The sequence below is a fragment of the Cydia fagiglandana genome, chromosome 21 (genome assembly GCF_963556715.1).
Source record: "Cydia fagiglandana chromosome 21, ilCydFagi1.1, whole genome shotgun sequence".
Classification (NCBI taxonomy): domain Eukaryota; kingdom Metazoa; phylum Arthropoda; class Insecta; order Lepidoptera; family Tortricidae; genus Cydia; species Cydia fagiglandana.
Window position 1 is genome coordinate 14905468 of NC_085952.1, and position 60948 is coordinate 14966415.

A 60948-nucleotide genomic window follows, 5' to 3' on the forward strand; every position below is an offset into this window, starting at 1 on the left:
AAATCTCAGACTAATAATGGAACCAATGAAAAGACAGCCCGATTCGAACTTTAAAATACGTCAAATATTAGGTCTAGATACGATATGGATTAGATGTCAGTGTCAAAAGTGGCTTCTCTTCAAACAAAAACGTCACTTTTGCGTCACATATCTAATCCAGCAGGCGCGCGTATTATGGATGGCTTTATCCAAGTTATAAAATAACTATCACTTTTTAACACCGCGGAATAGAAAGTGACGGATACGGTTTTATCACGCTGTCACGTAGACAAGAACGACCATCATATCCGTGCATATCGTATCTAGATCTAATATTTGACGTATCTTAGAGTTCTAAGGCCCTGGTCTCCTATTTTATGCTGTACGCGGCGTCTGGCGTCAGCGTCAACGTTTTTGAACAAAAAAGACGCTGACGTCGACGTCTAAAACAGACCACAACAGTACATCTCTATAGTAAGCATCGTGACGCAGACGCTGTAAGCTGCCGATGGCGTTTATAGGAGACCCGGGCCTAATTGAGCCGAGACTCATTATTTAATCATTTCAGACATACAATAGCTACAGGAAACTGATAATTTCATAATTGATTGAATTGAAATAAAATTTTACGACTATTTAACGACTACGACTAGACAGATACGAGTAAATGGAGTAAACAAGTGGTTATCAATGTGTTTTGTAAACATTTCTCCTTGCGTAACAGACGGATATGCTATCGGAGGTGTAGAGGGTCAATCAATACTGATAAATGAAAGATTCACACATTGATTCCGCAAACTGCAGCGGGTGTCGAGCGAATTCAAACTACTTCAGTATTTTAAAATAAAGCAACGTTCATCCCACTTGTAACATATGTCGACAGCGTCTAATCGTATGCACACCAAATGTCCGCGTTTATCAAACATATGGCAGAAACTGTAATCTCAACGGTGGAACCGCTCACTAAGCACCATACTGCGCTGGCTGAGATGCAGTATCGCCGTTATACGCGCCACCAGCATGTGTATCCGAGGCAGACGTCCACTACCAGGTGGCTTGGGTTCGACGACGGTGCCGCCCTTCCACTCATTGATTGAAATACCTTTTCTACCCTACTGTATTATCTACCCCTTTGCCTATGTATTATGAATTTTATTAAATAAAGCTACACAAGCTCTGCTATACTCACTACTCACGACAGTTTAAATTAGGTTATTATATTATATTATATTATATAAGCCTATACGGTGTCCCACTGCTGGGCAAAGGCCTCCCCCCTTGATTTCCATTCGTCTCGATTTTGGGCAATCTCCGGCCAGTCGTTAAGATATGCGTCCAGGTCGTCCCGCCATCTCCGTCTGGGCCTACCACATCCTCGCCCGTCTTGCGGCACCCATACCGTGGTTATTTTGGCCCACCTCTGTGGGTGCATGCGGCAGACATGGCCGGCCCAGTCCCATTTCAGCTTGGCGGTCTTAGTTCCAACATCGGTAATGCGCGTTTTTGACCACAGCGTAGAGTTACGGATTCGGTCAATCCGTTTTACTCCTAGTTTTAAATTAGGTTAAGTATAAATAAATCATAGCTGACTTTGCATACTATTAAAACGCACGCGCTAAGTAGATAGCACGAAAACCAGCTTTGATATAGCTCTTTAAAATAAAAAAAAACCTGACAGGAGTTTGACTGGCCCAGTCCTCTTCCGTACATATTTAACTTATTTATTTCATATTTTTTCCAAATTATATTTTTAGGGTTCTGTACCCAAAGAGTAAAACCGGAACTATATTACTAAGACTCCGCTGTCCGTCTGTCTGTCTATGTGTCTATCACCAGGCTGTATCTCATGAACCGTGATCGCTAGGCAGTTGAAATTTTTACAGAGGACGTATTTCTGTTGTCGATATAACAACAAATACTAAAAACAGAATAAAATAGATATTTAAGTGCCGTTTTTTGCGGAATGGCAAGGTAACGGTACGGAATTCTTTTGCGTGCTAGTCTGACTCCCACTTTTTTAGATTTTTGTCTCGTATTTTTACAATCCAACACGTAGTTTTTAAATGAGAACTAAACTCCGTTTGTATGGGAATGGGAAGGTGAAATCCATCGAGCTTGCTACGGACTCTTAATCCTCTGGTTGTTGTAGACATCTCTTACCGCACCTACCGCTCGCCGCTCTCTTACCGCGCAATATGGCCGCACTTGCACTGCATGTTAACCCTTTATGAGGCATAAGTGTGTCAGGAATTATGCAAAAATGAGCTCTATCACTTTGAAATAAAGTTCAAAATCAGGTGGGAAATATATTCCCTCTGCCTTATAAAGGCTTAAGTTGTACAACTCTTCGAGCATATTTTTTATTATTTAGCGCCTATCATACCTCGTTATCTACTGAGAGATTCCGAAAAAAACACGTATTGAATAACAATTTCAATAAATAGCTTCACAGATAGTAAGGTTAAAGGTGTTATCGAGCTTGCGAAATCATAACAATAGCCATCATTAACCTTTCTGTCTTACTTGAAACGTTTCTATAAGTAGGTAGGTAGGTAAAATAATGTTAAATAATTTTAGAGGAGAGAGGCCTAAAGCGGCTAAGCAGGCTTAAAAGTTTTTTGAATTTACAAAAAATACCACTTTAGGCTTTCGCATTTTGTACACATATTTAATTACACAAACGGGTCTACCGCGAAATAATTTCATTGTTTTTACCTTAAATTCCGACGTTTCAGCTGAGTTGCACCAGCAGTGTGGTCACGGTAAACTTTATACCATTTGACAGGAAAGTTAACGAACTTTAATATAAGAGAAAAAGATTGTTATTACCTAAAAATATAAATAAATAAAAATACTTACCAAAACGCGCTTTGCCCCACTAGCCTAAAGCGAGCGATAAAAATTACAAAATAGGAGGAATTAATCACAAAAATATTTATGTGTTGAAGTGCCAAGTTACAGCCCCATTTGATCCCCGCAGGAGCAGAATGTTGGGGTCTAAAGCAGATACATAATAAACTATTTATATTTTCATGTCCTATGTTCTTATTCTTTTCAAATACATAGAACATTTTTGAGGAATATGTATAACGAAACCCTGTTGCAAATCAATCGGTATCCGGAATGTACGTCGTAAATTATAATATTTATGAGGTCTATCTGAATTCTACGACGCCACATTCAAATTTCAGAAATCTCAACAAGTTTTGACATTAATTATTTGCAATCTGTCTCAGTAGGGTCTTTATCACTTAAGACCATTGTGAGTTCGCTGTGATAAGGTCTCGGCGAAGTATTTTAAGTATTTTTAAGCTTATGAAGCTCATCGCGAGGTCTACAGCATACCAAGCCACTATAAAGCAGGCCACTGACGAGCCTTCCAAATAGATGCCGTTACAATGGATTCATCCAAATGGACGGCATCCTAATATTAAACATTGTACGTTTTTGACATTCACGGACCGATTTTGGATTTGCAGCCACGCTATTTTGACTATTGGAAGGCTCGTCGGTGGTCACCTTAATATTTTTCAAAATGGAAGAGTACGATGATACATGTCTATTCAATACAATTTTGCGACATTTTTAGGTTATCAATTGTATGGAGATGACATCTATCATCGTTCCTCCCAGTTTGAAAAATATTATAGTGCTTAGTAGGACAGTATAAGCGACACGCACTGCGAGTAAACCCAATATCAATCCAAGTTAATATTTATAAAATGCAAATACGCCTCCAGGTACGTTTTGCGGTAGCGGGATTTATTCAGTCTGTACACGGTCTCTTTCTATTACATATGCTGCACTGCTCACGGAAACATATAGGAAATATACGTACAATATACATTTATACATATGTACGATATATTTATGTACTCATCACTCACAAATACTTCATAAGATAGATAAATGCTTCTTAAGAAATTAAAAATCGGCAACACCGATCCAAAGGTTGCTCTACAAAGAGTTATGGCCGATACATACGGACTGCAACCCGACTGCAATTTGTATGGGAACTGCACGCTGACTGCAACGTCGGCGTGCAGGTCCCACACAAGTTGCAGTCGGGTTGCAGTCCACCTGTACCGGCCCTTATAGATCGTAGAAGAGGTTTAGTTTAGTTTAAAAAAAATCGTGCCTCCTGGTTTGAAGAGAAAACACTTTTACAAATTCTGGATACATGGAAATATGGATTCACAGTTTTAAAACAGAATACTTATTTTTTCTTACACCACCAACTCAATAGTTGACTAGTGCAGAATTTGTCAAGCATAGTAGCCAGTAGATAAGTCCCCTACATGTATACAATAATTTATATAAGTATGCTAAAGCGGTAGTTTTATTATTGATACCCCAGTATACTGAAATTCGTAATCCAAGACCAAAAAAAGCAAGATAATGTTGCCACTTTTTACTGGCGCGTCTTGTATTTATGTAAAAATAAGTAAATAAAAGTACTTTTTTTAAAACGTAGGAGTATAATGACCAATAAATAAATTATCTTAGCGTGTTTATTTATAAAAAGGAATTTACTATTTTACAAACAAGCGTATTGCATTGTTGCCAAACATTGTCTTACATTTTTGGTCTTGGATTACGATTTTCAGTTTAGGTATTTCCTACTGCGCACAGATTCCTGTTATTGCACAGATGCACACCAATCCGTCCGATATTGAGCATTTCGCCATATTGGATACAATGTGTATGAAATTGCATCGGGCACGAATTTAAAACTACGGGCTTTTGTGCAATGTTTTACGAAATGTAGATTAAAATCTGTAATTAATTATAACTTTTAACGGGTCTCTTTTTCCATAAAGTTTTAAGTCATAATGTATTGTTTGTCCGCATTTTCGTTAGTCATAATTTGTTTGCTTCAGAAACGCGTAACTTTTCAGTATTGCCATAAACCAAACCTTTTTTTTTTTTTTTTAGAGGGTAAATGCTTTACGCATACCACCCGGCGCGGGGACGGGCTGGGATGGTTATGTGGGACTCCCTGTTGTGGGCTAATGAGACCCCAGGTTTACCCACTAAAACCCCTCTGTTGCCGCCTCGCTGCTATATGGCGAGGTCCCAGGAACGCCGAAGTACTCTTCCGCAACCTCGCCAGCGGCTGTCCGGACTCGGACCCGACTCTGGGGCCATAAACCAAACCTAACCTAACCCATCTATGGGATATAAGCTTACGAAAATCCTGAAAAGATAACGGTTTCAGTTTTAGGACTAATGATAATATGACAAACAATACATTGTGACTTAAAACTTGATGTCAAACAAAGGGACCCAACTTTTGCCATGAAGAGGCCATGCAAATGACTCATTTTCTTTGCGCTAAATTGTAGTAACTACTAACTATTTAAAAGATACTTATATTATATGTGAGGTAGATTTTTAATAGGTACTGCTACCGAGGCCACACAGTTAAAACCCGACCTCGCTAAGTTTCCATGCCAAGGGCTACATCAAATACTTAAGAGCCCTTCAACGTGCACACTAGCGCCACTACTAATTTGTATGTATGTATGTAAACACTTTATTGTACATTATCGTGATTATTTAAATTTCACGAAAGATATTTAAAAAAGGAGGCCGCTACGGACTGTATTGTGTATTTAAGTACCTTTTGAACACATCAAACTAGTTTTTATGTTGCTGGATTGGTCAATCTATGCGTCCAAAGTAAAAACGGCCGTTTTTGTTTAGAGTTCCTAGATCGACGAATCCAGCAATATAAAAACTAGTTTGATGTATTCAAAAGGTACTTAAATACACAATACAGTCCGTAGCGGCCCCCATTTTTAAATATCTGTCGTTAAATTTAAATAATCACGATTATTTAGCAGTGCCGCTAGTGTGCACGTTAAAGGGCTCTTAAATGTATTTGTATGAATTCTTCCTTCCAAGTTTGTGCAAAGTTATCGTGGTCAGACATCGGCTCTCAAACTGTTATCTCCACTGCATCGAATTTATCCGACCTCAAGAGCGTCTTTGATGAAGCGTTATTTAAATTCTGATGACGCCGCAAGGTGTTTAAAGAGGGTGAAAGATTAAAAGAATATTTTTCAAAGATAAATATTTTAATTCAGGTAGCGGCTTCGTATCAAGTGCTTGTGCTATTTTTGCTAAGGTTATGGTACCTATGATCCTTAATACTTACTTTGTTGGCTCAGTGACCCAAAAAGGATCTTGGCTTCCGACTTCCGACACAAGAGATTCTGCCCTATTCTGCGCCGCAACACGATACCAATGATCCAATGCAAAAGTATCTAGCTCTGGTTATTTTCACGGCTTAATACTTAACCGAGTTGAATGAAATCTAGAAAGCTTGGAAGCTAATCTAAAGAGATAGACTAAGGCCCACTTGCACCATTCCACAAACCCGGGGTTAACCGGATAAACTTGGCGTTACCATGGTTACCAGTACAATTTGACATTAAGTTAAAGGTTTAACCGCTTAGCTACGGGTTAGTGGAATGGTGCAAGTGGGCCTAAGTGGTAGGTATTACCTACGCCTCTAAAATGACTAGAAGATGACTCTTAAGTATTTAACAATTTATGATTTCTATACGACTTTGACTATGGTCTTGGTGATTTGCGCGTATCTGTATACCCAGAATCCAATACACTATAATATGTGACGTTCCACAGTAAAAGGTACCTTATGGCGGCTGGCGCTTACGTCGCATAGCGCCGCAATAATATTGGAGCGGCGTTAATAATAGCGTAAGCGCCAACCGCCATAAGGTACCTTTACCCGTGGGACGTCACATATAGTTAACAATAGACAGATAACGCAGATATACAGTGTATTGGATTCAGAGGGCACCTACATCTCACGGACGACTTTTACTTCATTTCACTTGCACCAATCTGTTTGAGCGTATCGTAACAAGTTTTTAGGGTTCCGTAGCCAAATGGCAAAAAACGGAACCCTTATAGATTCGTCATGTCCGTCTGTCCGTAGTGTCCGTGTATGTCACAGCCACTTTTTTCCGAAACTATAGAACTATACGGTTGAAACTTGGTAAGTAGATGTATTCTGTGAACCGCATTAAGATTTTCACACAAAAATAGAAAAAAAAACAATAAATTTTGGAGGTTCCCCATACTTAGAACTTAAACTCAAAATTTTTTTTTTCTTCAACCCATACGTGTGGGGTATCTATGGATAGGTCTTCAAAAATGATATTGAGGTTTCTAATATCATTTTTTTCTAAACTGAATAGTTTGCGCGAGAGACACTTTCAAAGCGGTAGATTGTGTGCCCCGCCCCTGTAACTTCTAAAATAAGAGAATGATAAATCTAAAAAAAATATATGATGTACATTACCATGCAAACTTCCACCGAAAATTGGTTTGAGCGAGATCTGGTAAGTAGTTTTTTTTATGTTACTCGCTGGTACGGAACCCTTCATGGGCGAGTCCGACTCGCACTTGCCGCTTTTTTATTGTGAATCGGGCTCCTGCTATAGAATAAACGGCCCGATTCGAACTTTAAGATACGTCAGTTAATAGATCTAGAAACGATATGGATTACATATATCAGTGTCAAATGTGACGTTTCTTCAAACAAAAACGTCACTTTTGACGCTGACACATCTAATACATATCGTTTCTAGATCTATACATTTATGTATTTAAACTATTTAAAGTTCGAATCGAGCAGAAACTGTCAGGTAGACAGGTATTCATTTATTTCTCTGCCTATATTTCCTGTGGCAAAATACATAGAGCTTGTAAGTAGAGAAAGAGATAACAAATGCAATAGATAAGGAAGCCAAGGCCCTTGGCTAGACTAAACTATTTCTAGGACATTACTAAAGGTCGTATGTCAGTATGAAACTAGTTCAACGATACGACCTTTTGGATTACGCCTTCTGTAATGTAGGGCAATGATGAGATATTATTAAAGATATTTTTAATGTAAACTAAGTTATTAAAAATACTTCTCTTTCACAGTCAATTAATTTTGAATTTATGCAGTGCAAGTATAGAACTTGGGATTGGGACTATTCATGTTTGTTCGAGTCAAATCTTGCAAGCTAATCTAGGCTCAATTCCCATTATTATATATTTTTTAATTTAAGTATTAATATTATAGTACACCTATTTGTAACCGCTTGTATTTCGTTGCACCAAATAAATTATGTACATTAAGTACCAATATATGTAGATGCGTGCTAAAGACACCTAATCACGTCTCGCCCTAGCGGCGCCTCATGTATAATATACATGAATGGCAGATAGTAGGGTCACGGGTCACACATCACACCACTGCGCTTTCCCAATCACATCAGCTTTATTCACTTTAAGTACTCACAAAACTATACTCCATAGCAATTTCCAGTATAATTTGAATGGTTATAATCCTATTCCTCATCTTAATGTTTTTTCGATTCTAAAGGAGCCTGAGGTCCGCTAGGGCAACCTAATTTCAACAGTTAGCGCAGGCATTCATATTTACGACAGCAACAATTCAAGTTTAATCAGATACCGCAATGTAATGAAAATTGCACGCAAGTTCTTGCTAGTCTAAACCTTGCTTAAGTAATTGATACCAACTGAAAAGTTCGATATTTTACGCCCTCCCACGGAAATGCCACCATTCCAGCTAGGGAATGCAAATCGGTTATTTTCGGTTATTTTTTGTATGGAAATAATCGGTTATTAACCGAAACCGCGGTTATTTCCATACAAAAAATAACCGATTTGCATTCCCTAATTCCAGCCGTTGGATGTTCTTTTCACGGTGTATTCACCGTATACATTAAATAGGATTGGCGAGAGAATGCACCCTTGCGGACACCTTATTGAAAGTTGAAAGGGTTTGATGTGATTCGGTCAACTTTGACTACTCCTAAGCTTGTGTAGTACTTATAAGGGTTGCAGCAGTGCAGTGAGATGTCGAGGTACACGCAACTCCAACAGTACCCACAAGCGATCCCAGTCGACGCAGTCAAAAGCCCTGCTGTAGTCAACGAAACACACGATTGCTGGCGTATCGAATTCGCAGCACTTCATCACAATTTTCCTGGCATATCTGCTGGCTTTAACCTTGTGTATTTTTAATACTAGTCGGTATTTTTAACTCTACAGAAATCGGAAGTGTAATCTTCTATATCCGGAATCTCTACAGAAAATCTAACCATGTCCATAATACAATATTTTTGCGTTGTAGTTTCAAATGAAACTGGGATACGTATAGTAAGCAGCGATCATAAAAATGCGTGAATGCCTACAGGGTCACAATTAATAGATGTTTAGTCCTTATCTTACATTCCGGTTAGTTACTCGTAACTGTGTCTTCGGTTGGTGTAACAGAGATAACAAGTCGTTAATAACCCTGGCTAGGTCGGGAACTGTCTGTAGACCCATTTATCTAATTCCAGGGCATTTGATCACTTCCTTCGCGTTTTGGCGTTATGAAGAAACGGGATTTATCGCAATAAGTGTAATATAAATTAAGCACGATTAGATAGCACTTCCATCATAATATGTAATTGTAATTAAGCATCCATGATCCACACATAGCTACTAACATGGCAAGTTAAATACAATCTTATATATAAAAAGTTATGTGTCCTTTATGTACAATGTTACGGAGTTAAATACAGCATCTTAGAACTTCACAGGAAACGCATAAAAAAACAGTTACTTATAGTTATTTTTTTTTAGCATTAGAAAGAAGGTAAGCGATCTTGACATGTCTTTTAATTGAATAACGCTTTTTTAAAAAGAATATAAATGATCGTATTAGATTCATAATTGTTACTTATTTGCCGTGACTTATTTTTAAAACTTGTTTTTCAATTAAGAGACACATCAAGATTATTTACCTTTATTCTATTGCTAAAAAAAACGATCTATAGATATTTTTATCTCCTTAGTTTAGCCGCTCGATCGCAGCTCCGTTCAAGCCAGTAACAATATTAGTCCTCTTGAAAGGTTAAACAGAGCTAGGTCGTTGTTTATCCATAGCAGTAATTAATTCTTTGACGGCGGAGTTTCCATTAAAGTTCTTTTAATTAAGAGGAGAGGGGGACAACCGACAACCGCTTGTCCATACAAACGTCCTAGTCCTCATTTTCCTCTCTGGATATTAACATTAGTAGTGGCTCGGTGAGCCGTAGACCTCGCAAGCATAGCTTTAAACTGAATAAATTTATGAGTATGACTCAGCCGTTTAGAAAGATATCAAAAGACTGATTAACAAAAAAATTTCATGTTTGAACTTGCTCTCAAAATTTCACAAGAGTCGATTGAAAATTGTGACCTGTAGATGAGAACATCCGGACATAGAAATGATTTTTGCACAAGCTCAAAACAGACACAATTGACGTATATTTATAATAACTAGCTTAAATCTAAAATAGTCCCTTATAATAAATAATTCAAAAGTCGAAACCAAATTCAAAAGAATCTGTATTCGCTGACAAATGTGACTTCAGTATCTTTAAAGCAAGAGTGAATAGTGTGAGAGAGGAAAATGGGGACCCTGTTTGTATGGGAAGGCGGTGTCGGGGCGGTCGCCCACTCTCGTCTTAAACGCGATAATATTATCAAGTCTTTACTTGACTCTTTCGTCTTTGCTGCATCTTTGAGTAAACATCTTGTGTAATTAATTTTAATCTTGACTGATTTTTGGTTGTAATAATACCTACTGATGTTGCTAATTGAATTATTATATTATTATTCGTGCACAGAAGGTAATTAAATGTTATTATCGTTATAGCGTTACCTACTTATTCTATTTTATTGATTTACCAGTTACTGTTACCAAGACTCGAGTACCGTTTTTTTTTTTCAAACCGGTTTCGTTCATTTACCCGGGAACGAAAAGGATTTCGTTTCCGTTTGCAGATACCGGTTAAAGAACCCTATTGAGATACCAGTTTATACTTTTGTTTTTGTGGAATGGAATTAACCGGTTAAAATTTAACTCAAACTGAAAATATCGAAGCAAGATAGAACGAGTAGGTAAGTTATTGCTGACTCTTTCGCAACATGTTCAACCGTGAGTCTCCGAAAGCAGAGAGTAAGCCGGTATTATATCGTTCCCCGCGAACCATAAAATTTCGTTCCCTCTTCTTACCGGTTAGTCATGTCATAACCAGTTCAAAACCATAACAAATTGTAAAATTAGAACCGACCTCAAGGTGCTATGCATACTTGCATAGTGGGCAGATAACTATTATAAAGGATGACACACGCTAGACCAGGCCGGGGCTTGGCCGAAGCCAAAACCAAATGATCACCGATCAGCCTTTATAGAAATAATATGTCGGACGCCTCGGCCCGGTTTAGGCGGAGACGCACATACTTAGGACTCTTAGGAGGTCACTTTCGAGTTAGGTCACGTTCTGAAGACGTCACTTTCTGTGGACGTCATATTGTAAGTTCTGAAGTAGTACTTAGGGTCGGTTGCACCCACAGACAAAACATCCTCTAGACTGAGCATAGTCGCGCTACCCCCGCTGCCACACATACGGTAATTTTACTCCATGTTCGAGTCGAAAGTGTCTTTGTGTGACGTCCGTGAACTCGTCCGTCGTTTGAATGGACCAATCACGGCACGGGACTTCGCTCACCTCGTCCCGCGCACCCCCGCATTTTTGGCAGCATCGGTTGCATGAAATAATTGTTCTAAACTCCGTCTAGAGAATTCCTAGTCTATGATTGCACCAAACTGTTAGGCACTGGTCCCACCGCGAGCTAGTAAGCTATGAGCTATCGGCTATAAACACGAACAAAAGATAAGCACTCCCGTGTAAATAAAAGAGACACGGCGATATTTTTATAGCTCACCGCTGGGCGAGTAACTATAAATATCGCCGTGTCTTTTTTATTTACACGGGAGTGCTTATCTTTTGTTCGTGTTTATAGCCGATAGCTCATAGCTTACTAGCTCGCGGTGGGACCAGTGCCTTAGTATCGTTAAAGAGTTCGCTTAATTTTTATGTATGGAAAGTTTCAAAGCACCGGGGCGCGCCGGTTGACGTTGATCAGTCTGTCAAATGTGGTTGGTGCAACTGGCCCTTACACTACTTACCAACATCCTCCTGAGTCCCTGAGGTCTTTTAAAGGATTTAATCCAAATGGAATTTTGAATTAAAATGGAATATAAGAAGGTTCCAAATTCAAAACTTCAATAATGACAAGGGGTCTCAGGAGGATATAGTTACCGTTACATTTGTTTTGCCAAAAGTGACCTACAGACCCACAGTAAGTACGTAAGTTTTGCATAAAAAAGAAACCGTCATCCGTCGGCCAGTGAAAATATTTGTTAAAAGCCAGAAAACCCTTATTTATATTTATAAGGCGAAATGGAAAAGCAATGACGAGTAAGATTAGAGTAAATGCCTTTGTCAAAAGAATCCCGCTTTTCTATAGGATTACGATAATGAAAGAAAAATTGAGGAAATTTCAAAAATAAGAAAATCTGAGTTACAAATGATTTATGAATAAAACTACAACTGTCACAATGATATTTAAACAAGCCATTCTTGTTTATTTATATATATTTCAGGGATCTCAGAAACGACTTCAAAAATTTCGATGAAATTTGCTATATGCCTTATGGCATTAAGTCCGCCTTTTGTACTGTAAGGTTTTTCTTTAAATAAATATGGGGGTTTTTGGGGGCGATCTAGCTAGGTTTTATCTCTGGGACACCGCGCATTTTTGAGTTTTTATATGTTTTCCGAGCAAAGGTCCGTCTCCCATATATTTATAAATAAATAAAACAAAAGCCTTTTATTTCCCAAATATTAATGTTACAATTAAATTAAGAGTTTATATATGTAATAACTACATATTTTGAAATAAAGTTACAAAGAAAATAATTTAAAAGTAATAAGTTTTACTAAGTATTTTTGAATTATGCGATCGACAACACAAACGCAATTCTTCCTATTCGCGATTCTACACAATATTTTTTCTACGCAACCGCAGTTTACTACATTCGTGATTCCATACAGACGTTATTTTAACGCAATCGGGATTCTTCCTATTCGTAATTCTACACAATATTTTTTCGACGCAACCGCAGTTTACTACATTCGTAATTGCACTCAGTTGTTATTTTTACACAATAATACCTATAGCGTTTCATCTTAATAAATTCATATTTTTAACTCGGCCGCAATCAAGAGGCGCTGGTAGGTGGGTAGATAATCTAGCGGTGGAAGCGGGTAACTTTCAACCAGGGACTGAAAAGGTACCTTTAAAATCGGTTTTCACCGATCTTTTAAAGGTACCCGACCGTTAAGGTAGAATTTCGGTACCGATATCAATCGGTGTCGTTTCATAGGTTTCAGGGAGTGCAGAATTCGAAAACTTTGACTGTTTAGGAAAAACGGTACCGTTTGAACTTAAGCCTATATTTTACGGTACCGTTTGGACTAAGGCTTATATGGATACTTTAAGTATGGAGATAAATATTGCATGCTACTTTAACGGTCAGATACCTATAAAAAAACACGTAAAGGTACTTTTATTTAACGGTACCGTTTGAACGGAAGTTTGTTTGGATACGGGTACCGATTGATATTGGTACCGAAATGGTATCGGTACCGGTACCGGTTAAAACCATTTTTAAAGGTACCTTCCCTGTCCACCAGTCCCTGGTTGAAAGTCGCCCGCTCCCACCGCCAGACTATCTAGCTGAACCTAACCTAAATGAATTTATTAAGATGAAACGCTATAGGTATTATTGTGTAAAAATAACAACTGAGTGCAATTACGAATGTAGTAAACTGCGGTTGCGTCGAAAAAATATTGTGTAGAATCACGAATAGGAAGAATCCCGATTGCGTTAAAATAACGTCTGTATGGAATCACGAATGTAGTAAACTGCGGTTGCGTAGAAAATAGTACATTTCGATGCTAGTGCGGAAGGTATGTCATTACTTCACGAGTACCGAGATATCTTGCCACGAGCCGCAGGCGAGTGGCAAGACTCGGGACGAGTGAAGAATGACATTTCCGCACGTGTATCGAACGACGTTTTTTAATACAGTTGCGAAAAAATAAGAAAAACATTGTTAATCGTACACTAAACAAAAGTGGTAACAGTGACAGCTCGGTTAGACGTCGTCTTTAAGTATATTATATCTATGGGCGTTTGGCAGCTATTCCGTTCCATTCAGTCAACTTATTAAGAACGGAATTTTCAATATTGAATATTAAAAAATAAACGTGTTATAATGATGAAGAGGTAAGTAATTAAATATGAAATATGTAATATTTTTCGTATTCTTACATTAACGGTAGGTTTTTATGCTGATTACGACGTTTAAAGGAAACTAATATTAACACTCATCAATAAGTTGTCGTGAATTGGAACAAGTATAAATTTAAAAAAAAATGGAAAAGTAAAAAGCACTAGTTCGAGATAACCAACTTTCCGCACGCTAAACAGCTACGTAAAGTAGCACTTTTTGAGCAACTGTATTAAAAAATATTGTGTAGAATCGCGAATAGGAAGAATTGCGTTTGTGTTGTCGATCGCATAATCCGTATTTTTATGTGGGTTTGTCAATTTTTGGACGTAGGCCGTAGGCTTAGGTAGGATATTTATACCTTCTAAATGTAATAAATGTAACGTTGAACCCATAAAAGCAATAACGAGTAGGTATTATTTTAGTTTAAATATTCTACATTGTTGAGATCTCGTGACATTGCTAAATTCGTGTTTCTAATACTAAGAAACAAGAAAACCAGATTGTTAATGTTGTTTGCTTATCTCAACAGATCAGATACGGGCTTCGTTTCCGCGCTAACGTTGAGGATCAAGGGGGTGAGGGGAGGAATGGGGGGGGGAGAAAACTTCGCGATCTCGCTAATGCGCCCATTCAAGCCGCGAGGCCGAGATTTCTTGGTAAAGCTGGGCATGCAACGGCGATTTTATTTATACCATGATAGATAAATACTTTATTCATTTCCAATACAAACATGGTAAGTATTTACAAAAGAAAAGTTTATTAAAACGAGGCATGCCGCTTAGATGAAAAGAAAAACAATTTGAATCAGTCAAGAAAACATATAAAAAGGACATGTGCCGTGACCATGGTGATGGTCAATAAGCCGCAAGATTTGTGGCTTTCTATCTTGCAGGCGTAATCTGATTTTAATAACAGACATCTTATCTCAAATAGCTTTTAACCATAGTTCTGTTGGGGGCTTTTGGACTGTAGTTAGGTGGTTCTACGGTACTCCTGAGACAGACGCAAATTCCCTCTTATCGCTATAATAACTCCAACCAACACACGAACAGCCAGCTTTAACCCTCCATAGCTCTAAAAGATTCAACTTAAAGTTTACTGTTCCGATATCGTCCTTATTGCCCAGAACATAAACTTCACATAGTCGGCACTTAGCATACATCCCAGGCGATTTGCGATTTACGTATCGCTTCAGTCGATTAGAGGCGGTTAGGGAGCGTTTTATCGATTCGAATCGATAAAAGTTTAATTGGTTACACTAACGATGTGTGTTTAGTACTTAAGTTGAGTTCTGAAGCTGTATTCATATTTGTAACTTTTTGCAATAAAGATTAAGTTTATTTTGTTTTTGTGACGATGCTTGTAGCTCATTGTAAATTTGTGTTCACCTGACGAAGCCTGCGTTGCGGATATAAAAGATTATGTTAAATTATGTATCTTTGCCATTCGATAATGTTATAGGTAAAAAAATGTAATGCATTTTATCAAACATATACTTACTTATCACTTACTTAGTTCATGAATATTTTCGAAAACTATTATTTTCACATGTTCATAAAGAAAAATCCGCGAATACTCGAAGTAAAATTCTCGTGGGGGCATTTTTTAAATAAAATTATGACAAACGACTTACTAAGGACAAAACTCCTTCATGATGACCTTCAACTTAACCTCCTTATTTAAAAAAAACTTTACAAGATTCAATTGCTTAGTTAATTTGTGTTTCGTTGCTTTCTTAAAAATACATAAGTCAACATTACAGATTAAGTCAAACGAATAAAGCCATTTGCCCTTCTTCCTCTCGTTATCCCGGCATTTTACCACGGCTCATGAGAGCCTGGGGTCCGCTTGACAACTAATCCCATGATTTGACGTAGGCACTAGTTTTTACGAAAGCGACTGCCATCTGACCTTCCAACCCAGAGGGGAAACTAGGCCTGGTTGGGATTAGTCCGGTTTCCTCACGATGTTTTCCTTCACCGAAAAGCGACTGGCAAATATCAAATGATATTTCGTACATAAGTTCCGAAAAACTCATTGGTACGAGCCGGGGTTTGAACCCGCGACCTCCGGATTGAAACTCTTACCGCTAGGCCACCAGCGCTTTTTATAAAGCCATTTGCCTGGGCAATAAAATAACATTTACTGAACCGCGAGGCTCATTCGGAATTCTAAAATTTAAATAAAAAGATACTCATATAATAGCATTCCTGTATTTTCCTACAGAAATAGAAGTAATTCAGCCCTCGGCCGCAGTTACCCGCAGCCCACAATTAAAATAAAAAATGGCCGCTTCCTTCAATCATATTCCCATTCAAACCCTGAAGGATTCAGCCGGTTAGTTGTACAACCTTAATAAAACCCCAGCCTAGCTAAAATATACTTTATACCTAAGATATTACGGATGGTATTGATGGTATTTGTTAATGTGGTTTATGTGTAATTGTTAGGTTAGAATACGATTAGCTTCCTTTAATTGCAGATGGCTTTAATGTTGGTGCTTGGAGGTTTTGATGAAAGCTAATTTTCAAAGGCTGTTGAAAGGCTTAGGTACTATCAGAATTATTTCATTCAGAAAATACATAACTCGGCATCAGTAAAAATTAAGATTATTTTTCATTAAATAAATCTGAGAATGAGAATGAGAATCTCGGTTTGTGACTTGTGACTTTCTTGGCCTTAAGTACCTAATCCGAAGTTTATTGAAGTATAGGTAGGTATTTAATCTTTCAAGGGCTTTTAGTACTTGTACCCATTATGGTTATCATGACACGTGACCACACCAGTTTGTAAACGCTCTCTTTATTATAAACTAAAATAAAATGTTATAAATAATATCAGACGACGAACCGTCGCCCAAATCGAATGTTAAATTTGTCTTTGGTTTTTATTTGTAGTCTTTTTTTGTTTTCTTGTATTCTTATTTTATAATTTCACAGGGACTTGGTTTTTAATGTAATGCTGTGTCACTTATTTGAGTAATAAATAAATAAATATCCTAAAGAAAAAGTGACCACACCCTCCCGTAAGTGGCGGAGTCTGGATTCGAACCGGCGTACCTATTCAAGAATTCAGCTTTACGCGGCTAACGTTTCTTTGCCACCACCACCGCATAAAATTATTCACAAGGAAAATTATTCACAAGAAATATGAGAAGGGACACGATTGTCTGGAGCCCACAGGAAATTAGAAGATGAAAAGAAAAAGTTTCGTCAACCCTTTGAAGGGCTTAAACTAATTTCTTTCAACAAAAACCTAACTTTACTGGAGACTCGCTGACGCTTTTGAGTTGGAGTAAGAAAAATAGATATAATATCCTTTTATTACGAGTGTGTATGAGACAAAATTATTTAGTTTGCATGACATTTCTTGACCTTGAATGTAAGAAAATTATAAGTTATTTTCTCTCCTTTCTTCTTTCCATCCTGTTACCCCCTGCTGGGGTGTAGGGCTCGCAGTGGCGGATTTGCCCTAAGGCCCAATAGGCCCGGGCCTACGGCCTGCGGCAAATTGTGTCAAAAAATTCGCTAACTTAAAATGTAGTCAATATGGTGGGTGCTGGCGAAAGGGACGGCTATAGGGCCTGAGGCCTAGGGCGACAAAGACTGCAAATCCGCCACTGAGGGCTCAAATCTTTTTCTTCCACTGACTCTGGTCCTGGGCGAAGTTAAAGGGCCAAAACTGTAACGGTGCGTGTAACGAAGCGTTACACTATCGACCTTCATACTATTTCTGGCACCATACAAATTCTAAATTCCTTTTTGAAATTCAAATCCTATTCCAAATTCCATTCAATGATTTTTATTTTCAGTTCGATCACATACTTTGATCGATAAACATCATTTTATCTAACGGACTGTACTTCCCAAGTTTCTAAACACGACCGTTTAAGTGTGATTTTTATTAGTAAACGTAATAATTCATAAGTGCGTGCAGTTCAGTATAGTGCTCTTTTTGTGGCCCTGCACACCTTCCAGATATATATCTACATCATCACCAAGGCACATATTGTAAGTTATTTGATTTCTAACCTTCTGAATTACGAAAGTATTTTTATACATACCTATCTGTTAACACGTAACCTGTATTGTTACAGGTGCCTTTTTATTTAAATAATAAATACCCCTCATCGCTCTGGATCCTGCCTTTTCATTCCCATCATCCCTGTGAGGCTCCTCTACCTGCCCCCTCACACTGGCGCCATCAACGTGCTCAAACCCGGACCTAACAAGACACCCACCCGCCCTACGACGCTGAGCAGCCCGTTCCAGTACCTCCGTGCCAGCACCTGCTCCTACCCAACAACCGCAACCAGCTGTTCCAGTCCTACATTTTTCCTTTTTCTAACAATTTTTTTTTTATATTGTTTGTAATTGCTAGCTTTAAGATCTTTTCAAAATTCTAAAAGGTTATAGTCGACCCAACTCAAATTTTCGCAATATCTCTCGGCCTAACATCATTTTATTTAATTTTCTATTTTACAACCAACCTTTTATCTAATCCTCAACCGTTTAACCAAAATTCCCCCCTTAAATAACCAATTACATATACATAATCACGCATCTATCATCATTCATCATCTTATACCAATTTATCTATATCTATTTTCTAATCCCTATTATGCCAGCGTCCAACGCTTTTTGTCGCGCCACGTAACAAAACTCTTAACATAGTGATTACACAAAACATCTATCACATACAATTACACAATCCAAGATTTCCACTGAAATCTCACAAATTGGTTTCAATCCTAAGTGTTTTTAAAACTCCTTGGAGTCACTGAAGTGCGAACCAATCCTGACTTACGGCAGTACTGTTGGAGATAATCCGATAGCTTATCCTTCACCCGATTAAATAAATATACACAACTAAGCCTAATATCACAATAAACTTCTCCTTTCGATTCAATAAAAAATAAAATTTAATAACTACATATTTTATTTATATTGATAACATCAATTATTCTCTTCGTGATAGGTATCCACTTTAATAAACAATGAATCCAGCACTATTAAATAAACCTGAACTCATCTATGAGCTCAAACTCAGGAACATTCAGTTCCCAGCCACCGCGCAGGCTGATGATTTAAGACAGCTCCTCACTCCAAATTTATTCGCGGACCCGTGTTCGAATCTCTCCAGCCCATATGATCTTGAACAGGATATCACCGAAATTAGCAGATGCCTCACAATAGTTTCTTCTCAGCTACAGCTTGCGACCACCAACCAAGCGAAGCACGATAGAATAGCGGTTTTCTTATTTCATTTATATAACAGAATAGAACGTCTCCATATTACCACTGAATTATCTCCAGAAATTATTGACAACTATTCGAAAATATGCGAATTTTTGTCAAAATGTCAAACAAAATTTAACATGTCACAACCGTCAACAACAACGTCAACTTACGCGTCAGCAACCTCTTTGATAGATGATTCCACAAATTTAGACCTACTTGCTCGAAAATTAACCAACCTCTCTGAAGCAAAACCAAACGATTTTAAAAAATTCAACTATAAAGATTACTACCCTTATGATTTTATTCGAAACATCGAAGAGTTTGCAATTGCGCGTAACATTGACGACAAACGCTTACACAAATATATATACGATTTTTTATCAGGCACTCCTTTAGATTGGTATAGGTCAAAGAAAACAACCCTTACAGATTGGAAATCATTTAAAACCCACTTCTTAAAAGATTTCGAATTGCATGACCATGACCACAACTTACTACAAAATATACATTCCCGTAAACAAAAACAACATGAACGAATAATAATGTATTTTTCAGCCATGGAAGCCCTCTTTTCCAAATTACATGAACCCCTTTCTGAAAAACAAAAAATAGATATCCTCCGTAGAAACATGAGCCCTTATTACAGTTCCAGATTAGTTCCTACAGATGTTACGTCTATAGACACATTATTCCAATCGTGCAAATGGTACGAAAGCTGTAATACTACCTCTACTTATAGCTCTAGCAACTATACCAACATTCAACAAGATTCTAACCATACCCCCCCTTCCCAACCGTACATACCACCATTCCCATTTAATAAACCGGTCCATACTGTAACAGCACCACCTTCTACGTTACGTTACTCCTGTCCGCGTTGCAGAACAAACGATCACTCTTTAGATATTTGTACAAGTAAAAATATAGTATGCTTCCGCTGTGGCAAACAAAATGTCACTTTTGCAAAATGTATAGTTTGCCATAAATTTCCAAAAAACGCATAAAGGAGAAAAGTAACTTAAATAAAACTACTGCTACAGAATGGAACCAATGGTTAGATACCATTAAATTATTTATGTCATCATACAATACTACATCAGCACTTTTCACTCAAGATCCATACGATGAACGACCTTATGTCAACATCCAGACAAATAATTTAACTTTATGTGGCCTCTTAGACAGTGGCAGTGCTTTAACTATTTTCGGAAATAATTCCCATAAAATTCTCTTATCCCACAATTTTACCATAAATTACGACCATAAAGTCGTAGGCTCTGTAGCCGACGGCTACCCTATATACTCTATTGGTACAATTCAACTACCAATTTCGTACAAAAATATTGTGGCTATTATTACCGCTCATGTTATCCCTACTGTAAAGCAACCCTTGATTCTAGGCACAAATTTTTGGAGAAAATTCAATATAGCTCCCCACATATTACCTGACATAACGTCATATTCTGATAAACATATAGATACCCTAGTTATTTCCACCTGCGACCAACACATCACTAATTATGACAACCTTTCTGAAACTCAACAGTTAATTTCAGATACTATTATTGAAAAATTTCAAAATATTTCAACAGAAACCAAACCCTTAGGACGAACCCACCTCATTGAACATCACATAGATACCGGTGACCATCCACCAATCAAACAGCGATGCTATAGGCTTTCTCCAGAGAAACAAAAAGCTTTATGCAAAGAAGTTGATGAAATGCTAAAGCTTAATGTTATCGAACCCTGTGAAAGCCCATGGCTAAACCCTGTCATAATAACTCCTAAAAAAGATGGAACGTGGCGTTTTTGCATCGACAGCCGTAAACTAAATTCGATTACGCGCAAAGATGCCTACAAACTCCCACTCATTTCTGACATTCTAGATAATCTAAAAAATGCTAAATATCTATCATCGATAGACATAGCAAAAGCATTTTGGGAAATACCCCTACGCCCTTCTGATAGACCTAAAACTAGTTTCCATGTACCCTCAAAAGGCATGTACATGTTTCGCGTAATGCCTTTTGGATTGACTAATGCCCCTGCTACCCAACAACGCTTTATGGATGCGTTATTCCCTTCTGAAAACCTTGATAACTCAGTATTTACCTACTTAGATGATATTATCATCATAAGTAATACTTTCGATGAACACATCACTTTACTTAATAAAGTTTACCAAAGGCTAGTACAAGCCAACATTACTATAAACTTCCCCAAGTGTTCATTTTTCAAAAAAGAACTTAAATATCTTGGTTACATAGTTAATGAACACGGCTTTCAAACTGATCCTGACAAGGTTAAGGCAATACTTAACATCCCACCTCCCACAACTCCTCGAGAAGTTAAAAAGTTCCTAGGTACAGCAAGTTGGTATAGACGCTTTATCCCCGATTTCAGCACAAAGGTTGCACCACTAACTAAACTTACCTCCACTTCCAAAAAAGCACCACCATTTAAATGGACATCACTAGAAGACAATGCCTTTAAATCCATTAAAGAAGCTCTAGTCTCTACCCCTGTTCTTGCTTGCCCAGACTTCTCAAAACCCTTCGCAGTCCACTGTGATGCATCCAGCTTCGGCATCGGTGCCATGCTGACCCAAGAATTTGATGGCGTTGAGAAACCCATTGCTTATATGAGCAAATCCCTAACTGGTCCCCAAAAAAATTACTCAATTACAGAAAGAGAACTCTTAAGTGTCTTACTAGCCCTAGAACATTGGCGTTGCTATCTTGACAACGGCGAACTTTAAGTTCACAATCTACACAGACCATTCCGCATTACAATGGTTTCTCCATCTAGATAATCCAACCGGACGTCTAGCCCGCTGGAGTATTCGTCTATCTACATTTAACTTCGAAATTAAACATAAACGTGGTAAAGATCATCTAATCCCTGACGCTTTATCACGCTTACTTTCAGTAGACGTTATTAACTACAATAGTTCTAATACCAATGACGACTGGTATAATAATATCTACGCTAAATGCAGTTCTAACCCCAACACCACTCCAGATTACATAATACATAATAATAAATTATACCGATACTCAAAAACCCCTTCGTTACTCCAATCTGAGTATAATTGGAAAGAAGTTATCCCACTAGAGTACAGAATACCCATTATCACAGAAAATCATTCCACCCCAACTTGCGCTCATTTCGGAACATTTAAAACATACAATAAAGTTAAATTGAAATATTTTTGGCCAGGAATGTACAAAGATATTTCAAATTTTATTGCCAAATGCGAGACTTGCTTAGCTTGCAAACACCAAACCCAACTAAAACTTGGCCTAATGGGTAAACCTAAGCAATGCTCTCGACCCTTTCAATGCATTTCAATAGATTTGATCGGCCCCTTGCCTACTACACTAAAACACAACAGATTCATCTTTGTCGTTACTTGCTGTTTTTCAAAATACTGCCTCCTCTTTGCGATTAAACGTGCTACGTCATCAGTAATCGTTCATATTCTAGAAAACCTAGTTTTCCTAGTGTACGGAATCCCACAGACCATAATTCTTGACCATGGTCCTCAATTCGTTAGTCAAGAGACAACGGATTTATTCCACTCCTATCAGATCCCAAAAATACACTATTGCGCAATTAAATGCGCCCAACCAAATCCCGTGGAGAGATATAATAAAGTTGTTACCACAGCAATATCCTCATTCATACAGGATGACCACAGGAATTGGGATATCAACCTACATAAGATACAATTTGCTATTAATACTTCCGTAAATGAAACAACAAATTATACTCCTTCTTTCCTTGTATTTGGTCGCGAATTAGTCACATGTGGATCAGCATACGATAAATCTGATCTCACAGATGATATTATATTCGCGCCCAGAGACGAATACGCTGATAATCTTGGTCTTCTCCAGCCTGTCTTCTCCGAAGTACAAGCCCGTCTTTGGAGAGCGCACCAAACCAATTCTTCATCGTATAATAAACATCACCAACATTTCGAATTCAACGAAAATGACATCGTCTGGAAACGAAATTACGCAATTAGTAATTCTCCTAAACACTATTCTGCTAAACTTGCACCCAAGTTTATTAAATGTTCTATCCTAAAAAAAATATCACCCTTAGTATATGTCCTACAAGACATGTCCGGCAAAATGCTCGGACGATGGCATATTAGAGACCTTAAACCTCTCCCCAAAATTCTAAAATAAATAATATACTGTTTTTCCTTAATTAGATTCTTATTTGGCTCAAACTTAGCTACTTTTCTCCTAAGCTCCTAACTTGTAAAATATTGTATATAATGTTATACATTTATAATTATATCTCATCCCCATTATACATTTCGGACTCATTACATTTCGTACATACCTACTTAGTACGAATTTATACGTTCATTTATACTATTTAATTTATATAACGTTATATTACGTTCATATAACGTTATTCAAAGCTAACTCTACCAGAGTTAGAACAATACTTATTTATATATTTCTTCCCTTGACATAACGTTCATATTTACGTACTTAGGTACATACGTACCGTACAGTACATTTATTAATTCCATTAAGGAATTATCTTATGATATTTTGTAGTAATCCTACATTCCATACGGCATTATTTTGTTGAATAAATTTCAACAATCGTACTCTTTGTAGGTACACATTATTGTAGATATTATATTTAGATTCATTAATATTCAGCGGGTGGTTACTGATTAATAAGCCTTAATACTAATGGAGAGCGATTTAATGAGTACGTCCTCTACTTAAAGGAGTACTCTATTGAAACTTATTTTGGTTAAACAATTAACCAAAATTGTATAAGATGATGTATGAATGACCTTTGGTATGCATGTTTAAATCGCCTCTCTTGTATGATAAACATTGTATATAACATCCCCACCTTCTAAATTTATCACTCATACCCATATTCATTACATTATATTACGGAAAAATCCTTTGGCCATAAGCCCCAGGATTTTCCCTTCCAGGGCGACCCCGGTAGTGTAACGGTGCGTGTAACGAAGCGTTACACTATCGACCTTCATACTATTTCTGGCACCATACAAATTCTAAATTCCTTTTTGAAATTCAAATCCTATTCCAAATTCCATTCAATGATTTTTATTTTCAGTTCGATCACATACTTTGATCGATAAACATCATTTTATCTAACGGACTGTACTTCCCAAGTTTCTAAACACGACCGTTTAAGTGTGATTTTTATTAGTAAACGTAATAATTCATAAGTGCGTGCAGTTCAGTATAGTGCTCTTTTTGTGGCCCTGCACACCTTCCAGATATATATCTACATCATCACCAAGGCACATATTGTAAGTTATTTGATTTCTAACCTTCTGAATTACGAAAGTATTTTTATACATACCTATCTGTTAACACGTAACCTGTATTGTTACAGGTGCCTTTTTATTTAAATAATAAATACCCCTCATCGCTCTGGATCCTGCCTTTTCATTCCCATCATCCCTGTGAGGCTCCTCTACCTGCCCCCTCACAAAAACTACGAAAACCTGCAATTGGAAGTTGTGTTTGTCTGTCTATTTGTTACGTCTTCACCGTTGAACCGATGTAGATGAAGTTTAGTATGGATAATAGCTTGAGGTGAGAGGACAAAGGATAGTTTTTAGCAATCATCATCATTATTCTACGCAGCCGAATTCTCGGACAGAAGCTTCTACATATGTATAAATATTGTCAATTTGAAAAACGACTTGCGTTATTACATATTTATTCGAAATCGTTCCAGTGGTTTGAAAGTTTTAAGTAACTAAATACTTACAGCATTATTCATAAAGCTTATAGTAGCGATACCTAGTGAAACGCTTTATTGCACAAAACAAGTACATACTCGTAACAAATAGAGAATAGGTACACTTAGAAATAGAAATAGAAATAGAAATAGTTTATTCGTGGCATAAAAAAAAATAGGTAAGTAACAGACAAAGAGAAAAAATAATAATAATAAAAATGTACACTTAACATTACAACACATCATTACATAACAAAACAAGTAAATAGCCACGAAATGGTCCCGACTCAGCATGGTGTTAGCCTTGATGGGCCAACGCTGGTCTTCCGTCGGGGCCATGGACGAGTGAATCACGGAAACATAACATTTTATATTTCGTTAAACCTTTGAAGTAAAATTAAAATTGCAAGAAATGACGATAGTTTATCGATATGACTTTATCGACATGACTACAGCAAGGTGGTGTTAAATTGTTAATCGTACACTAAGTAAACAAAAGTGGTTACAGTGACTTATATATGTACAAATTGCAGAACATTCCCAAAAAGCGGAAACGTTCTCGTGAATGTTCTCAGAACATTCCTGCAACATGGAAATTATTGTCCTGCCATCTTGGATTTTTTCCAAAAAAATTTTTAATAAATTCTTTTGGAAAAGAATAAATTAATAAATTCTCGTTCTCGAGAACATTCTGAGATGTTACCGAGAAATTCTCATGTGGAAAGTTTCGCAACTTTGGAAAGTTCTCGTGAGTGCATTGCTATGTACACTAAATGTGTACAAAAGCGAACTTATCCCTTCGGGCTATCTTCTCTTATGTCTTTGAAAGAAAGATTTTTATTATTAAGATTTTTTTGCAATAAAATTTTTTGCTTATAACCCGGCTTTTTATTGCAAAAAGATCTATTTATTTATTTATTTATTTAAACTTTATTGCACGATAACAAAATGTACAAATGGCGGACTTAATGCCTTAAGGCATTCTCTACCAGTCAACCATTGGGTCAATCAGAAAACTTGTACTTAGTGCAGGATTGTAGACAACGAGAAGAATTATGAATCACAAATCAGGTTATTCTAAACAATATTCTAATTATAAACATTACATTACATTATTATTACATTTTTCATAGGGATAAAAGCCCTCAACACGAAAACTGTAATGCTTTATATTGTCATAAAACCTTCCACCATCGTCAAAGTTCGGCCTCGTGTCACAAAAGTAAGGAATATTCCGATATTTCCCCAACCCGAGACAAAACTCGAAACTATAGTTCATTTCCCTTTATTCTTGAGGATGTGCTAGTGATGGGCTGTGTCGGAAATATTCGGGAATTTTTAATATTCCCATGGAAAATATTGTAGACAGATCATAATCGTAATATGTGTACTTAGTCAAGTGGGGTAAGAGAGACATAGTCTAGTAGTAGTACCTAGTAGTAATCACTTTATTGTACACAACACAGGTTTACAAAAATAAATTACAGTAATGGAAGTACAAAGGCGAACTTATCCCTGTAAGGGATTTCTTCCAGCTAACCTAGTCTATTTTGCTTGGGCACAGAATATTAAATAATAGTAATAGGTACAGAAGACTCACTCTGTAACAAAACGCGTCTGTTACGATCAGGACAGATAATATGGCCGTTAGGTGGCGATAAGCGCCACGCGCGGCTTAGGGCTAGCCACCAAAATTGGTGTGGAACGGATGTACTTGTACCTGTAGCAAAGCGACGAAATCGCGGAGTGAGCCACGCCTGGCGTGGGACAAGAGAAACAGTTTGAAAATTTGTGTTGTGAAAGTGTTTCTCTTATTCCAATGTTTCTCTTACCCCGTCTCACCTTAATGTAAAAAAAAACAAATAAATTATCTAAATACATATTATCTTACAACTTTTGTATTATCATCTTATAAGTTAGGTACCTCATTTACTTAATTCTGGTGCATAATATGTAGGTAGTTAGTTAATTTTGGCTATTTACATTATATTTACATAATAGTAGGTACCCTAATTTCATGATATTGATATGAATTCTTTAAATAATAAGCGAAAACGAAGTAAGTAATCCACGCATTTTCGAGAAATCCACATAAAACCAATCTTATATTTATTTTTGATGTTACACATTTTCTCGCATTGAGAATAATCCTCACAACATAACAATATTCCCGGGAATCCCGGGAATATTCCTGCAGTGCAACACTATCGTGACCTACTAGGAAAGTTGGAATCGCAGTTTCCGTAACCACTCTAGTGTGTGGCGCATAAATATCACCCTGTCATAGTAAACCAGCGAAGTGAAAAATTTGTTTTCATGTGCCTACAAGTTTAAATCAGCAGTGAGGTTAAAACACTTTAGTGTACACTGGCGTTCAAAAGTGCATGGAGATGTTTAAATCGTAATATTAAGGTCGACATCTATCCATGCACTTTTGAACGCCACTGTAGGTATTTGTATTTACTGGTCATTTGGCAAAGGTGGGTAGCATCATAATCGCATACAATAAACCAGTCTCAGCTCGGTGCCCGTGTTTGATTCACGACTCCCAAGTCTCCCAACTACGTACCCTGACAGCCACTATACCTACAAAAACACGTAACTGACACAAAAGCAAACTTACAGTTAATTTTAGAGCAAGTAAGGGAAATCATAACTGACCAAACTATCGCTTTGGTGGCACGTCCCTTCCATAGCTGTCCCGTTTGTTGTCTCACTATATTCACTATGTAAAGTGGATTGTTTCTGACAATACATAGTTGTCATTCTGGCATGTGTGTCCCGTCTACAGTTGTCTAATCTTAGATAGGTACCCAATCGCTAATGATCAGGTTGTCTCGCTATAGTCGCTATGTAAAGTGAATTGTTTCTACATGTAGGCACAATAGTTGTAATTCTGGTAGTATGTCCCGTCTACAGCTGTCTAATCTTGGTGGTCGATACCCAATCGCCATTGATCGGGTTGTCTCGCTATAGTCGCTATGTAAAGTGAATTGTTTCGGGATTTACGATCTACGCAGGATTTTATTATACACTGTCAATTTTTAGAAAGCGTTGGTTTGTTCTTTGTAGTGTTCTAGGATCTAAGTGGGCAAAGCGGGTTAAGGATGACTCACGTTAGACCGGGCCGGAGCTTTCGGCGCGGCGCTATGTTTTCTATGACAGATGACCGGTGATACCGTGATGCTTCGACGAATCATTACATATTGTTATTGTGTCGTATTTGGAGCTGCATTCAAACCTAAAACTATCTTACCATGATTTGATATTGATCTGATATGCACTCGCACTTATATTAGGTATGATATTGTTCCGAAGTTGTGACCAAGATCAACTGAGGGTGTTTGCATCCCTCCTCCTATATTCCGATAAAGCTGTATAACAAAGGATTCAGACAAATGATGCCTGCATTACTAAATAATTTCTTCCATCAAATGCTTTAAAAACATCCAAATACCTACATTGAGTTAGCCATCATATCATCAAGTTCAAATATTTTCAATGCGGTATCACGATCTTTCATCATTCGGGTCCCAGGTCCCAATATTGATGACATCTTTATCTGTCCGCCGGCTTACCGTAGCCATAGAGAAACAAGTAAGCATAGAGTGCTCACACCATACATCACTTTTGTTAGTCATCAGTCTTATTATTTTTGTAGTCGACGTCTAGCGGAATTATCAGTACTGCTACTCGACAATAGATGTCGCGAGGAACTTTCAACTCCTTCTGCTTGTAATGTTAGTTGTAAATTTTTGAGCAATACACTTTTCGTCAGTCGTGACACACGTTTCAAGTAGCAGTACTTATAAATCCGCTACTTGACGCTAGATGTCGACAATGAAAATAATAAGCGTTTTGGTAACAAAACTGAACCACTACCACCAGTTTTGACATTGACAGATACGCTCGCGTCTAAGTAACTTACTTTCTATGCATCTCGCTCGTACTCGCATATTAGTACAAGCCAGATGTATAGAAAGTAATTTACGTAGACGCGAGCGTATCTGTCAATGTCAAAACTGGTGGTAGCCGTACTGGTATATGCAGTGAGCACTCTATGCTTATTTCTCTCTGGCATAGCTGATCGATGTTCCATTACCGCGGGTGAGTCACGGGGTCATATAAAATATATAACGGGCGGTGCATATCACCCGTGACAGTTGAAAGATTTGGGTCGTAAATGTCCAATAGTTTTTTACGGGGCGCCATGTAAGTATATGTCGAGTTTTTATCATTTCAGAGAAATATAGGGCTTGCCCCAGGTACGTTGCCTGTTTACGAAAAAGGCTAGTTACTAAAGTGTTCTAGATAGTCGCTTAGAAATTAATGTTAAAGTCTATTTTCCAATAATACATTTGTGTCAAATCAGACACATTCAAACGACAAGTCTCATAATTCTAAAAGATCTAATTCTCTTTAATTTCAGTAACATCTTTAATACATTTCGAAGTTGAATTTACTCCGAACGGATTTAACTTACTTTATAACTAATTAGAAATTGAAACAACCGCATTACGATATACATACATAATGTAATCGATTTCTTAAGATGTTGCAAAACCCTAAACATCATAATAATTATATTATTATAAGAATTTAACGTATGTATAATCACATTGCAACAATATTTATATCGATTGCCAAATGGGTACGAGTAAATACAGACTTAAAGTATCTGAGACGAACTCTAGAGTTTCCTTTTGTAAGTACATTTGTACTTACAAAAATATTTGGTACAATGCCTCAGGGGCCTATTTTAGATTTAAGCTAGTTATTAATTTCGTTTAGTTGTACCACTGTATATATATTGTATGTAAATAAATGATAAAAATAGAATGGGTGTGTAATGCTTAATATAATTTTAAAAAAACTATCATACATTTGTTATAACGCCATTTGATATATCATTGTATGTTATAATGTAATTTTTATTATACGTTTCCTTTATTATATTGTGATTTCATCTAAACTGTCATTGATATAATGCCTAATGTAATATAATTTTCAAATAGTATATAGACATGTTTTATAATGACATTTATTATATTATATTTTTGTATAACGTAATACTTCATACAATTTTATCAAGTATAAATACATATATTGTATAATATTTTTTGTCATATTTATTTACTGATAACTTAAAGTTTTACATAATTTTTATAACTAGTACGCAGGCCTACTGCTTTTGCTAGCTATTTTATTCTAGGGAAGTCACAGTTCTAACCTAACCTAACCAGTTTTTACACGGTTTTCGTTCTGCGGGGGTCACAGTTCAAACCTAACCTAAACCGCTTTTTTGCTAGAGTATTTTATTCTACAGAGGGTCAAAGTTCTAACCTAACCTAACCCTCCTTTTGTTAGGTAGTTATTTGTTAGTGCTGAGTCGCAGTTCCAACCTAACTTAACCCATTTATGCAACTATTATGTCACATAAATAATTATGACATGTCACTTGTTATAACAAATCATACGCTTTAGAGTAGAGCGACCTAGAGGCTTAAATTCCCTCTAAAATGTCTGGTGCAGAAAGCAAGGGGAAACTACTGCACTATTTTCCCATGAAAACCATAATGCAAAGTTCTCAGAAGATAAGTGTGAAGTCGTGCGATCCGACTGACCCTCGGCGCCATAGTGATTCCGGGTTGCATGGTGTGAAGTATGCTACCGGCCACTTAACTGCGGACCACCAGACAGGAAGTGGAAACAATGCTACTGGTCACGGTACAGGTGTAAGGAAAGTTCCATTAAGGAAACATCTTCGCATTGGGACCTGGAATGTAAGAGGGCTTTTAAAGCCCGGAAAGTTGGAAGCTGTAGAGATGGAGATGGAAAGATGCAACATTGACATCTTGGGGCTCAGTGAAATGCATCGGCGGGGAAGCGGCTATTTTACCACTAGTAATGGCAATACTGTGTGTTACATCGGTGCCGAAAATCACAGTAATAATGGAGTAGGATTCATTGTCCCTAAAAATCTGCAGGGTAGCGTCAAAGGATACGTTACTCAAAATGATAGGATGATTGCCCTAAAGATCGATGCCAGCCCCGTACCAATCAACATTATACAGGTGTATGCACCTACCTCTCAGGCAGAAGAAGAAATATCGGACCAATTCTACGCCGACCTCGACACCCTACTGGGTACAATACCGTCTAGAGAAGTAACTATCATTCAGGGTGATTGGAACGCCAAGATTGGCTGCACAGTGGGGGACCCATTAAGAGGAACAGTCGTCGGTGGTTTCGGCCTAGGTGTGCGTAACGATAGAGGCGAGAAATTTTTACACTACTGCGTAGAAAATCAGCTGGCGGTTATAAATACCTGGTTTGAAAATCACCCAAGGAGATTGTATACTTGGACTTCTCCACAGGGGCATAGAAATCAGATTGATTTCATAGCGATAAAATCAAGGTGGCGATCATCAGTCACCAATGCCAAAGCACTCCCTGGTGCTGACTGCGGCAGTGATCACCAACTCCTAATAGCTGACTTCAGACTTCGCTTGAAGAGTACTCGGAAGAAACCTCAAAAGACCATGGTATTGACTAAACCAGCTCTAGACCACTTTCACGACGCAATTGACCCTAAGATCAAATCACAGGAATGGGACCCTTTTGACTCCAGTGATGCGGAATGGAATACCCTTAAGAGACTCATTTTGGATACCGCAAAAGAGAGTAGGGATCTGTTCAAAGCCGTGACATGCAAGGAAGAGTGGATTAGCAAAGAATCGTGGGAGTTGATTGAGGAGAGGAGGATGCTAAAGTGTGAGGGACTAAATACTGAACTGAAGATCAGCCGATATAACCAATTGCATGCTGAAGTTCAAAGATCCACACGTAGGGACAGAGACCAACACATCAACAATATTTGCAATGACATCGAGAGGCACGCTGACAAAGCACAAACACGAGACCTATTCTTAAAAGTGAAACAACTGACTGGCACATTCAAACCAAAGAGTTGGATAGTAGACGACAGTAGAGGTAACACCTTGACAGAGCTTGATGAAGTTTTAGACAGATGGAGAACCTATTGTTACGAACTGTACCGGGATGAAGAAGGACTTGGTTTGGAAAGAAGATGGGACAACCATATAAGGCAACCAGACTTGTTGCTCTCTGAAGTGCAAGATGCCATCAACAGATTGAAGCATAAGGCTGTGGGCCCTGATGGCGTATCAGCAGCAATGTTACAGCACCTGGGCTACGAGGGAACGAAGGTCATCCATCAAATATGCAATAAGATTTGGAGGACTGGCCAGTGGCCAGATGACTGGACACAGTCCGCTGTTGTACCTCTGCATAAGAAGGGTTCTACAAGGAAATGCGAAAATTACCGAACTTTGTCTCTCATGTCGCATGCAAGCAAGATACTCCTTCGCATTATAAACGCTAGGCTTTCTTCCTTCGTTGATCACCAGATACCGAGCGAACAATCCGGTTTTGTGGCTGGTAAGGGAACTCGCGAGCAAATCCTGAACGTCCGACTTCTCATTGAGAAATGTCGTGAGTTTAACAAGCCGCTGGTATTGTGCTTCATTGATTACGCTAAGGCGTTTGACTGCGTCCAGTGGAGTACGATGTTAGATGTGATGATCGAGATGGGCGTGCCTGAACACCTTACTTTTTTGGTGCAGAATTTGTACCTCGATGGTTCGAGCTTCGTGAAACTGGAAAATGAAAAGTCAAATAATTTCCATACAGAACGAGGCGTTCGTCAAGGCTGCATTCTGTCGCCGAAACTTTTTAATTTGTACGGCGAACATATTATGAGGAAGTCATTGGACGGCTGGAAAGGCGGTATCGTAGTGGGTGGACACAGGGTCAGCAATCTGAGATACGCAGACGATACGACGATAGTGGCATCGAGCGAAGAGGAGATGGCAACTCTTCTGAAGAAAATTGAGGTTGAGAGTAGTAGGCTTGGTCTTAAGATTAACCATTCCAAAACGAAAGTAATGGTGGTAGACCGAGCCAATCTACTTCCCATCACCGATGCACTCAGTAAATATGAAAAAGTGAGTGAGTTTGTGTATCTCGGGTCGCTGATAACCTGTGACGGTGGCTGCACTGGTGAAATACGCCGCAGATCTGGCATGGCAAAAAGTGCAATGGCGAACCTCGACAAGATATGGAGGAACAGAAGTATTCGTCGTTCAACCAAGGTGCGCTTGACCCGATCTCTGGTATTCTCGATCTTCGTTTACGGTGCCGAGACATGGAGCTTGAAAAGTCGCGACAGGGCAAAAATTGACGCTTTTGAAATGTGGTGTTGGCGAAGGCTCCTACGCATACCCTGGACGGCTATGAGAACCAACAAGTCTATCCTAGAGGAGCTGAAGATCACCACGCGGCTCTCTACAAAATGTCAAGAACGCGCACTCAGCTTCTTTGGTCATATCATGCGGTCTAAAAAGCACGACCTAGAAAGACAAATTATCTTGGGCCAAATAGAGGGCAAGCGAGCGCGAGGAAAAGCACCCACGAGATGGTCGGATGTTGTGAAGAGAGTGGTTGGCGGCAACATGCAGTGCGTGACCCATATGGCTTATGATCGCACACTGTGGAGACGTAGCATACATGGTCGCGATCCTCAGCAATGAGGGACCGAGGAAGAAGAAGAAGATGCTTTAGAGTATGTAATAATTATGACAATGTACATTAGACGAAGTGTTAATATACCTTATGACCATTATAGCAATAATAACATTATGTTTAGCGTTAATTATGTATTACGGTAGTATGCCATTTATTACGTTATTCAAAAAAACGATATATCAAACTATAATATATGAAAAGTAGTTATAACAAATGTAATGCACCCAAATAGAATTGATGTATGTACGTAACTACCTATAATACTATACACATACAGTTAGTATCGTAATACTGAAACTTAAACGATAAGCAATTACTACTAAAGGTGGCCACTGACTTCCAACAGTCCAAATAGCGTGGCTGCAATCAAAAATCGGTCCGTGAATGTCAAAAACGTACAATCTTTAATATTAGGATGCCGTCCATTTGGATAAATCCATTGTAAAGGCATCCATTTGTACAGCTCGTCAGTGGCCTGCTTAATATAATTCTTATTCTTCTTCGTGGTCGTGACCTCATGTCTGAGGGACGTGACTCCTATGGGTTATTCTTCCTATCACTGCTCTCCAGGCCTCTCGATCTTCGGCCATCTGCATCGTTAATATAATTATAGTTATACAATTTCTTCCATTGGTTGATATTGATGATCATTGTGTGCGCACAGGCACAGGTATGCTGGATGGAGTCTGGTAGTATCGGGGAGGCTCGTTGAGAGTGGTCGCGCCCACCACTCCGCCGCCGGCTACAAGAAGTAATCTGTAACATTATGGTAGGTATCTATATAAAAAACGATTAACACATTTTGATAGCTACCTACAGAAAAAGTAAAGTGGTATTTTAAGGTTTAAGGCCATTGCATGAGCCGTTTTCAGCCAAAAGATATATTTATCAATATCTATTAAGCCTCATACCTACACAACGGACGAAATGCTAGCAAGTTTTTGCTTGAAAAATACATTAAAAAATTTATGACTTCTCCAAAGCAATTGATTATGTGAAACGTATATAAACTATGCTCAAATCTAAAAAACTACAGTCTGATAATCTATTTGAAACCTTAAAAACATTGCTGAAACCTGAAATCAAAATAAAAACAGAAAGCTGGTTTACCGATACTGAATTTACTTAATTTCTGATTTAGTTACCTTAAAGCTTGGAGTGCCACAAGGTTCCATCATACGACCTTTTCTCTTTCACTTATATGTAATCTTATTTTGTGAAAATAAAGGCTTAATTTACTCACTGATGGCTTCTTATTGAGTAATATATTAAAATGTTTTTTTAAGTTAAAGCTCGACATCTCGACGAGGAGCTATATCGAGCGCCAAACATACTGGTTGGACCGAGGCGCAGTTTTGTAAATGATATTAATCATTAATGTTATCTTAATATTTTGTAAAAGTTCACCTTCGCCGTTTATGATGCCGGAGCAAAGACGCTATGCTTGTAAAGCCGCGTTCACCGCGGCGCGGGTAGCCGAGCGCAAGTCGCCCGTCGCTGCGTCTGCGCACGCCCACGTTGTGGACGCCGCCGGCGCAAGATACGGACAGTGTGTACGCATGGTTTGGCTGCAATAAATAAAAAAAAACTTAAAAGTTTGTTCTATGAGTTTTTTTATATAGGAGGCAAATGAACAGACAAATATCGCCTGATGGTAAGCAATTATCGTTGCCCATGGACACCCACCACACCATAGGGTTGTGTAGTGCATTGCCGGCCTTTGAGATGGGGCCAATGAGAGAGTCCCCGAACTGTTTAACTTAACTCTTTTTAAACACCGGATATGTCAACCATCAAGTTATAAAAATTCAAGACGTAGGTCTAAAGGCTCTATTACACGTCAATAAAACATTTACATTTAGGCTTAGTACCTACCTACAGTCGCCATAAGATATCTCGGAGCAGCCAATGTGCTCAAAAACATCAAAACATGCACTTAAACGTCTTGATAATAGAGGCTTTGTTCAGATATTTATAACACCTTGGCCGCTTCGATATATCTGATGGCTACTGTACAAGGGTCCCGGTGCGCATCGAGTACGGATCTACGGATCCCTACAATACTTTCACGCCTAGACGTCGCATCCGTCGGGAAATGCGTTCCGTTTGAGGCACATGTGTGATGTGCGCTAATTACGCGACCGTCACGCGAGCACAAGCCATTCACGGGCCGAATTTACTCCTTTGTTAGTTTTTGGTGAAGTCACAGAATAAATAATAATACTAGGTAGAGAAGACTCACTCTCTAACAAAACGCGTCTGTCACGATCAGGATCAGGACAGATATGGACTTATGGCTAGCCACCAAAATTGGTGTGGAATGGATGTACTTTTGGAAGCGATGAAATCGCGGAGTGAGCCACTCCTGGTGAAGTGGAACTACTGGTGGAAACCTTAAATATGACGGCTTGAATATAAAACAGTTCCTAAGTAGGTAACTGACTGGCGTTATCGCGCGCGACTGCATTGAGTCTAACTTGACATATAATGTGCCAATGGAAAATTTAAAGCTTTAGAATTTATTTTTACATTATTTTATGCATACATTTTGAATTTGGACATTTACTTCAATAGTTTTTGGAAAATTCTCCACAAATTAATTTCAAACAGGAAACATTCCGCGAGTTGTACATATCTGTAGAGTCGAACCAAGAAAAGTAATTTCATAGAAGTTTGACGTTTAAAATAACACATGCACTGCCTGGGCTACCAAATCCGCTGCAGACTTTTCTTGGTCTGAGTGTAGTATGAAAAAGTCAAAGTATTGTTTTATTTTTACTCCAAGCAAACTGCTGTTAAGCTGTACAACGAACAGGCATCTTTATCGTCATCTCGTCGCCGTCAGCCGTCGGCAATCACGTTCCGACAAGTCTAATTGGATCCACCATCATGTCTCACGCGCCAATGCCGGCTTACTGAGTGTTATTTATTATGTTATTGTAGTTACAGAAACGTGCACGACCATTTCATGATGGCTAGTAGCCCGAATCGTTTGGGTTTAATGTGGAACTAATTTCTGCTTTAAAACTAAATTAAAATTGAAATAAAGCTAAACAAATCTAAAATAAAACTAATACTTCTAATTGTTATCTTCGTTTTTAAATAGAAGAAGTACTGGTCTGGTATAAATGGTAGCCCACCGTAAAATGGGGTGAGTAGGGTCAAAACTGAAATTCAAACCTCGATAACATTTTATTTTTACATATGAAAACTGAATGGTGTATATAATACGTGTTCCGGACGTTTGTATTTTAGTTTTTATTTTATTTTGGGGTGTTTCATTTCATAACTTTGACGTTAAAGAGGAAAACCCACCTCACCCCGTAGTGCCTCGTATTTGGGGTGAGAGGGGTTTTCATAGAAAGGTGATTTTGGAAAATTGTTGGATGGATTTTTTTTATTATGTGTATTACTATAGCTCCATTTTAAATTAGAATACATTATTTTTGTAGCAGTAGCCTTAAAATCCCTTCTCACCCCCCTCTCAAACCTTCTCTCCCCATTCATATCCCATCTCTCCCCGCGAAACCTACTCACCCCGTTTTACGGTACCTACTTACCTGTAAGAGCATGCGACTTTCAATCCGAAGGTTGCAGGTTCAAACTTCAGGTCGAAATGAAGAATTTTTCGAAACTTATCTTTTTATATTTACCAGTCGCTTTTCAGCGAAGGAAGACATTGTGAAGAAACCGGGCTAATCCAATAAACGCCTAGTTTCCCTTCTGGGTTGGAAGGTCAAATGGCAGATAATAGTAACGTCAATTACTTAAATCATTCCATTACATTGAGACAATGATATTGGTTTTAGTAAAATAGAAATTCTTGAAATGATTTTTTAGTGTTCCGTACAAAACTTTGTTTACGGAACACTTATTTAATCTATTAATCATGAAAACAACTTATAACTAAACAATTCCTGTCAAACTGTGACGTTTGATGGCGCTCTCTACGGAATAAAATGATTTAGGTCTAATTATTTTTCGACGGACTACGTACCTGGCTTGACGGCCTCAGCAGAAACACCCCATCGGGTGCCCCCCTCAACAGATCTTCAGCCTCATTCCTAGAGACCTGCATGTAGTAAGTACGTACCTGACTTGACGGCCTCAGCAGAAACACCCCATCGGGCTCTCCTCTCAACAGATCTTCAGCCTCACTCCTAGAGACCTGCATGTAGTAAGTACGTACCTGACTTGACGGCCTCAGCAGAAACACCCCATCGGGCTCTCCTCTCAACAGATCTTCAGCCTCACTCCTAGAGACCTGCATGTAGTAAGTACGTACCTGGCTTGACGGCCTCAGCAGAAACACCCCATCGGGCTCTCCTCTCAACAGATCTTCAGCTTCACTCCTAGAGACCTGCATGTAGTAAGGCTCATTTTCGACTGGCACGGGCAGAGGGCGGCCGGCCATGTTGCTGGTCCATTCTGCTGGTGGTTCTTCAGGCTTACGAGGCTCCAGGTCTTCGGAGGTTTCTTCGTTCGTTTCTGGAACGGAGAAAGTTAAAATAAAATAAATCATTTTTTTTAAACATGCAGATTCTGCAATCTGCAAGCGATAATTCCTTTGACATTAAAGGAAAAAATTGAAGAATTTACGCTTCCCGCACGATTTGAACCCGCAACCACCGCAATCCGTGCGTTACCTCTAACCAACCAATTTAAAAAAAAAAAGTGGTTAAGACTGTCTACAAGCTCTTTTATGGCTTCTAACTGTTGCCTTTGTACACATACCTATATACTCCACTTACAGAAGCTCCGTAGAGCAGAAGGAGCGAAGATCTTCCTTTCTGTTCTTGCCCTATGGATGTTCTTCCAAACCAGAAGTGTTATAGGCCAGTGAGTCTTTTCCACATTTATTACCTTATTGTGATTTTCTAATCAGGCGAGGATTGTTTAAATAGAATATCTTGTGTTTCTTTTCTAATTTCGGGGATAAATACCTACTATTACTACTCCGTTGGCTCAGCGACCCAAAATGAGACTTGGCCTCCGACACAAGAAAGCGCCACTTTTCCCGGCTTTTATAAAATATATAAAAAAGTTTTTGTTTTTAACTTGTGCCATAGAGAAATTGTACATTCAGGTATTTAAATATGACACTGCCACACTTTCTTGTGAACAGAGTCGTCAGTAACAGTAACACATAACAGTCGGCTGCCCTAAGAAAAAATTTATTGGCAACCATGAAGACTTGCTCGCTCCTAGTGAAGACGCAGCCCTATGGGCCAAGACATTGGATATATATAATACTTTAAGGCCCCCCCACATCTGGCGTCTTTCGAACGTCGGCGTCTGCAATTCTATGGCCGCTGCTCGACGCAACGTCGACGCAGCGTCGACGCAACTGCGCAGCGACGTCATTTTCCATAGCGCTGACCAGACGCCGACAGACGCCGACGCTCGAAAGACGCTAGATGTGGGGGGGGCCCTAAGCGACTCGAATCTTGCCCTACGATCAAATAAATAAATGAACAGATTTAAATTAGCCCGACATCTAGGTGAGTAGGTATTACCTGCGACGACATCGGTGAGGCAGTGCAGCATCCGACACCAGCAGAACGCGCATGATTCGGCTGCGCGTGCACAGAGGTTGCGCGCCAGAGCGCACGCCACTCGCCACCAGCACACCGACATTGTCTCATTTCATTATGCCAATAAAGGCCAATAAAGTTCTACTTAAAACATCATTTACAAAGTATTTCTGATAACCTAGCTCCGAGAATGAGCTGAGATGGTAGACGATGAGTCTATGAGCCTTTGCGCTGTTTTATGTTACGCTGTGGTTATGTTTTTACTTGGTGTCAGAGTGCCTACCACGGAATATGAAATTCGAAATTTCATTAAGTATCTACCTCTCTGTCGCAAGAATATAGAAGTGCGATAGAGCGGCAGATAACGAAATTTCAACATAACACTTTAAACTCTCGCGTTTTGTACACATATTTAATTACGTCGGAACTAAAGGTAAAAACAATGAAATTATATCGCGGTAGACCCGTTTGTGTAAATAAATAAACAAATTTCAATTATAATTTTTCACTTACACCCTCAATTCACAGTTACGTAGCTTATAGGTACCGGACATTTTGAGTCGTGAAAAAGGCTTACAATTCACTTTAAAAAAGTTTTAACGATGCTAGACGCAAGAGTCAGCACGAATGGCAATACACCGTGTTTTTATTGAATTCCGTTAACTTCGGGGTATGGTTAAGTACGTTTATGAGAACTAAATGGCATAGTTAATTTTCAAAAAAAAATTTTTTTTTTTGCTTTTTTTTTAATTAAGTTTAAAAAGTAATTAAATGTAGCATGTAGCGTTGTTGTAAGACGGGCATTACATTTAACTCAACCAAACAATTGAAATCTGTGACATATCAATGTCATTTCGAACATCGATCGACTTAAATAAATACTTAAATTTAGTAGCAAATGTAAGAACTCAAGAGTCATTCTAACTAAATACTAATCAATATGTAAACCGGCCCTAAGGCAAGTGTACACGCTTGTAGAGGCCTTATAGGAAAAAAATAAAATATTAATTATCTCCGAAATGGAGTTCATTAGAATATGAATATGTCTTTGAGAAAGTTACTTGATTTAAGCTCAGGAATGCACCCTTGAAATTAACGGAAAACAAAAAAGAAACACGGTGTATAGTCTGTTCTAAATGTCAGGTGAGATGAGAAGTTTCATAGTAAGAGCATCAGCAACACCTAGTTAATAATGAAGTTAACAAAATAAAGCTCACGGAAAGATTTTTTCGCCTATCTATACGATAAATGCCTAATTCTGCTACGAGCAATAGTTAGTAGAAGCAATTAGTACACTAAAATCACAATCATTAAATGTCTCATTAATATCATAATCATTTTAACTGCCGTATTCGAACTTCAAGATATACACAAGAGACGAAACGTATTAGATCCATTCTAATAGATACGTTATAGTTTAGATATTATCAACTAGTTCTCTTTTGCAGCGCAATTCGGGCAACCAATGTCACTTTTACGTTAGATAGAGTAAGATATCTATTAGATGTGAATTGGATCTCTAAGTCATATCCTGTGGAAATGTCAAATTATATCGTTATCGTATCTTGATGATGTCTAAAAGATATCTAATAGATGTCTATGTCAAAATCCGAATCGGGCCCTAAGTGTCTTAGTTTGTACAGGTATTAAACCGTACCTACTGAATATTACCTCATTTCAGATTCATGCGAACTTTCGTAGGCACGCCAGCACGAAGGTCAAATCTATCTAGAGTAATGCATTAGGCTTGTTTCGACGACAGACAGACACCCCGTAAGTCACTTAACAGACAGGCGCAACCCTCAAAGGTTGACTCTTATTATTACGGTTAATTTTAGCTCGTGTCAAAAAGCCAAATTTATACCGGGTGTGGCCTGTAATATGAGCAAAAAATTTAACTGTAGGCTGTACTCCTCATACTGACCAACATTTGTTCAGCGACTTTTAAAAATAACTTATGGTTTGATTTTTAATACACTTTAAAGTTTATTCTAAGACGCAATGTATTGCGAATTTTGTTATCTTAAAGGCGTGACAAGCAACCTCAATCACAATGATATGGCGTGACGATGGCGTCCATTGAAGCTAATATTTATTTTGTATGAAAAATAGCGAGTCTAAATACTTCATAATTTTTAAAAGTTGTTGAACGAAAGTGTCACTGTTTGAGGAGTACAATCTATGTTTTAATTATTTGCTCGTGTTACAGGCCACACTCGGTATTTTTAAATGTTTCATACATTTATCTATTTTAGCATAGCAGAGCAATGAAACCAAGAGGCTTATTTTGATTGCTTGACATTATAAATTTTGATCTGGATTTGTTATGTTTACTATCTGTCAAATCAGAAGCGTTACTTTTGACACTAATAGATGACTTAACAGGCAGGTAGCGTCCCTCAAAGGTTGACTTTTATTATTTTAATTATAGCCGTGTCAAAAACGAGTTTTATAACATTCGTTTACTTTTATTTGATATAAAAGCTTGACATTTTTTCAGTGTCTTTTATTTATTTTGCTCAGCGGAGCAGGAGGCTTATTCTGATTGTTACAACAGGTTTTTGATCTGGATTAGTTACGAAGCGGTCACGTGACTGTGTCCCCTTTCCTTTTAAGTGGAAACGTTGCTATTATATCTTGTATTGTGTCTCCTTGTGCCACCAAGAATTTTGTCTCTTGTCTATATTTTTTTAATTTTTTTCTCGTACAGATATTTCAACATATAAATGTTTATACACATTTTGCCCTATATCGACGGACTAAGAAGCAGTAGTATATTTATATGTATACGTTTGTTTGACATCGGCTGTAGGTACAGAGTACTGGCAACAATTATTAGCGATCACAACAGTGACATCACCCACCATCACAAATAACACTTGGATGTGTTTGACTTGAGTGAATCACAGGCGTACCTACATCCATATATCCATTGGTGTGTCTATATTAAACTCGTGTCGATTTAAAACACGACCGAAGGGAGTTTACACTGAGAGAAAAGTACAACAAAAACACACTTAGAATTACAAAAATAAACTTAATCCGGGGACAAGGAGAGTTAACTAATAGGAACAAATTCACTATTGTAATTTCGATTAGTTCTTGCAATTTCTATTATCTGTTTGTTGAAATTATATTTGGGATTACTGAGCTGTTTGTAGAAATAAATAAACTTTACAAAAATAGTGAAACGTCCATAATTATTACTAAAACTTCATTTTTTCCCCCAGTACAGAACTGTTTTTTAATTCCTGGTGATGATTTTTCTCTCAGTGTAGAGAGAGAAATGCCACTCGTTGCGAATTTCCTACTTTTCCCACTGGAATCGTAATGTACTAGGTATTATGATATAGGAGGCACACGAGCAGACGAATTGCCTGATGGTAAGCAATTATCACCCATGCATTAAAACTAACATTTCAATTTATGTGCCAAGCCATCTTCTATTTTATATTTTTTTACAATATTCGTCGTGTTTTCATCATTATTTATTCAGATATTTCGATATCAATTCTCTTCAATTCTGATATCTATTGTAATATAGTAAGAATCGGTCCAATATCCCGGTACTTACGAGTATTTCGTAATTTTGGTAAGTGTTCCGGTATCCATCCACCAAATAAAAAAGAGCTGACACAAATAACTGCGATATGTAAAACTGAGGGCCTACCGCGAACCACGTTCGATTTTTTGCCTCCCTGTCGCCCTTCTAAATTCGTACGTGAGTGTGACAGGGAGACAACACATCGAACGCGGTTCGCGGTAGGCCAGCTGTTCCGGCTTATCGTCGGTAGCTAGCGCAAAGTTATTTGTGTCAGCGATAACACTAGGTGCTCGTGGACGCAATTCAAAGTTATTTATAGTTGGATCATGACATTGGTCTCTGTGTAAACATACCTCTGAAATTTCCTGTTGTGTCTGTACTTAATCAAACTATGAACTGAGTGTGCAATATCTAGAATTAATTTTTATTTTTACTTTTTTTTCATTTTTTATGAATTTTATGATATAGGAGGCAATAGGTACATCTGCGAATAAATTCAAAGGTGTATGTGAAGTCCCCAGTCCGCATTGGGGCCCAAGCCCTCACGCGCAGAGGAGAGGAGGGCTGTGCCCAGCAGTGGGACGTATATAGGGTGAATTATATTATATTATATTATAAGAGGCAAACGAGCAGACAAAACCGCTAAACTAAAACATTTTAAAATATCGGTTAAATGGATGGAGAAACCGGTGGAGACAGATCATCCGCTCTAGATGCAACCCTGATACTGACCACGATCCTTAGACATGAGAGACCGACCAAAGAGAGAAAGAGACGCGTCACGTACGCGTAAATGAGATACCTAAGTACCTACTTGCTACTTATATTTTATTCACCAATTTTAACAAAACACTGCTCAATTTAAAATCAGGTTGGCTTATACCTACTAATAGAAAATAACAACATAACTATAACTAACCATCATTAGACCTTATACCATCGTAATAAGATTTAAAATAATCAGATAACATTTACGACAGTACCGTAATACAAAGTCCAATGACCCCCTCCCCCCTCCTGCGTTACAGTACAAACTACGATTTTGTACAACGCAGACGCGTTGCGTTTCGTTTGGCGGTTTATGTAACTATATTTACCATTTAAGTATTATGAGTTTAAGAAAACTAACCAGGTTTAGGTAAGTAAATGAATCTAGTTTTATTTTCATTTTATTTAAACTTTATGTTAATGGACTTAATATATTATGACAAAAAAATCGTGACTCTATCTTACTTTAAGTGCTAATTCATTGCGCAGTCTCTATTGTTTTACTGCTTGATTCGAACTTTAAGATACGTCAAATATTACGGCTAAATACGATAATGGAATAGATATATCAGAGTCAAAAGTGACGTTTTTGTTTAAAGAATAAACGTCACATTTGACACTGACATTCTAATCCATATCGTATCTAGCCGAAGTTCGAATCGGACCGTTAGTTGATCAAATTTCTAGCTTCATTTTCATCAGCTCACTATATTTCTGTGCCTTTTAGACAATCGGGAAATATTAAATTTTAAAAGTCTTTGCCCAGGTACGCTACCACATACGTCGCCATCCGTTCCGGGTCCGGGTCGGTTCCGGACGCGTCACGGATCGCGCCAGTGGCGCCACCTATCCGTAGGGACTATTCCGTCGGTAACATTGTGTGTACGCAGCGATCCAGAATGTTTTGGTAAGTTTTTGCATGTGCTGTTACGAAATGTTGCTTGATAAAATGTTGTCTGACTTTACGTTTTTTTAATTCTAAAATGTACCTACTGAACCCTAATTGAGCTACTAAACTACCGCTGTTTTCCAGTTGCTTAATTTTCGGTGAACGAAAACATCGCGAGGAAAACTGCATAGGTAATTAACATATGCGAAGAGACTAAAGGATGTATGGGGAGCACTCAATCAACTCAACCCTCTAAACCAGCGGTCGGCAACCAGCGGCCCACGGGCCGCATGGGCCCGCCAACCTCTCGCTTGCGGCCCGCGAGCCTCCCTCGCTATTTTGTATGTAGTACTGACGATCGACAATGTCTGCTAAAGTCACAAATATTACCAAAGTGCGGCCCGCGTCATCTTCGTTAACTACTATATGGCCCTTGGCTGCTAAAAGGTTGCCGACCGCTGCTCTAAACAATAATAATTTGCATTTGTCCAGCAGTGGGACATACATCATAGGCATCGTAGGCATAGTACCTTATAACCTCGATACACTACGCTCGTGTATACATAGAACATTCTTATGGTAACATTCCATTTCTAACCGCAGCTGCACTCCCGGTACTGAACCCGTCGCTGTCATTATCAATTTTCATACTAAAATGAACAGTAATGCAGCTGTCGTTGGAAATGGACTGTCACCTTTATTGTTATCACAATAATCAATATTACATACTTAAAAAAATGAAATTGTAAACTTTCCGACCGCTTTTGCAGAAGCATTTCAAAAGCTCAGGTATAATGAAAATGTTGGCAATTTTGCACTATGCCTGTAAAAAGATTAGCTTAACAGTAGAGACTGAAATTAAAACGATCCTAAAGTTACAAATAGTGTCGAGCCAGTACCACGAGTTTACCGAATAGATACCAGTACGAGCGAGGTGCATAAAAAGTAAGTTACGCACACGCTAACGAATATCAAATGTATTCTGTGCTCGTGGTAAAGCTAAAGATTTTTACAGTTATTATTTCTTTGTTTTGGAATAATATTGTCTATCGGTAAACATGAGTTGCCTAGTTATATTTCACGACTCCAAAGACCAATCAAACTCACTTCACTACTACTTTAAACTTTGTCATTTATCCACAAAATGTCACTTTATTGCGATATGTTAGTGCAGCACAACTGCAGTCCCGAGTGTAACTAACACCAAGTAACACGGTGACGGACAGACACTTTTATTCTATTTACTAAAGTAATGAGACATTTTTGTAGTGATGGGACACGGCTTGTTATCGATGTTTTTATTTGTGGTAAAGTCAAAAAGATGAAGAATAAAAGTTATTCAATAAATATAAAAAACCCTGCCCACTTCCAAAAAAGGTAATACACATCGATGGACCTATCATAGATACCTATTGAATTTAAAAAACGAACTCAAATTTGTTTCATTCGTTTGGAAGCTACGATGCCATTGCCAGGCAGACACATACCTAATTATATTTGTTAAACAAGTAACCATTTGAAGGTCAAACATTCAATAAAATTTAAAAACATGATCAAGTGTCATTATGCCCAAGTCGATGCATTGCCAACTTACTCACATATAAATGAATGATCAAAATGTAGCACTCCTGTGTTAATTTATTTCATTCTGGGGACATGAATAAATAAAAGCCACTAAAAATAAATATTTTGAGTCAACCTTACACAAATCGACATAGCCTCTTAACTCAATAAGGTTTGTGTTGTGGGTACTAGATGAAATAATAGATAAATACTTATATAGAAAACATCGAACTCACGAACAAATAATTGGGATACAAATAAATGCCCTTATTGGGATTCGAACCCGGGACCCTGCTTCGTAGGCAGGGTGACTACCTACTCTCAGAACCTAATTCGTACCCATTACTTACTCGTAGGGTGCTCGTAGGTTAACACAAAACAACTGACCAAAACCTTTATAAGCATGGTGACTTACTAAACTAAACTAAACTTTTGGTTTGGTTACTAAACTAAAGTGGCAAGCGTCATTCCTTCTGTTTCTTAATAAAAATTGACAGCATTTATCGATACAACACGCCACCACGGCGCGCGCAGCCCTACAGCACATGTTGTCCACATGAGTAGACTTTTTTTACAAAACGACACTATGAGAAAGTGGAAGTGGCGTAATAATGTTTTTAAATTCATAGCAAACAAGAATTAAATACTTACATTTTATTAAATGTGTTGAGGACAAATTATGTACGAGTATTACCTCGGGATATCTGAATCTTGTAAAGGTTTCCAGGTAGATGTTTATTTTTAATACGGTCAAAATATTGCCTAAGATAAAGATAAAGATAAAAAATAGTTTATTCAAGTAGGCATATTACAATGCGCTTATGAACGTCAAATAAACCTTTACCGGCTCCAACCGTACACCTCTGCCCCGAGAAGATTTAAATCCCCCCTCAATTGGAGGAGGGTATCCCAATATGGGACCGGCAACAAACTCGGCGGGACACATCTTTTCAAAACATTATTACATCTTATAATTAACATGCCTATGTAGGTCATACTACAACTTTTACTATAGGTACAACCTCGAAAACGCAAAAAAAATTGCCGTTCAGATAATCATATGGAGCAGCGGATTTTTCTGCGAGAATCGGGTTTGGCCTATATCTACTCCCGATCTTAAAATGTTAGGTAGAAGGTACATACTGGAGTGTTACAAGTTAAATTGTAAAAATAAATTTCTAGCTAGTTTAATTAGGGCAAAAACATTTTATCCGATTAAATATAAACATAATGTTGTAAAAGTCTTAATTTATTGACGAATCTGTTTGTAAAATATGTCCTTCGGGAGCTTTTGTCAGCTTTCGTCTGTTGACTCAAGGCTTAGCGGCTCCTGACCGAGTTCTGAATTGTTAATATTGTTAATTTGGACTGCAAATTGACACAATGACGACTCGGTTTACTGTTTTGACAATTTTAAAACACAAAGATACAATAATTATATTTTCTTTGGTTCTTTCCTACATTTTAACTGACTTACTTAAAAAGTATGTAGCAGATTATCAAATCGTCGGGATCTTTATTTTCTTAACTTCTTACTATATGTTCCCCGAATTCAGAGTGCCTTCCGCGAACCACGTTAAACGAGTTGCCTCTCCGTCGCACTTGTAAATTAGTGCGTAAGTGTGACAGGGAGGCAACACGTCGTAGTTCGCTGTAAACCCTCAGGATGCCACTGTTATCACATCAGGATTTGAAGATGGGATTCTGAACAAAAACAAAGGAACTCTTCAAATAAGTAGGCACACCGATTGTGGTTCGTGTATTTGTTCACGGAAAACATTCAGCTTCAACCCAATGTTTCTCTTACCCCATCTAATCTTATAAACAATATTATAAATAATTTATTTCTCTTATAAGAAAAATAAGTTTTTGGCAAAAATTTCATTTTCGGTACAAGCTTTTATCGCTGACTGTACTTTTTTCCACAGGCAACTAATGCACATCGAGACAATTCTAAAAACCCCAAACACAATTACGTTTCGTTGTTTTATCACAGAGTTCCTATGGCCACCATCTTCATATCTTCATCATCAGATCAGCTCGATGGTGCCATCATATTGCATTGTCATCTCATTTATACATGCATGCAAAGTTTCAGCTCAATCGGAAACCGGGAGGTGGATCAAATTTAACTTGCAAGATTTGATTACAGACCGACAACGGGACAGGTGAAACTAAATAAAAGCTTGTAATATTCTTTACGCAATAAATTTAAAGCTTAAGAAATTTGATAACCGGTATCGAATGAAGAGAGAGGATTTGAAATTTTAAACGAATTGCATTATTGCCTTGCACCACAAGGTCTGCTAATATTGAAGCCCGAGCAAACGAAAGATTCCAAAATTCAACCACGAATATAGCAAATGGTGCGAAAAGAGAATGTTTTAGCGTTTCGGGGGTTTTAAGGCATGGGGATTAAATAAACTTTAACATCAAATGAAATATGAAAGTCATGTCTGAGATGCGGGCCAATCACCAAGACGTCAAGGTCGTGTCAAAACCTTAACGAAACCATAACAAATCGTTATGCTAGAATCGAGCTCCTGGCCCGTTTATCTGCTGACCCTACCTCGCCGCATCCCGAAGTTCTCGAAAAGGTTCATGATGTACTGAAGCAGGGAGTCCTCTTTCAGCGCCACGTCGCAGTATTGGTGGTCCCTTTCCACCTGAATGGGCTCCAGGTAGTCTTCCACTGGAATCTGCACCTACAAGAAAAGGAATAAGGGATTATTTTATGGTATCGTTTATAATGACGTCAGACTTTGATGAAGGGGATCCGAGCCGTTTCGAGTCTATAGAAAGGTAGACAGGCGGAATAGAGAGGCGGGTGTTATCTCTGGGTACCTGGCCAAGCTTTCTGTTTCACTGTCACTCTTCCGTATTAGTGCGATAGAGACACAGAAATACATCATCTGTGAAAATTTCAACTGTCTAGTCTGTCTATCACGGTTCGTGAGATGCAGCCTGGTGACAGACGGACGGACGGACAAAAGAGTCTTAGTAATAGGATCCCGTTTTACCCTTTAGATACGGAACCCTAAAAATGGCTCGTCAAGCAATAAATGTAAGTACCATTGTTGATCATACCTCTAGTTAAATTTAGTTTCACGTACATGTTTGAAAATTCAATGCGTGTTCAGTTTCCCTAAAATTAATGAAATGATATTGAAATTCATTATGACAAGCAATTCATTCCGCACGTCGGCATTTAACCGAGTCGACAATATAGGTACCTACGGCATTAAGCTGTCTTCACATTGGATGCGATCAAACCCGCACGCTTGTTCTGTGTTACCCTCATTCAGACCCGGGTATGTTCCTAAACTTACACTACATTATGTCCCAAATGTCCAACCTAAAGGGCACAGCAAAGCAAAAACTTGAATCTGGATCAGTCCAACTGGGGAAATACCAAGAGCACAGCTACAACTCTAATTACTCTCTAAGTAACTATGGAGTGTTGTATTTCTGGTGGTGAGTAGGTAACGTTTCCAGTGTTCCTTTGGGAATAAGGGGCATTGCCCCTCCTGAGAAGGCCCTTATAAGCTTAGCTTAATGGGTAGGCAACGTGGGTGTACTCGTAATTCTAACTACTAGAGTTGCATGCGCCCATAGACCGCCGCTGTGGCAGCCTAATATCAGGCGGACACTTGTTTTCCACCGTCGTGTTACTCGTATTAAAAATCCGGAGCGGCAGAATACGCATCAGTGTGATAACCGCGTAAGCAGGGCTCGGTGGCCCGTTCAGAGTTAGCTTAACTTTGTTACGAATTTCAGTTTGTGGGTACACGTGCGAAACGAGGCTTAATGTTGCCTCTGGCTAATTTTTTTGCAAGTTTTTGTTACTTTTCGTTTGTATTTTTCTCTGCGAATTTTATCAAGAGGAATCTAACGATCCAAAACTTAACCATCCGCACCATTTACCTCTAATGTTTTGCATTGATTTGTAACTCAAACAAAGTCACATACAGACATCGAAAGTTAATTCAAGTTTGTCGAAAATAAAATATCGGAACAACTTTTCAATATGGTCATTCCTGAAAGGTGTATTAGTACTTAATAATGATGTATTGATGTATTTTATATCCGCGGCGGTAGGTACAGAGCGTGGGTTGGGTAGTGTGTAGCGGGTTTATATCACAAACTTTAGTCACAACACTACCCATCATAGACAATTGTAGAATTTAAAAGAAACAAAACCGTCATTCCATCAGGTCCTAATAACCTAACTTATGAAACCATTTAAAACTTTTAATTAAATATCCAAGACACAGTTATATATTTATGTATTTTACGGAACGGACCGTTTCAATAGTGTATATGTGTATGGTTTCAATGGTATTTGATGAGGTGGTGTGAAAATTCAAAGAGAAACAGTGATAAAACAAAGTTACGTTGTTTGTTTACATAGTTAGCAAGTTCTATTGAAATAGACTTTAGTGAAATACCCCCCAAAGCCCCTAACATTTCAAAATCCAGTCGAAAATCCAAAGCCAGATCCAAAAGTAGTATCAGTGGTGTTAAAAAGATACAAGGGGTGGCAGTTATCCGAAGGCGATGGAAGATTGTGCCAAGTGGAAGACAAAAATAGGGATAGCTGACTCCACCCGAAAAAGAAATGTATACCGGACTTACCTAAAAGGAAAATAATCTCTTACCCGATCTTTTGCCGCACCTTCTACCGGCCGAACAGCGTGTACAGAATCGTACATATTTGCAGCCACTTCCACGTCGCCATTCTCGTAGAAATTACCATCAGTTTCCTTCTTTTGTTCATTGACAACCTCAACTACTTCCTTAGCATCTTTTTTAACTTCTGCCTCTTCATTCTTCTTAAAGAATGGCAGTTTGAACGATTGGAATAGCTCTTGAATCATAACTTTATAAGGTTTCTGAGTTTGATCTCTTTTCTCTTCTTCAGTTTTTTCTTTTTCTACGTCAGTGTAACACAAATCTTCGTACAAATGATCTTCTACAATAGATTCACTCACTTCTTCTGGAGTTGTTATTGATTTGTATTTAGTTTTAACTTCTGGTATTTTGAAAGTTTTCTGAATATAGTATCTGCTGTTAGTTTTTACTGAATAATATCCTCTGTCGTTGTGATTTTCTGTTTTAGTTTCTTTTGATGAGAACATTGGATACTCGTATGAGCTCATTCTGAAGAATCTTCTAGGCTTTTTTGGGGTACCAGAGTCCATTGGTAAATAAGAACTGAATATTCTGTCATTTTTCTTATCCTGGTTTCTGTACAGAAAACTTTTAGCTGGTACGATTTTCTTGAGAATTTCTTCGACAGTGCTGGTTGTAGTAATTTCTTCTCTGGTTCTTCTCACATTAACGGTTTGATACTGGTCTTCTAAAGACGTGTATGCTTTTTCTGTCATTTTTGTGTAGCGTAAAGTAGTTTGAAACGATAGTAGTGGCTAGAGTTAATTTTAAAATCTTCAGTAACCGTCTTCTTATTATTATTGATATTCTGTAACAAATATTGAACAGTACAGTGGTAAGGAATTGATTATGTGAAGAAGTTATAAAATGAAATCAAAACAGAATTAATCCGTTCGAGTTCAATACGTACTAATGTACGTACTAAATTAAATAACTGTGGCCTTGTCATTTCTTACTGCAGTTGACTTACCTAATAATATATAAATATTTTATTTGTGTGTCTACTCTATTTAACATAATTGTTATAATTCCTTGAAACAACATTCCGTGTTATCCTCGCGATCTTCAACGAGACTTGTAAATAAAGCTACTTATGTACAGGGTTGTCAAATACCTAAACAAGTATGAAAATTCTAATGTTTCCATGTGTTTGTATGGGCCTCCTCGCAATCCTTAATAACTATTGTCATAACCATGTAGATACTGACTATTTATTAATTTAATTTCAAATGTATAAAAATTGTAATTTAAGTGACATGAAATATTATTACCTATCTTTTGTTGACTTTTACAATGTTACTATTATTCGACTTTTTTTTTCTTATACACGCTAATTATACGGTAGATATTTTATAATGAAAGTTTAATAGGTATTAGCTAGGTAGTAAGTTAAATATTGTGTGCTCTAACAGGGTGTCATGAATTGGCCTACTTAACTGTAAGATCCTATTATGTAATTTATGTTCATGACTATGCACTAAATGAAATATGAAATATAAAATTATGACATTAGGACTGCATATTTAGCATATATCTGCATATTTGGTTGTTTGTATAGAGCATATGCAAACTTAAGTTTACTCTTTTTACTTTTTAAATATTCAAGTCGTATCGATTATGTTAGTTCGTGTCTTACCGAAGGGTGGTATTCCACCTGTCCAAGTTCTTTGTCCAATGTCAGTGCGTCCCACTCCCTCATTAAAAAGCAAAATGTGAGAAAGAAATTGGATACGTGGAATACCGTGGAGTGTAAGATTGTCCCCAAATATTTATTTTATTATTATTTATTATTCGCCGCCGTCTAACCCTACTTAAGCAAACATATCGTGTGTGCAAATTTGGTTAAGTTATGTCTGCACCGATTGTGCCCTTCAAGTGTGTGTTTAACTTGCCAGACGTCGAGTCAATAATCATTTTCATAAGACCTCTATCATTGCGTTAAAGAGGTCAACACACTGGCGTCTATTGAACCTCTTCGCTGTAAGTAAATATGAGATTTACAATATAAAAATAAGTTTTATAATACGAATTTCTGGCTCTATAGGACAAACGTCGCTACGTGGCTCCCTAAGGTCCCTAAAGTATAATAACTAAAAAAGAAGTAAGTAGGTATTCACAGATTCTGGCTATTTTAGATAATATAACTTAATTGCATTTACGTAACATCGGAAGGGGGGCAATTTTGTAAATAGGTAGCAAATAATAAAACCAAAAGTTATTCGAATTTCGCTCGAAAATCGCTTCGCTTGTCAAGTCAAATTCATATAGCTTTAAGTAAAAAATACACTGAAGCGTAATGTGCAGTTATTTTATCGAGTATTTAGATGAACCTTTTATAAAAATATTGGAACATAATCTTGCCATACCTCTAGAAAGTAAGAAGTAAGAAGCCCAAGTACGAACCAAGTTAAATTGAAAGCGGACGAATAAAAATGCCTACTTAGCATTCAGGAGGCGGGGTAAACTCTGTACCTTAAGGTTAAAGCACACTATTAACACGGTGAATACACCCGGAACGCTAAAGGCCTAACACAAACGGCTTTCAATTTGTAGGTCGTTGAGTGTCTTGTGTCTTGAATGAATGCGTGTCCTGGAAATGTACAAAATATCATTTCAGGTTAACCAGTTTTTTTTTTATTATTTATTTATCCAAGATAACTCTTATATACTAACAGTGGCGTAGCTAGGGGGGGCGGCGGGGGCGGTCACCCATTTAGGGGTGACACCCGACCGCGAACATCAGTAGTGCCACCTATAAAAATTCGTAAAAAGAAAGCGATGGACTAAATCTTGAGCTATTTAACAAAAATTACAATTTACAACTAAAAATTACAACTTTTAAAATATATTTTACAATTTTGATTGAATTTTGGGGTGACACCCACAATCTCCGCACCGGGTACCACCCATGCTAGCTACGCCACTGTATACTAATTATCATAGTGAAACAGCCGCGTACGGTTTATCTGCCGCCATTGTCGCTCGTTTACATTCCGGTTGGTAGTTGTTCGGCGGTGAAGGAAAACATCGTGACAAAAATGGACTAGTCGACATTTAACCTACTATTTCTGGGTGAAACATCAAATAGTATTTTACTCGCTTTCATTTAAACAAATGCAGTGTGCATTGGTTGATGAGGTTTTTGTGATTGCCAAATGCCAATACACAGGACATCGCGAGCACCTTTTAGATGCAATTGATAGAACAGAATGTATTCGCCCAGCTTCTATATGCAACAGAAGGTCAATCATCAAGTTAAAGCAGCTCTAAATAAAAAGTGATCGAGTATGTTAAGTATGTATGCGTTAACCTTTAACGTGAACCTATAACTCCCAAGACGTCAAAATTTTAGGCAACATTCAAAAGGAATCTCAACTGTATCCCACGCTACATAAGGTTCAGTTTAAGATATCGAGTGAAGTTACATACGTCGTTAATTCCCAAGTGGCGTAATATAAAGTGCAGCCAACTTCTCGCTGATTTAACTTAGTTGAATGCAAGAGTTATGAAGTTAGTCGCGAGCTGAATAGAACATTGTTTTGCTTATTGTCCCTGTACTAAGTAAGCGAGAGGTGGGCTTTTAACGATGTTTTCGAATTAGCTGGAATTCGCTTTAGATTTCTAAGGAAATTTCGTCTTTTATAGTAGAAAGTAATAAATTATGAATGAAAGTCTAAATGGAGTCTATTGTTTGACATAAGCAATCTATTGCAATACCTTCTAATGCATAGCCGGTGCCTAATCTAATATGTAGTACATATATGTAAAGTAATGTAAAGACCGATCCTGTATATGTAAAGACCGACCTGTCAAAAAAGGGACCCGTCTGAAAATCAGCGCTGGGTATACCGGGTGTGGCCTGTAATATGAGCAAAAAATTTAACTGTAGGCTGTACTCCTCATACTGACCAACATTTGTTCAGCAACTTTTAAAAATAACTTGTGGTTTGATTTTTAATACTCTTTAAAGTTTATTCTAAGACGCAATGTATTGCGAATTTTGTTATGTTTAAGGCATGACAAGCAACGTCAATCACAAATGATATGGCATGGCGATGTCGTCCATTGAAGATAATATTTATTTTGTATGAAAAATAGGAAGTCTAAATACTTCATAATGTTTAAAAGTTGTTGAACAAAAGTGTCACCGTTTGAGGAGTACAATCGATGTTTTAATTATTTGCTCGTGTTACAGGCCACACCCGGTATATCTAGCAAAAAGCTGAGATTGGTACCCATTGCCTATACCACAAATTTTTGTGCATGTTTGTATATTTAACGTCTTTGTGAAATTATATATATAAGTGTATTTTGTTTTTCTCTCATGTATTATCTTTCTCTTTTTTGGTAGTTGTGGCAATAAAACATTTATTATTTATTTTATTTATTTATTTAGTTACCTATTTGTCTACGTTACGCGCAACAATTGGGTAGGTAAAGTTTTTTGAAGATAGGCAAATTATATTTTTTCCCGATAGTATTCATTATAGCGATCACGGAAATGCAGCTCTTTTATTTTTATATCATTTTATTGATTAAATATAATTTTTTAAATGATCGATATGACGTTTGTGAGGTGAAATGGCAGACTCGAGTAATTAATTCCTTTGCGCGCAGTAAATGGGACGAGATAGAAAAAAAATCGATGTCAACTGTCAGTGTCATTCTTGGAAAATAACTTGCAAATAATTGGAAAATAATGGTCGGACGAAACATTTGTGTTTTCTTGTAATTGGATGTCGGTGTGATTTCTAGAATAAGTATTTTTAACGTCCCTAGCACGATCAACACGGATATTTTGATAATGATAACGATTGCTTTCGACTACTTGGCACTGCTTCTTGGAGAACATTTTCATTAACGCCTTCACCACGACTCTTGGACTGCTACACGAGTCATTTTAGATCTCAGTATCAACACAATAGATGGAGACGATCCCGGAAACGTTCGAATGGAAATAGAATATTACAGAGATGAACTCAAAAGTGCGTCGTACCGTCTTGTAGGAAGTACAGACGTTACTTTCCAAATTCAGCGTATTTGAGCACACCAAAGTCTTTAACAGCGATTCGGTGCCAAACTATGAAGATATATTGACCAAAATGGTAACTTATACGTTATTGAGGACTATATAAACGTGATTGTTGTATTATACATACATAATGATTAAGATTGTAATAGTCTTATAACTAGGTCGTTATTGGCTATTATATATGGGCTCGGCAAGGTGTTCATAATATCTGAACACGCACGCCCTGATAATAGAGGCGTGTTCAGATATTTATGAGCACCCTAGCTGCACCAATATATCTGATGGCGATTGTACTTTAGAAAACTTATAATATAAATCCAAAATAATATAATATAAATCCAGTAAATTTCGTTTCGTTTTATTTTATAAATCCACAAATTATTATCCTTAAGCATTAACATTACAACAGTATATAGGATCACGCCACAAAATAGATAAGTACAGAAGTCATACTTTACTTTTCATACCTACGCTCGGCGGTCGCTCTAGGGTTGCGATTGTTGCGAACTATGACTTATGCACAAAAACTATCGTGGTAGTGGCACTCGTAACTATCATATCGTATCTAGTATTTAGTTGTTTGATTTATTGTTGAGGATGAAACGGGAAGAATGGAAATATAAATTAATAATAACATTAATAACTCAAATAGGTATTTAAATTTTAATGTCATTGTTATATGTATTACAAATTTGCCACAGAAAATATCTTGCGATGATTCCGAGATTGGCGAAATACACGATTATTATATTTTTAAGTGTAATAAATTCGCATTCTCATGTACAATGTAATAAATTCGCATACGCATTCTCTCTGAAACCACTGGTAGCTTAAAAAACGACAATTAACCGTTTAATGTTGAATTTAAACAACCGTCCACTGTACAGTTATAATAACTTTTTGTTTTGTTTCTCCATTATTGCACAAAAAAGTTCACAGACGCGTGTCTCAAGCGGATGGCACTCGCGCTCGCACTGGTCCCAACTGGTCCGAGATATCGTGTCCGTGAGCAGTGTCTATGTGTGCGTTGCTCGAGCGCGCTTTGTATGTAGGTTGATTTCTGTACCTATCTGTTTTGTGATCACGCTGTGTGGCGTGCCCTTGAAGAGAGTTGAGAGGTTCAAATATGGTCAATATGGATAAGTATGTCTGTAGGGTAAATGTGCTTCACGTTGGGGCCTGTTTACATATTGATTAGTGTTGATTGCGGGTTTAATACATTTGCACAAGTAGCAAGTGTATCAACTCGCAAAAATACTACATTTTTGCTTCCATTGAGGTATACTTAAAGTATAAATAAAGTATACTTAAGTAAGCACTATTCTCAAATTATGTGAGGAAATAAAACAAATTCAATTTAGTAAAGCGTATTTAATAGGGATAAAGTGACGCGAATACAATTAAAAAAACAACGCATATTCTTAGTTTATATTAAATGTAGATGGCTTTTTAGTTTTCACTTGGTCACAGAAATACGCTAAAAACCACTTTCAGAGTAGGTAGGTGTTTCTTGCGTTTTGGCTGTCCTTTCTTGTGTCCTTCCACAGCATGAGCATGTCGTAAGTCCTGTTGTATTTGTCCCTGGACTTAGCAGGAAGCTAGTTATTCATTATTAAGTTTGCTTCAGCTTTCAAATGAGGCGGTGTGCCGTCTATTCCAAGTCGTTTTCGTCACTTGAACTCATTTTGTTTATTACGAGTATTAAAATAACAAGCGGTAACTTATTGAGTATTGCACAACGAATAAACTTTGCCGCCTTTTATTTGCATATTTTTTAAAATTATATTACCATAGATACTAAGCATACGGTACGCGCATGCGTCAATCCGCGCGCACCGCGCAGCGCCCTTTCGCGGTGCTAAAGCGGTATCCAGACGGGACTGATCAAATCGGTCGATTTGATCAGAAATGAAATTGGCGTCAATCTCCAATTTTAGATTTATGGATATATTAGAGCCATTTAAATTGAAAAAATGCCCCATAACGAAAATACTAGCCTCACAAATTGGTGTTCTTGTGTCCGCACCTCATTTTATCGGTCATTATCGGCGGTTGAATTCGGCGAGCCAAATTGGCGTTTGCGTCCGTACGTCCCGATTCGATCGGGCAATTTAATCAGATTGGCGAAAAATTGACTAATCTGGATACGCCTTAAGCAACATCGAGTTCACGATAATTTGACATATAATAATAATAGATTTTTAGCATAAGTTGCATTTCATAAAACTTAACCCAAATCAATTGTACATTTTCAAGTCAAAGATAAAGACATGTTGGTTTTAAAATTTTAATAAGTATAGACCATAACATTGTCATGATCTTGTAACATTGTTAAAATAAGAGAGTCTCCCATTTTCATTTTATTGCATTTTTTATAAAATGTCTTTAGATTCTCGGGATATCTTGGTCCTAATTCGATTGCTCTTTTTTATGGAAATAATTATATCCTTCAGATTCACAGGATGCTCGAGGCTTAGCCGAATAACACTGCAAGGAAGTATGTCATGGCTCAATGGTTCTAATTAGCCATCAGTATAATACCGCCAATGAATGTTTACATCCACCTGAAAATAAGAACAACATTCATAAAATGAGGATAACCACACAAAACTAACAGATGGTTGAAATTGTTAGAAAAAATTTGACCGATTTCTTGTTTACGAACTTAACAGCTCATGGCAATTTAATAATAAAAATCAAAACACAAGTGAAAGTTTTATGTACCTATGTATTTCACGGATACGTACTCCTGTACGGCCATTGCTCCTCTAATTCAACGGCATTGTGCTTATCACTGTTATGATAATAATTTCAAATTTGTAGAATCTGCTCGCAATCTCGTATGAACTCGCTTATTTTTCTTGCAAAACTCTGTCCAAGGGTCAGCGCAGGGGCCGTCGTGTAGGGGTGGGGAAGAAAACGTTGTCCAATAATTATGCAGTGCCAAGTTATCGAAAGTAAATTCAATCTTTGTCCAAATACGCGCAGATGTCGTGGGGAATCAGAAGTCCGTGGGTCGTGCTGACGTCGTCGAAAATCTCAATGATAACATTAATAGCAATTCGCAAGGTAACATGAGGCTTGTCCGTTATTTTTCGGGAATGAGAGCTAAGTGACACTGACAGTTGACATCGTTTTTTTTCTATCTCGTCCCATTTACTGCGCGCAAAGGAATTACTCGGACCTGCCATTCCATCTCACAAACGTCATATCGATCATTTAAAAAAATATATTTAATCAATAAAATGAAATAAAAATAAAAGAGCTGCATTTCCGTGATCGCTATAATGAATACTATCGGAAAAAAATATAATTTCCCTATCTTCAAAAAACTTTACCTACCCAATTATCATCTCAATTGTTTTAAAATAAATTACTAAATTTTAAATCAAATAAATATTAGGTACCTACTTAACCGCAAAGCCCACAATAATAACATCTGCCATATTTAACGTTAATCAGTTCGTCATTTTGCGCACTGCAAATAAAAATACAAGTTATTTATTGTTTGAATGTGAGTGGTTATTCTGGTTATATAAAGGTTATATATAGTGGTAGGGTTAATAGTATTTGGTTACATCACAATCAGCCAGAATTTGGCGTACAATACAATACTGACTCTCAATATGCAGGCCCTTAACCTTTGTTTTAATTAAGTAAATACCTGTTAACCTATGATTCACCTGATGTTATGTTACCCATCATTCTGGTGGTACCTAATTGTAATTAGTACCAATACGAATGCTTGATGTTATTATGGAGGACGTAATATAAACACTAGATTACTCACGTATTAAGCAGGTCATAGATTTCTACTTAAGAAGTCCCGCGTAGGTAAGGGAATGGGGAATTTACTTACAGTATGATATGACTTAAAAATAACTCATAATATGTTTCTAATTCTGACGGGATTATTTAAAAAATCTCGATACTTTCCACACGCATGGAAATTCTCAAAATTTGTCTCCAGGTCACTATGGATGAGAATCTTTATTCATGGGTAACTCCACTTACCAGATAGATAGTCATACACGCCCCACAAACCACGAAACAGTACTTGTAAAATTTCCACTAAAAACAGTTTTTTTATTTTACCATCCACAGAATATTTACACAAGTTTTTATACTTTCAAACACTTTTTACCGTGCAGCAAAACTGACAACATACAGGCGAAGTATAAAACCCGACTTTATAATCAATTTGTTTAAAGAACCACAAAAACGAGTGACTTTACCGAACAGGTTTTAGCAATACTTTTAGCTATTAAATTGACACTTCACAAATATGGGTATGAAACATGCGCGTGCGACGCGGAGCAGAGAATGAGACAATTAGACTCGATTAGCGGTCCGTTTCATACTCGCAGGACTCTCGACTGGGCTTGTCCCTGATCTAACTTGGTCTCATAACGACACTCAAATTTTATAAAATTGATCTTATTTTGACATCACTGTAAAGCTAAATACTTACTTAACCAAGAATTGGTTAGATAGTTCAAGTAACATTGGCAATATGGCTTTTTCTAGAGATGTATTTAAGATTTATCGTCTAGCCTAGCTCAATGTACGTATGCAAGTTGGCGGAAATTTAGTTTTATGAATGCCCCCGCCTCTGAAAGGTGAGTGCCATGAATGCGCACACACAGGTCACAGGTTGAAGTCGGTTGCGACGGCGGCCGAGAGACCCTATGATCTTATGGGCATAGCAAATGGATTCACTGTAATTGTCTAAAGCATTATAATTTTGACAAATTCTGACTTGCGAACTAAATATCTTTTATAACAACTACATTATCAGGTCGTTTTGTAACAACAAAATAGGATATTGGTCAAATTGTTTCATTATTATTTTAAGTTTCTTTGAGTAGGTACGAATATTTTTTTTGGGTAACATATTAAAGTTGTTTTCAATTTTCTAAATTAAGGGATCTGGAAAAACAAATGAGAACATAAATTTATTTATTTGTTAGGTTAATATAAGGTTAGGTATTAGGTATACATATGTAGAGGTATACATATGACTTGGACGCATTTAATCCGGATTGGCGGGAACGTACAAACGATAGGGTTGAGTGGAGGAAAGGAGGGGAGGCCTTTGCCCAGCAGTGGGACACTAAACCAGGCTAACAAAAAAAT

General features: G+C 37.7%; 1 protein-coding gene across 1 annotated transcript; it reads right to left on the minus strand.

The window, feature by feature from the left end:
- Nucleotides 1–29719: 29719 nt before the first annotated feature.
- On the minus strand, nt 29720–60126 carry LOC134675183 (uncharacterized). The gene is made up of 8 exons (XM_063533381.1): nt 59827–60126; nt 50768–51588; nt 48679–48814; nt 38172–38299; nt 37905–37979; nt 35219–35379; nt 34059–34567; nt 29720–30056 (listed from the first exon to the last, which is right to left on the minus strand). The coding sequence occupies exons 2-7, from the start codon at nt 51494–51496 to the stop codon at nt 34459–34461; spliced, it is 1338 nt and encodes a 445-aa protein (XP_063389451.1). The 5' UTR covers nt 51497–51588; nt 59827–60126; the 3' UTR covers nt 29720–30056; nt 34059–34458.
- Nucleotides 60127–60948: the final 822 nt, after the last annotated feature.

Excerpts from the sequence above, each read along its gene's own strand:
- LOC134675183 (XM_063533381.1), bottom strand. The coding sequence starts at position 51,496 with ATGACAGAAAAAGCATACACGTCTTTAGAAGACCAGTATCAAACCGTT. Across the intron at positions 38,300-48,678 it reads GAACTTCGGGATGCGGCGAG|AAACGAACGAAGAAACCTCC; the intron begins GTAGGGTCAGCA and ends TCTCCGTTCCAG. Across the intron at positions 34,568-35,218 it reads CGGCATCATAAACGGCGAAG|ATTACTTCTTGTAGCCGGCG; the intron begins GTGAACTTTTAC and ends ATAATGTTACAG.